Raw genomic sequence first — 72,089 nt, 5'->3', positions numbered from 1 at the left:
CTCCCCACTTGGAGAGTCAGTGCATTTAACCTCCTGTTGGGCACAGTTTGCAATTTCTGCGCAAGATGAAAAGGAATAGGGAGAATGAATGAGAGACTAGCTCTAGGTGTCTGCACGGGCAAATTTAACGCTCATTTCCCACCAGGAAGAGGAATTAACCAAAGGCTCAGCATGCCGTGCCGGAACCAGATTAGGGTCTGAGGCAATCCTGTGGGTTTGCGGCCAGCTCACAAGATAGCGAGTTGAAGAAAGGAGCTCAGGGGCACTGTAACTCACAAACCTGCAGAGTTATAAATGACAGCTATCGTCCAAAAATATATTGAAGGAAGGCTGCGAAGACGACTTGTAAGCGGGACAGATTTGCAGGAAAACGATTTCAGGGGGTAGACGGGAATTGCATTTAAAGCATAGGAAAAGAGGCAGAACGTCGACAATGATGCTCTTGGCCAATAAGGGCGTATGCGTTTTTTCCTGAATATTCAGGAAAAAACGCATACGCCCTTTTTGGCCAACCAAGCAAGCATGTTAAAGAAATCTGCACTACAATGAAGTCTCACTGCCCCCCGGTCAAAAGGGCCATCTGAAAAAAGTGTAAAATCCAGAAAGGCAGCACAGGCCATGGAGAACCGGGAGCCTTGTTATGCTGATGGGCGGGATGTAAATTGCCAACAGCCACTCTGGAGAAGTGTATGGTGTTTCCCGGAACACCGAAAAAACAAAGCTACGGAGCCTACGGCACTTCCACTTATGGTCCTATAGCTTAGGGAAATTAAAATCAAAAACACACAGCCACCCCAAAGTGTCGGACGGCTCTGTTTACAAGAACCTCGTCTACGGTACAAGTTAAATATCCCAGAATGTGAAAAATGGATAAAGAAGTTGTGGTACGTACGTACAATGGAATATCACTCAGCAAAGAAATCTATGTCATCAGGCCCGTCGCGGCATAATGAGTGGATTCAGGTACGATGATTCTAAGTGAAATAAGTCACACAGAAAATGAAACATCATAAGATATCACTACTACACGGAATGTAAACTTGGCTACACATGAACTGAATTACAAAACAGAAGACGGTCTCAAATTTAGAAAACCAACTTATGCTTGCTTAAGGGGAAAGGTGAGTTGGGGTGCTGCATAAAACCAGAGATAGAAATTAGCACAGATACCTTTCCATAAGCCAAATATGTAATAGTCAAGACCTACCCCTTGCTCAACGAAATGGACTAAACACCCCATATTCAACGCCTAGGAATACACCTGACTAGTAAGAATCTTCAAACCCATGGATTTATATGTCTCCGTAAGAGAATGAAGCGTGTGTACAGCGGCATGAATGCAGCAGAGAAAATCCGATAAATCCCATTATCAAAATGAATTACACAAACAAAACCCAAGGACAGTGAAATAGAGAGCAATTCTTAAATAATTCATTCAGGGCTTGTGATGCAACCTGGATTTACCACATCTACACCCAGAGCTGAGTGAGACATAAGGTTGGGCACTTCGGGCTGATAGCATTGGTGAGGTTCGATGAGCAAATGCAGACCCTTTGAAGTCATACAGCATGGTACCCATTCCATGGGTCCCAACTCTCCAAGTTTAAGGGATTCTTCCTTCAGCTAAAACATGCATGGGAAACCCACAGTATGGTGCACCGTGTGACTGGCAAACGTTTTCAAATGCATCTCAGTTTTCGTCCCCTTTTACTCGGGTTCACCATTCCAGACCCTTTACGAACACTCTCCCCACTTGGAGAGTCAGTGCCTTTAACCTCCTGTTGGGCACAGTTTGCAATTTCTGCGCAAGATGAAAAGGAATAGGGAGAACGAATGAGAGACTAGCTCTAGGTGTCTGCAAGGACAAATTTAACGCTCATTTCCACCAGGAAGAGGAATTAACCAAAGGCTCAGCATGCCGTGCCGGAACCAGATTAGGGCCTGAGGCAATCCTGTGGGTTTGCGGCCAGATCACAAGATAGTGAGTTGAAGAAAGGAGCTCAGGGGCACTGTAACTCACAAACCTGCAGAGTTATAAATGACAGCTATCGTCCAAAAATATATTGAAGGAAGGCTGCGAAGACGACTTGTAAGTGGGGCCGAATTGCAGGAAAACGATTTCAGGGGGTAGAGGGGAATTGCATTTAAAGCATAGGAAAAGAGGCAGAACGTCGACAATGATGCTCTTGGCCAAAAGGGGGTATGCGTTTTTTCCTGAATATATTCAGGATAAAACGCATACGCCCTTTTTGGCCAACCAAGCAAGCATGTTAAAGAAATCTGCACTACAATGAAGTCTCACTGCCCCCCGGTCAAAAGGGCCATCTGAAAAAAGTGAAAAATCCAGAAAGGCAGCACAGGCCATGGAGAACAGGGAGCCTTGTTATGCTGATGGGCGGGATGTAAATTGCCAACAGCCACTCTGGAGAAGTGTATGGTGTTTCCCGGAACACCGAAAAAACAAAGCTACGGAGCCTACGGCACTTCCACTTATGGTCCTATAGCTTAGGGAAATTAAAATCAAAAACACACAGCCACCCCAAAGTGTCGGACGGCTCTGTTTACAAGAACCTCGTCTACGGTACAAGTTAAATATCCCAGAATGTGAAAAATGGATAAAGAAGTTGTGGTACGTACGTACAATGGAATATCACTCAGCAATGAAATCTATGTCATCAGGCCCGTCGCGGCATAATGAGTGGATTCAGGTACGATGATTCTAAGTGAAATAAGTCACACAGAAAATGAAACATCATAAGATATCACTAATACACGGAATGTAAACTTGGCTACACATGAACTGAATTACAAAACAGAACAGGGTCTCAAATTTAGAAAACCAACTTATGCTTGCTTAATGGGAAAGGTGAGTTGGGGTGCTGCATAAAACCAGAGATAGAAATTAGCACAGATACCTTTCCATAAGCCAAATATGTAATAGTCAAGACCTACCCCTTGCTCAACGAAATGGACTAAACACCCCATATTCAACGCCTAGGAATACACCTGACTAGTAAGAATCTTCAAACCCATGGATTTATATGTCTCCGTAAGAGAATGAAGCGTGTGTACAGCGGCATGAATGCAGCAGAGAAAATCCGATAAATCCCATTATCAAAATGAATTACACAAACAAAACCCAAGGACAGTGAGATAGAGAGCAATTCTTAAATAATTCATTCAGGGCTTGTGATGCAACCTGGATTTACCACATCTACACCCAGAGCTGAGTGAGACATAAGGTTGGGCACTTCGGGCTGATAGCATTGGTGAGGTTCGATGAGCAAATGCAGACCCTTTGAAGTCATACAGCATGGTACCCATTCCATGGGTCCCAACTCTCCAAGTTTAAGGGATTCTTCCTTCAGCTAAAACATGCATGGGAAACCCACAGTATGGTGCACCGTGTGACTGGCAAACGTTTTCAAATGCATCTCAGTTTTCGTCCCTTTTTACTCGGGTTCACCATTCCAGACCCTTTACGAACACTCTCCCCACTTGGAGAGTCAGTGCCTTTAACCTCCTGTTGGGCACAGTTTGCAATTTCTGCGCAAGATGAAAAGGAATAGGGAGAACGAATGAGAGACTAGCTCTAGGTGTCTGCACGGGCAAATTTAACGCTCATTTCCCACCAGGAAGAGGAATTAACCAAAGGCTCAGCATGCCGTGCCAGAACCAGATTAGGGCCTGAAGCAATCCTGTGGGTTTGCGGCCAGCTCACAAGATAGCGAGTTGAAGAAAGGAGCTCAGGGGCACTGTAACTCACAAACCTGCAGAGTTATAAATGACAGCTATCGTCCAAAAATATATTGAAGGAAGGCTGCGAAGACGACTTGTAAGCGGGGCAGATTTGCAGGAAAACGATTTCAGGGGGTAGACGGGAATTGCATTTAAAGCATAGGAAAAGAGGCAGAACGTCGACAATGATGCTCTTGGCCAAAAAGTGCGTATGCGTTTTTTCCTGAATATATTCAGGAAAAACACATACGCCATTTTTGGCCAACCAAGCAAGCATGTTAAAGAAATCTGCACTACAATGAAGTCTCACTGCCCCCCGGTCAAAAGGGCCATCTGAAAAAAGTGTAAAATCCAGAAAGGCAGCACAGGCCATGGAGAACAGGGAGCCTTGTTATGCTGATGGGCGGGATGTAAATTGCCAACAGCCACTCTGGAGAAGTGTATGGTGTTTCCCGGAACACCGAAAAAACAAAGCTACGGAGCCTACGGCACTTCCACTTATGGTCCTATAGCTTAGGGAAATTAAAATCAAAAACACACAGCCACCCCAAAGTCTCGGACGGCTCTGTTTACAAGAACCTCGTCTACGGTACAAGTTAAATATCCCAGAATGTGAAAAATGGATAAAGAAGTTGTGGTACGTACGTACAATGGAATATCACTCAGCAATGAAATCTATGTCATCAGGCCCGTCGCGGCATAATGAGTGAATTCAGGTACGATGATTGTAAGTGAAATAAGTCACACAGAAAATGAAACATCATAAGATATCACTACTACACGGAATGTAAACTTGGCTACACATGAACTGAATTACAAAACAGAACAGGGTCTCAAATTTAGAAAACCAGCTTATGCTTGCTTAAGGGGAAAGGTGAGTTGGGGTGCTGCATAAAACCAGAGATAGAAATTAGCACAGATACCTTTCCATAAGCCAAATATGTAATAGTCAAGACCTACCCCTTGCTCAACGAAATGGACTAAAAACCCCATATTCAACGCCTAGGAATACACCTGACTAGTAAGAATCTTCAAACCCATGGATTTATATGTCTCCGTAAGAGAATGAAGCGTGTGTACAGCGGCATGAATGCAGCAGAGAAAATCCGATAAATCCCATTATCAAAATGAATTACACAAACAAAACCCAAGGACAGTGAAATAGAGAGCAATTCTTAAATAATTCATTCAGGGCTTGTGATGCAACCTGGATTTACCACATCTACACCCAGAGCTGAGTGAGACATAAGGTTGGGCACTTCGGGCTGATAGCATTGGTGAGGTTCGATGAGCAAATGCAGACCCTTTGAAGTCATACAGCATGGTACCCATTCCATGGGTCCCAACTCTCCAAGTTTAAGGGATTCTTCCTTCAGCTAAAACATGCATGGAAAACCCACAGTATGGTGCACCGTGTGACTGGCAAACGTTTTCAAATGCATCTCAGTTTTCGTCCCCTTTTACTCGGGTTCACCATTCCAGACACTTTACGAACACTCTCCCCACTTGGAGAGTCAGTGCCTTTAACCTCCTGTTGGGCACAGTTTGCAATTTCTGCGCAAGATGAAAAGGAATAGGGAGAACGAATGAGAGACTAGCTCTAGGTGTCTGCACGGGCAAATTTAACCCTCATTTCCCACCAGGAAGAGGAATTAACGAAAGGCTCAGCATGCCGTGCCGGAAGCAGATTAGGGCCTGAAGCAATCCTGTGGGTTTGCCGCCAGCTCACAAGATAGCGAGTTGAAGAAAGGAGCTCAGGGGAACTGTAACTCACAAACCTGCAGAGTTATAAATGACAGCTATCGTCCAAAAATATATTGAAGGAAGGCTGCGAAGACGACTTTTAAGCGGGACAGATTTGCAGGAAAACGATTTCAGGGGGTAGACGGGAATTGCATTTAAAGCATAGGAAAAGAGGCAGAACGTCAACAATGATGCTCTTGGCCAAAAAGGGCGTATGCGTTTTTTCCTGAATATATTCAGGAAAAAACGCACACGCACTTTTTGGCCAACCAAGCAAGCATGTTAAAGAAATCTGCACTACAAAGATGTCTCACTGCCCCCCGGTCAAAAGGGCCATCTGAAAAAAGTGTAAAATCCATAAAGGCAGCACAGGCCATGGAGAACAGGGAGCCTTATTATGCTGATGGGCGGGATGTAAATTGCCAACAGCCACTCTGGAGAAGTGTATGGTGTTTCCCGGAACACCGAAAATTCAAAGCTACGGAGCCTACGGCACTTCCACTTATGGTCCTATAGCTTAGCGAAATTAAAATCAAAAACACACAGCCACCCCAAAGTGTCTGACGGCTCTGTTTACAAGAACCTCGTCTACGGTACAAGTTAAATATCCCAGAATGTGAAAAATGGATAAAGAAGTTGTGGTACGTACGTACAATGGAATATCACTCAGCAATGAAATCTATGTCATCAGGCCCGTCGCGGCATAATGAGTGGATTCAGGTACGATGATTCTAAGTGAAATAAGTCACACAGAAAATGAAACATCATAAGATATCACTACTACACGGAATGTAAACTTGGCTACACATGAACTGAATTACAAAACAGAAGAGGGTCTCAAATTTAGAAAACCAACTTATGCTTGCTTAAGGGGAAAGGTGAGTTGGGGTGCTGCATAAAACCAGAGATAGAAATTAGCACAGATACCTTTCCATAAGCCAAATATGTAATAGTCAAGACCTACCCCTTGCTCAACGAAATGGACTAAACACCCCATATTCAACGCCTAGGAATACACCTGACTAGTAAGAATCTTCAAACCCATGGATTTATATGTCTCCGTAAGAGAATGAAGCGTGTGTACAGCGGCAAGAATGCAGCAGAGAAAATCAGATAAATCCCATTATCAAAATGAATTACACAAACAAAACCCAAGGACAGTGAGATAGAGAGCAATTCTTAAATAATTCATTCAGGGCTTGTGATGCAACCTGGATTTACCACATCTACACCCAGAGCTGAGTGAGACATAAGGTTGGGCACTTCGGGCTGATAGCATTGGTGAGGTTCGATGAGCAAATGCAGACCCTTTGAAGTCATACAGCATGGTACCCATTCCATGGGTCCCAACTCTCCAAGTTTAAGGGATTCTTCCTTCAGCTAAAACATGCATGGGAAACCCACAGTATGGTGCACCGTGTGACTGGCAAACGTTTTCAAATGCATCTCAGTTTTCGTCCCCTTTTACTCGGGTTCACCATTCCAGACCCTTTACGAACACTCTCACCACTTGGAGAGTCGGTGCCTTTAACCTCCTGTTGGGCACAGTTTGCAATTTCTGCGCAAGATGAAAAGGAATAGGGAGAACCAATGAGAGACTAGCTCTAGGTGTCTGCAAGGGCAAATTTAATGCTCATTTCCCACCAGGAAGAGGAATTAACCAAAGGCTCAGCATGCCGTGCCGGAACCAGATTAGGGCCTGAAGCAATCCTGTGGGTTTGCGACCAGCTCACAAGAGAGCGAGTTGAAGAAAGGAGCTCAGGGGCACTGTAACTCACAAACCTGCAGAGTTATAAATGACAGCTATCGTCCAAAAATATATTGAAGGAAGGCTGCGAAGATGACTTGTAAGCGGGACAGATTTGCAGGAAAACGATTTCAGGGGGTAGACGGGAATTGCATTTAAAGCATAGGAAAAGAGGCAGAACGTCGACAATGATGCTCTTGGCCAAAAAGGGCGTATGCGTTTTTTCCTGAATATATTCAGGAAAAAACGCATACGCCCTTTTTGGCCAACCAAGCAAGCATGTTAAAGAAATCTGCACTACAATGAAGTCTCACTGCCCCCCGGTCAAAAGGGCCATCTGAAAAAAGTGTAAAATCCAGAAAGGCAGCACAGGCCATGGAGAACAGGGAGCCTTGTTATGCTGATGGGCGGGATGTAAATTGCCAACAGCCACTCTGGAGAAGTGTATGGTGTTTCCCGGAACACCGAAAAAACAAAGCTACGGAGCCTACGGCACTTCCACTTATGGTCCTATAGCTTAGGGAAATTAAAATCAAAAACACACAGCCACCCCAAAGTGTCGGACGGCTCTGTTTACAAGAACCTCGTCTACGGTACAAGTTAAATATCCCAGAATGTGAAAAATGGATAAAGAAGTTGTGGTACGTACGTACAATGGAATATCACTCAGCAATGAAATCTATGTCATCAGGCCCGTCGCGGCATAATGAGTGGATTCAGGTACGATGATTCTAAGTGAAATAAGTCACACAGAAAATGAAACATCATAAGATATTACTACTACACGGAATGTAAACTTGGCTACACATGAACTGAATTACAAAACAGAACAGGGTCTCAAATTTAGAAAACCAACTTATGCTTGCTTAATGGGAAAGGTGAGTTGGGGTGCTGCATAAAACCAGAGATAGAAATTAGCACAGATACCTTTCCATAAGCCAAATATGTAATAGTCAAGACCTACCCCTTGCTCAACGAAATGGACTAAACACCCCATATTCAACGCCTAGGAATACACCTGACTAGTAAGAATCTTCAAACCCATGGATTTATATGTCTCCGTAAGAGAATGAAGCGTGTGTACAGCGGCATGAATGCACCAGAGAAAATCCGATAAATCCCATTATCAAAATGAATTACACAAACAAAACCCAAGGACAGTGAAATAGAGAGCAATTCTTAAATAATTCATTCAGGGCTTGTGATGCAACCTGGATTTACCACATCTACACCCAGAGCTGAGTGAGACATAAGGTTGGGCACTTCGGGCTGATAGCATTGGTGAGGTTCGATGAGCAAATGCAGACCCTTTGAAGTCATACAGCATGGTACCCATTCCATGGGTCCCAACTCTCCAAGTTTAAGGGATTCTTCCTTCAGCTAAAACATGCATGGGAAACCCACAGTATGGTGCACTGTGTGACTGGCAAACGTTTTCAAATGCATCTCAGTTTTCGTCCCCTTTTACTCGGGTTCACCATTCCAGACCCTTTACGAACACTCTCCCCACTTGGAGAGTCAGTGCCTTTAACCTCCTGTTGGGCACAGTTTGCAATTTCTGCGCAAGATGAAAAGGAATAGGGAGAACGAATGAGAGACTAGCTCTAGGTGTCTGCACGGGCAAATTTAACGCTCATTTCCCACCAGGAAGAGGAATTAACCAAAGGCTCAGCATGCCGTGCCGGAACCAGATTAGGGCCTGAAGCAATCCTGTGGGTTTGCGGCCAGCTCACAAGATAGCGAGTTGAAGAAAGGAGCTCAGGGGCACTGTAACTCACAAACCTGCAGAGTTATAAATGACAGCTATCGTCCAAAAATATATTGAAGGAAGGCTGCGAAGACGACTTGTAAGCGGGACAGATTTGCAGGAAAACGATTTCAGGGGGTAGACGGGAATTGCATTTAAAGCATAGGAAAAGAGGCAGAACGTCGACAATGATGCTCTTGGCCAAAAAGGGCGTATGCGTTTTTTCCTGAATATATTCAGGAAAAAACGCATACGCACTTTTTGGCCAACCAAGCAAGCATGTTAAAGAAATCTGCACTATAATGAAGTCTCACTGCCCCCCGGGCAAAAGGGCCATCTGAAAAAAGTGTAAAGTCCAGAAAGGCAGCACAGGCCATGGAGAACAGGGAGCCTTGTTATGCTGATGGGCGGGATGTAAATTGCCAACAGCCTCTCTGGAGAAGTGTTTGGTGTTTTCCGGAACACCTAAAAAACAAAGCAACGGAGCGTACGGCATTTCCACTTATGGTCCTATAGTTTAGGGACATTAAAATCAAAAACACACAGCCACCCCAAAGTGTCAGACGGCTCTATTTACAAGAACCTCGTCTACGGTACAAGTTAAATATCCCAGAATGTGAAAAATGGATAAAGAAGTTGTGGTACGTACGTACAATGGAATATCACTCAGCAATGAAATCTATGTCATCAGGCCCGTCGCGGCATAATGAGTGGATTCAGGTACGATGATTCTAAGTGAAATAAGTCACACAGAAAATGAAACATCATAAGATATCACTAATACACGGAATGTAAACTTGGCTACACATGAACTGAATTACAAAACAGAACAGGGTCTCAAATTTAGAAAACCAACTTATGTTTGCTTAAGGGGAAAGGTGAGTTGGGGTGCTGCATAAAACCAGACATAGAAATTAGCACAGATACCATTCCATAAGTCAAATATGTAATAGTCAAGACCTACCCCTTGTTCAACGAAATGGGCTAAACACCCTATATTCAACGCCTAGGAATACACCTGACTATTAAGAATCTTCAAACCCATGGATTTATATGTCTTCATAAGAGAATCAAGCGTGTGTACAGCGGCATGAATGCAGCAGAGAAAATCCGATAAATCCCATTATCAAAATGAATTACAAAAACAAAACACAATGACAGTGAAATAGAGAGCAATTCTTAAATAATTCATTCAGGGATTGTGATGCAACCTGGATTTACCTGATCTACACCCAGAGCTGTGTGAGACATAAGGTTGGACACTTCGGGCTGATAGCATTGGTGAGGTTCGATGAGCAAATGCAGACCATTTGAAGTCATACTGCGTGGTAACCATTCCATGGGTCCCAACTCTCCAGGTTTAAGCGATTCTTCCTTCAGCTAAAACATGCATGGGAAACCCACAGTATGGTGCACCGTGTGACCGGGAAACGTTTTCAAATGCATCTCAGTTTTCGTCCCCTTTTACTCGGGTTCACCATTCCAGACCCTTTACGAACACTCTCCCCACTTGGAGAGTCAGTGCATTTAACCTCCTGTTGGGCACAGTTTGCAATTTCTGCGCAAGATGAAAAGGAATAGGGAGAATGAATGAGAGACTAGCTCTAGGTGTCTGCACGGGCAAATTTAACGCTCATTTCCCACCAGGAAGAGGAATTAACCAAAGGCTCAGCATGCCGTGCCGGAACCAGATTAGGGTCTGAGGCAATCCTGTGGGTTTGCGGCCAGCTCACAAGATAGCGAGTTGAAGAAAGGAGCTCAGGGGCACTGTAACTCACAAACCTGCAGAGTTATAAATGACAGCTATCGTCCAAAAATATATTGAAGGAAGGCTGCGAAGACGACTTGTAAGCGGGACAGATTTGCAGGAAAACGATTTCAGGGGGTAGACGGGAATTGCATTTAAAGCATAGGAAAAGAGGCAGAACGTCGACAATGATGCTCTTGGCCAATAAGGGCGTATGCGTTTTTTCCTGATATTCAGGAAAAAAACGCATACGCCCTTTTTGGCCAACCAAGCAAGCATGTTAAAGAAATCTGCACTACAATGAAGTCTCACTGCCCCCCGGTCAAAAGGACCATCTGAAAAAAGTGTAAAATCCAGAAAGGCAGCACAGGCCATGGAGAACCGGGAGCCTTGTTATGGTGATGGGCGGGATGTAAATTGCCAACAGCCACTCTGGAGAAGTGTATGGTGTTTCCCGGAACACCGAAAAAACAAAGCTACGGAGCCTACGGCACTTCCACTTATGGTCCTATAGCTTAGGGAAATTAAAATCAAAAACACACAGCCACCCCAAAGTGTCGGACGGCTCTGTTTACAAGAACCTCGTCTACGGTACAAGTTAAATATCCCAGAATGTGAAAAATGGATAAAGAAGTTGTGGTACGTACGTACAATGGAATATCACTCAGCAATGAAATCTATGTTATCAGGCCCGTCGCGGCATAATGAGTGGATTCAGGTACGATGATTCTAAGTGAAATAAGTCACACAGAAAATGAAACATCATAAGATATCACTACTACACGGAATGTAAACTTGGCTACACATGAACTGAATTACAAAACAGAAGAGGGTCTCAAATTTAGAAAACCAACTTATGCTTGCTTAAGGGGAAAGGTGAGTTGGGGTGCTGCATAAAACCAGAGATAGAAATTAGCACAGATACCTTTCCATAAGCCAAATATGTAATAGTCAAGACCTACCCCTTGCTCAACGAAATGGACTAAACACCCCATATTCAACGCCTAGGAATACACCTGACTAGTAAGAATCTTCAAACCCATGGATTTATATGTCTCCGTAAGAGAATGAAGCGTGTGTACAGCGGCATGAATGCAGCAGAGAAAATCCGATAAATCCCATTATCAAAATGAATTACACAAACAAAACCCAAGGACAGTGAAATAGAGAGCAATTCTTAAATAATTCATTCAGGGCTTGTGATGCAACCTGGATTTACCACATCTACACCCAGAGCTGAGTGAGACATAAGGTTGGGCACTTCGGGCTGATAGCATTGGTGAGGTTCGATGAGCAAATGCAGACCCTTTGAAGTCATACAGCATGGTACCCATTCCATGGGTCCCAACTCTCCAAGTTTAAGGGATTCTTCCTTCAGCTAAAACATGCATGGGAAACCCACAGTATGGTGCACCGTGTGACTGGCAAACGTTTTCAAATGCATCTCAGTTTTCGTCCCCTTTTACTCGGGTTCACCATTCCAGACCCTTTACGAACACTCTCCCCACTTGGAGAGTCAGTGCCTTTAACCTCCTGTTGGGCACAGTTTGCAATTTCTGCGCAAGATGAAAAGGAATAGGGAGAACGAATGAGAGACTAGCTCTAGGTGTCTGCACGGGCAAATTTAACGCTCATTTCCCACCAGGAAGAGGAATTAACCAAAGGCTCAGCATGCCGTGCCGGAACCAGATTAGGGCCTGAGGCAATCCTGTGGGTTTGCGGCCAGATCACAAGATAGCGAGTTGAAGAAAGGAGCTCAGGGGCACTGTAACTCACAAACCTGCAGAGTTATAAATGACAGCTATCGTCCAAAAATATATTGAAGGAAGGCTGCGAAGACGACTTGTAAGTGGGGCCGAATTGCAGGAAAACGATTTCAGGGGGTAGAGGGGAATTGCATTTAAAGCATAGGAAAAGAGGCAGAACGTCGACAATGATGCTCTTGGCCAAAAAGGGCGTATGCGTTTTTTCCTGAATATATTCAGGAAAAAACGCATACGCACTTTTTGGCCAACCAAGCAAGCATGTTAAAGAAATCTGCACTACAATGAAGTCTCACTGCCCCCCGGTCAAAAGGGCCATCTGAAAAAAGTGTAAAATCCAGAAAGGCAGCACAGGCCATGGAGAACAGTGAGCCTTGTTATGCTGATGGGCGGGATGTAAATTGCCAACAGCCACTCTGGAGAAGTGTATGGTGTTTCCCGGAACACCGAAAAAACAAAGCTACGGAGCCTACGGCACTTCCACTTATGGTCCTATAGCTTAGGGAAATTAAAATCAAAAACACACAGCCACCCCAAAGTGTCGGACGGCTCTGTTTACAAGAACCTCGTCTACGGTACAAGTTAAATATCCCAGAATGTGAAAAATGGATAAAGAAGTTGTGGTACGTACGTACAATGGAATATCACTCAGCAATGAAATCTATGTCATCAGGCCCGTCGCGGCATAATGAGTGGATTCAGGTACGATGATTCTAAGTGAAATAAGTCACACAGAAAATGAAACATCATAAGATATCACTAATACACGGAATGTAAACTTGGCTACACATGAACTGAATTACAAAACAGAACAGGGTCTCAAATTTAGAAAACCAACTTATGCTTGCTTAAGGGGAAAGGTGAGTTGGGGTGCTGCATAAAACCAGAGATAGAAATTAGCACAGATACCTTTCCATAAGCCAAATATGTAATAGTCAAGACCTACCCCTTGCTCAACGAAATGGACTAAACACCCCATATTCAACGCCTAGGAATACACCTGACTAGTAAGAATCTTCAAACCCATGGATTTATATGTCTCCGTAAGAGAATGAAGCGTGTGTACAGCGGCATGAATGCAGCAGAGAAAATCCGATAAATCCCATTATCAAAATGAATTACACAAACAAAACCCAAGGACAGTGAAATAGAGAGCAATTCTTAAATAATTCATTCAGGGCTTGTGATGCAACCTGGATTTACCACATCTACACCCAGAGCTGAGTGAGACATAAGGTTGGGCACTTCGGGCTGATAGCATTGGTGAGGTTCGATGAGCAAATGCAGACCCTTTGAAGTCATACAGCATGGTACCCATTCCATGGGTCCCAACTCTCCAAGTTTAAGGGATTCTTCCTTCAGCTAAAACATGCATGGGAAACCCACAGTATGGTGCACCGTGTGACTGGCAAACGTTTTCAAATGCATCTCAGTTTTCGTCCCTTTTTACTCGGGTTCACCATTCCAGACCCTTTACGAACACTCTCCCCACTTGGAGAGTCAGTGCCTTTAACCTCCTGTTGGGCACAGTTTGCAATTTCTGCGCAAGATGAAAAGGAATAGGGAGAACGAATGAGAGACTAGCTCTAGGTGTCTGCACGGGCAAATTTAACGCTCATTTCCCACCAGGAAGAGGAATTAACCAAAGGCTCAGCATGCCGTGCCGGAACCAGATTAGGGCCTGAAGCAATCCTGTGGGTTTGCGGCCAGCTCACAAGATAGCGAGTTGAAGAAAGGAGCTCATGGGCACTGTAACTCACAAACCTGCAGAGTTATAAATGACAGCTATCGTCCAAAAATATATTGAAGGAAGGCTGCGAAGACGACTTGTAAGTGGGGCAGAATTGCAGGAAAACGATTTCAGGGGGTAGACGGGAATTGCATTTAAAGCATAGGAAAAGAGGCAGAACGTCGACAATGATGCTCTTGGCCAAAAAGGGCGTATGCGTTTTTTCCTGAATATATTCAGGAAAAAACGCATACGCCCTTTTTGGCCAACCAAGCAAGCATGTTAAAGAAATCTGCACTACAATGAAGTCTCACTGCCCCCCGGTCAAAAGGGCCATCTGAAAAAAGTGTAAAATCCAGAAAGGCAGCACAGGCCATGGAGAACAGGGAGCCTTGTTATGCTGATGGGCGGGATGTAAATTGCCAACAGCCACTCTGGAGAAATGTATGGTGTTTCCCGGAACACCGAAAAAACAAAGCTACGGAGCCTACGGCACTTCCACTTATGGTCCTATAGCTTAGGGAAATTAAAATCAAAAACACACAGCCACCCCAAAGTGTCGGACGGCTCTGTTTACAAGAACCTCGTCTACGGTACAAGTTAAATATCCCAGAATGTGAAAAATGGATAAAGAAGTTGTGGTACGTACGTACAATGGAATATCACTCAGCAATGAAATCTATGTCATCAGGCCCGTCGCGGCATAATGAGTGGATTCAGGTACGATGATTCTAAGTGAAATAAGTCACACAGAAAATGAAACATCATAAGATATCACTACTACACGGAATGTAAACTTGGCTACACATGAACTGAATTACAAAACAGAACAGGGTCTCAAATTTAGAAAACCAACTTATGCTTGCTTAAGGGGAAAGGTGAGTTGGGGTGCTGCATAAAACCAGAGATAGAAATTAGCACAGATACCTTTCCATAAGCCAAATATGTAATAGTCAAGACCTACCCCTTGCTCAACGAAATGGACTAAACACCCCATATTCAACGCCTAGGAATACACCTGACTAGTAAGAATCTTCAAACCCATGGATTTATATGTCTCCGTAAGAGAATGAAGCGTGTGTACAGCGGCATGAATGCAGCAGAGAAAATCCGATAAATCCCATTATCAAAATGAATTACACAAACAAAACCCAAGGACAGTGAAATAGAGAGCAATTCTTAAATAATTCATTCAGGGCTTGTGATGCAACCTGGATTTACCACATCTACACCCAGAGCTGAGTGAGACATAAGGTTGGGCACTTCGGGCTGATAGCATTGGTGAGGTTCGATGAGCAAATGCAGTCCCTTTGAAGTCATACAGCATGGTACCCATTCCATGGGTCCCAACTCTCCAAGTTTAAGGGATTCTTCCTTCAGCTAAAACATGCATGGGAAACCCACAGTATGGTGCACCGTGTGACTGGCAAACGTTTTCAAATGCATCTCAGTTTTCGTCCCTTTTTACTCGGGTTCACCATTCCAGACCCTTTACGAACACTCTCCCCACTTGGAGAGTCAGTGCCTTTAACCTCCTGTTGGGCACAGTTTGCAATTTCTGCGCAAGATGAAAAGGAATAGGGAGAACGAATGAGAGACTAGCTCTAGGTGTCTGCACGGGCAAATTTAACGCTCATTTCCCACCAGGAAGAGGAATTAACCAAAGGCTCAGCATGCCGTGCCGGAACCAGATTAGGGCCTGAAGCAATCCTGTGGGTTTGCGGCCAGCTCACAAGATAGCGAGTTGAAGAAAGGAGCTCAGGGGCACTGTAACTCACAAACCTGCAGAGTTATAAATGACAGCTATCGGCCAAAAATATATTGAAGGAAGGCTGCGAAGACGACTTGTAAGTGGGGCCGAATTGCAGGAAAACGATTTCAGGGGGTAGAGGGGAATTGCTTTTAAAGCATAGGAAAAGAGGCAGAACGTCGACAATGATGCTCTTGGCCAAAAAGGGCGTATGCGTTTTTTCCTGAATATATTCAGGAAAAAACGCATACGCACTTTTTGGCCAACCAAGCAAGCATGTTAAAGAAATCTGCACTACAATGAAGTCTCACTGCCCCCCGGTCAAAAGGGCCATCTGAAAAAAGTGTAAAATCCAGAAAGGCAGCACAGGCCATGGAGAACAGGGAGCCTTGTTATGCTGATGGGCGGGATGTAAATTGCCAACAGCCAGTCTGGAAAAGTGTATGGTGTTTCCCGGAACACCTAAAAAACAAAGCAACGGAGCCTACGGCAATTCCACTTATGGTCCTATAGCTTAGGGAAATTAAAATCAAAAACACACAGCCACCCCAAAGTCTCCGGCGGCTCTGTTTACAAGAACCTCGTCTACGGTACAAGTTAAATATCCCAGAATGTGAAAAATGGATAAAGAAGTTGTGGTACGTACGTACAATGGAATATCACTCAGCAATGAAATCTATGTCATCAGGCCCGTCGCGGCATAATGAGTGGATTCAGGTACGATGATTCTAAGTGAAATAAGCCACACAGAAAATGAAACATCATAAGATATCACTACTACACGGAATGTAAACTTGGCTACACATGAACTGAATTACAAAACAGAAGAGGGTCTCAAATTTAGAAAACCAACTTATGCTTGCTTAAGGGGAAAGGTGAGTTGGGGTGCTGCATAAAACCAGAGATAGAAATTAGCACAGATACCTTTCCATAAGCCAAATATGTAATAGTCAAGCCCTACCCCTTGCTCAACGAAATGGACTAAACACCCCATATTCAACGCCTAGGAATACACCTGACTAGTAAGAATCTTCAAACCCATGGATTTATATGTCTTCATAAGAGAATCAAGCGTGTGTACAGCGGCATGAATGCAGCAGAGAAAATCCGATAAATCCCATTATCAAAATGAATTACAAAAACAAAACACAATGACAGTGACATAGAGAGCAATTCTTAAATAATTCATTCAGGGATTGTGATGCAACCTGGATTTACCTGATCTACACCCAGAGCTGTGTGAGACATAAGGTTGGACACTTCGGGCTGATAGCATTGGTGAGGTTCGATGAGCAAATGCAGACCATTTGAAGTCATACTGCGTGGTAACCATTCCATGGGTCCCAACTCTCCAGGTTTAAGCGATTCTTCCTTCAGCTAAAACATGCATGGGAAACCCACAGTATGGTGCACCGTGTGACCGGGAAACGTTTTCAAATGCATCTCAGTTTTCGTCCCCTTTTACTCGGGTTCACCATTCCAGACCCTTTACGAACACTCTCCCCACTTGGAGAGTCAGTGCATTTAACCTCCTGTTGGGCACAGTTTGCAATTTCTGCGCAAGATGAAAAGGAATAGGGAGAATGAATGAGAGACTAGCTCTAGGTGTCTGCACGGGCACATTTAACGCTCCTTTCCCACCAGGAAGAGGAATTAACCAAAGGCTCAGCATGCCGTGCCGGAACCAGATTAGGGTCTGAGGCAATCCTGTGGGTTTGCGGCCAGCTCACAAGATAGCGAGTTGAAGAAAGGAGCTCAGGGGCACTGTAACTCACAAACCTGCAGAGTTATAAATGACAGCTATCGTCCAAAAATATATTGAAGGAAGGCTGCGAAGACGACTTGTAAGCGGGACAGATTTGCAGGAAAACGATTTCAGGGGGTAGACGGGAATTGCATTTAAAGCATAGGAAAGGAGGCAGAACGTCGACAATGATGCTCTTGGCCAATAAGGGCGTATGCGTTTTTTCCTGATATTCAGGAAAAAACGCATACGCCCTTTTTGGCCAACCAAGCAAGCATGTTAAAGAAATCTGCACTACAATGAAGTCTCACTGCCCCCCGGTCAAAAGGGCCATCTGAAAAATGTGTAAAATCCAGAAAGGCAGCACAGGCCATGGAGAACAGCGAGCCTTGTTATGCTGATGGGCGGGATGTAAATTGCCAACAGCCACTCTGGAGAAGTGTATGGTGTTTCCCGGAACACCGAAAAAACAAAGCTACGGAGCCTATGGCACTTCCACTTATGGTCCTATAGCTTAGGGAAATTAAAATCAAAAACACACAGCCACCCCAAAGTGTCGGACGGCTCTGTTTACAAGAACCTCGTCTACGGTACAAGTTAAATATCCCAGAATGTGAAAAATGGATAAAGAAGTTGTGGTACGTACGTACAATGGAATATCACTCAGCAATGAAATCTATATCATCAGGCCCGTCGCGCCATAATGAGTGGATTCAGGTACGATGATTCTAAGTGAAATAAGTCACACAGAAAATGAAACACCATAAGATATCACTAATACACGGAATGTAAACTTGGCTACACATGAACTGAATTACAAAACAGAACAGGGTCTCAAATTTAGAAAACCAACTTATGCTTGCTTAAGGGGAAAGGTGAGTTGGGGTGCTGCATAAAACCAGAGATAGAAATTAGCACAGATATCTTTCCATAAGCCAAATATGTAATAGTCAAGACCTACCCCTTGCTCAACGAAATGGACAAAACACCCCATATTCAACGCCTAGGAATACACCTGACTAGTAAGAATCTTCAAACCCATGGATTTATATGTCTCCGTAAGAGAATGAAGCGTGTGTACAGCGGCATGAATGCAGCAGAGAAAATCCGATAAATCCCATTATCAAAATGAATTACACAAACAAACCCAAGGACAGTGAAATAGAGAGCAATTCTTAAATAATTCATTCAGGGCTTGTGATGCAACCTGGATTTACCACGTCTACACCCAGAGCTCAGTGAGACATAAGGTTGGGCACTTCGGGCTGATAGCATTGGTGAGGTTCGATGAGCAAATGCAGACCATTTGAAGTCATACCGCATGGTACCCATTCCATGGGTCCCAACTCTCCAAGTTTAAGGGATTCTTCCTTCAGCTAAAACATGCATGGAAAACCCACAGTACGGTGCACCGTGTGACTGGCAAACGTTTTCAAATGCATCTCAGTTTTCGTCCCCTTTTACTCGGGTTCACCATTCCAGACCCTTTACGAACACTCTCCCCACTTGGAGAGTCAGTGCATTTAACCTCCTGTTGGGCACAGTTTGCAATTTCTGCGCAAGATGAAAAGGAATAGGGAGAACGAATGAGAGACTAGCTCTAGGTGTCTGCACGGGCAAATTTAACGCTCATTTCCAACCAGGAAGAGGAATTAACCAAAGGCTCAGCATGCCGTGCCGGAACCAGATTAGGGCCTGAAGCAATCCTGTGGGTTTGCGGCCAGCTCACAAGATAGCGAGTTGAAGAAAGGAGCTCAGGGGCACTGTAGCTCACAAACCTGCCGAGTTATAAATGACAGCTATCGTCCAAAAATATATTGAAGGAAGGCTGCGAAGACGACTTGTAAGCGGGACAGATTTGCAGGAAAACGATTTCAGGGGGTAGACGGGAATTACATTTAAAGCATAGGAAAAGAGGCAGAACGTCGACAATGATGCTCTTGGCCAAAAAGGACGTATGCGTTTTTTCCTGAATATATTCAGGAAAAAACGCATACGCCCTTTTTGGCCAACCAAGCAAGCATGTTAAAGAAATCTGCACTAAAATGAAGTCTCACTGCCCCCCGGTCAAAAGGGCCATCTGAAAATAGTGTAAAATCCAGAAAGGCAGCACAGGCCATGGAGAACAGCGAGCCTTGTTATGGTGATGGGCGGGATGTAAATTGCCAACAGCCACTCTGGAGAAGTGTATGGTGTTTCCCGGAACACCGAAAAAACAAAGCTACGGAGCCTACGGCACTTCCACTTATGGTCCTATAGCTTAGGGAAATTAAAATCAAAAACACACAGCCACCCCAAAGTGTCGGACGGATCTGTTTACAAGAACCTCGTCTACGGTACAAGTTAAATATCCCAGAATGTGAAAAATGGATAAAGAAGTTGTGGTACGTACGTACAATGGAATATCACTCAGCAATGAAATCTATGTCATCAGGCCCGTCGCGGCATAATGAGTGGATTCAGGTACGATGATTCTAAGTGAAATAAGTCACACAGAAAATGAAACATCATAAAATATCACTAATACACGGAATGTAAACTTGGCTACACCTGAACTGAATTACAAAACAGAACAGGGTCTCAAATTTAGAAAACCAACTTATGCTTGCTTAAGGGGAAAGGTGAGTTGGGGTGCTGCATAAAACCAGAGATAGAAATTAGCACAGATACCTTCCCATAAGCCAAATATGTAATAGTCAAGACCTACCCCTTGCTCAACGAAATGGACTAAACACCCCATATTCAACGCCTAGGAATACACCTGACTAGTAAGAATCTTCAAACCCATGGATTTATAGGTCTCCGTAAGAGAATGAAGCATGTGTACAGCGGCATGAATGCAGCAGAGAAAATCCGATAAATCCCATTATCAAAATGAATTACACAAACAAAACCCAAGGACAGTGAAATAGAGAGCAATTCTTAAATAATTCATTCAGGGCTTGTGATGCAACCTGGATTTACCACATCTACACCCAGAGCTGAGTGAGACATAAGGTTGGACACTTCGGGCTGATAGCATTGGTGAGGTTCGATGAGCAAATGCAGACCCTTTGAAGTCATACAGCATGGTACCCATTCCATGGGTCCCAACTCTCCAAGTTTAAGGGATTCTTCCTTCAGCTAAAACATGCATGGGAAACCCACAGTATGGTGCACCGGGTGACTGGCAAACGTTTTCAAATGGATCTCAGTTTTCGTCCCCTTTTACTCGGGTGCACCATTCCAGACCCTTTACGAACACTCTCCCCACTTGGAGAGCCAGTGCCTTTAACCTCCTGTTGGGCACAGTTTGCAATTTCTGCGCAAGATGAACAGGAAGAGGGAGATCCAGTGAGAGACTAGCTGTAGGTGTCTGCACGGGCAAACTTAACGCTCATTTCACAGCAGGAAAAGGAATTAATCAAAGGCTCAGCATGCCGTGCCGGAACCACATTAGGGCCTGAAGCAATCCTGCGGGTTTGCGGCCAGCTCACAAGATAGCGAGTTGAAGAAATGAGCTCAGGGGCACTGTAACTCACAAACCTGCAGAGTTATAAATGACAGCTATCGTCCAAAAATATATTGAAGGAAGGCTGCGAAGATGACTTGTAAGTGGGGCAGAATTGCAGGAAAACGATTTCAGGGGGTACACGGGAATTGCATTTAAATCATAGGAAAAGAGGCAGAACGTCGACAATGATGCTCTTGGCCAAAAAGGGCGTATGCGTTTTTTCCTGAATATATTCAGGAAAAAACGCATACGCCCTTTTTGGCCAACCAAGCAAGCATGTTAAAGAAATCTGCACTACAATGAAGTCTCACTGCTCCCCAGTCAAAACGGCCATCTGAAAAAAGTGTAAAATCCAGAAAGGCAGCACAGGCCATGGAGAACATGGAGCCTTGTTATGCTGATGGGCGGGATGTAAATTGCCAACAGCCACTCTGGAGAAGTGTATGGTGTTTCCCGGAACACCGAAAAAACAAAGCTACGGAGCCTACGGCACTTCCACTTATGGTCCTATAGCTTAGGGAAATTAAAATCAAAAACACACAGCCACCCCAAAGTGTCGGACGGCTCTGTTTACAAGAACCTCGTCTACGGTACAAGTTAAATATCCCAGAATGTGAAAAATGGATAAAGAAGTTGTTGTACGTACGTACAATGGAATATCACTCAGCAATGAAATCTATGTCATCAGGTCCGTCGCGGCATAATGAGTGGATTCAGGTACGATGATTCTAAGTGAAATAAGTCACACAGAAAATGAAACATCATAAGATATCACTAATACACGGAATGTAAACTTGGCTACACCTGAACTGAATTACAAAACAGAACAGGGTCTCAAATTTAGAAAACCAACTTATGCTTGCTTAAGGGGAAAGGTGAGTTGGGGTGCTGCATAAAACCAGAGATAGAAATTAGCACAGATACCTTTCCATAAGCCAAATATGTAATAGTCAAGACCTACCCCTTGCTCAACGAAATGGACTAAACACCCCATATTCAACGCCTAGGAATACACCTGACTAGTAAGAATCTTCAAACCCATGGATTTATATGTCTCCGTAAGAGAATGAAGCGTGTGTACAGCGGCATGATTGCAGCAGAGAAAATCCGATAAATCCCATTATCAAAAGGTATTACAAAAACAAAACACAATGACAGTGAAATAGAGAGCAATTCTTAAATAATTCATTCAGGGCTTGTGATGCAACCTGGATTTACCTCCTCTAAACCCAGAGATGAGTGAGACATAAGGTTGGACACTTCGGGCTGATACCATTGGTGAGGTTCGATGAGCCAATGCAGACCATTTGAAGTCATACTGCATGGTACCCATTCCATGGGTCCCAACTCTCCAGGTTTAAGCGATTCTTCCTTCAGCTAAAGCATGCATGGGAAACACACAGTATGGTGCAGCGTGTGACCGGGAAACGTTTTCAAATGCATCTCAGTTTTTGTCCCCTTTTACTCGGGTTCACTATTCCAGACCCTTTACTAAAACTCTCCCCACTTGGAGAGTCAGTGCCTTTAACCTCCTGTTTGGGACAGTTTGCAATTTCTGCGCAAGATGAACAGGAATAGGGAGAACCAATGAGAGACTAGCTGTAGGTGTCTGCAGGGGCAAATTTAACGCTCATTTCCCACCAGGAAGGGGAATTAACCAAAGGCTCAGCATGCCGTGCCGGAACAAGATTAGGGCCTGAAGCAATCCTGCGGGTTTGCGGCCAGCTCACAAGAAAGCGATTTTAAGAAAGGAGCTCAGGGGCACTGTAATTCACAAACCTGCAGAGTTATAAATGACAGCTATCGTCCAAAAATATATTGAAGGAAGGCTGCGAAGAGGACTTGAAAGCGGGGCAGAATTGCAGGAAAACGATTTCAGGGGGTAGACTGGAATTGCATTTAAAGCATAGGAAAAGAGGCAGAAAGTCGACAATGATGCACTTGGCCAAAAAGGGCGTATGCGTTTTTTCCTGAATATATTCAGGAAAAAACGCATACGCACTTTTTGGCCAACCAAGCAAGCATGTCAAAGAAATCTGCACTACAATGAAGTCTCACTGCCCCCCGGTCAAAAGGGCCATGTGAAAAAAGTGTAAAATCCAGAAATGCAGCACAGGCCATGGAGAACAGGGAGCCTTGTTATGCTGATGGGTGGGATGTAAATTGCCAACAGCCACTCTGGAGAAGTGTATGGTGTTTCCTGAAACACCTAAAAAACAAAGCAACGGAGCCTACGGCACTTCCACTTATGGTCCTATAGCTTAGGGAAATTAAAATCAAAAACACACAGCCACGCCAAAGTTTCAGATGGCTCTGTTTACAAGAACCTCGTCTACAGTACAAGTTAAATATCCCAGAAAGCGAAAAATAAATAAAGAAGTTGTGGTACGTACGTACAATGGAATATCAGTCACCAATGAAATCTATGTCATCTGGCCCGTCGTGGCATAATGAGTGGATTCAGGTACGATGATTCTAAGTGAAAAAAGTCACACAGAAAATGAAACATCATAAGATATCACTAATACACCGAATGTAATCTTGGCTACACATGAACTGAATTACAAAACAGAACAGGGTCTCAAATTTAGAAAACCAACTAATGTTTGCTTAAGGGGAAAGGTGAGTTGGGGTGCTGCATAAAACGAGAGATAGAAATTAGCACAGATACCATTCCATACGTCAAATATGTAATAGTCAAGACCTACCCCTTGCTCAACGAAATGGGCTAAACACCCTATATTCAAAGCCTAGGAATACACCTGACTAGTAAGACTCTTCAAACCCATGGATTTACATGTCTCCATAAGAGAATCAAGCGTGTGTACAGCTGCATGAAGGCAGCAGAGAAAATCCGATAAATCCTATTATCAAAATGAATTACAAAAACAAAACACAATGACAGTGAAATAGAGAGCAATTCTTAAATTACTCATTCAGGGCTTGTGATGCAACCTGGATTTACCTCATCTAAACCCAGAGCTGAGTGAGACATAAGGTTGGACCCTTCGGGCTGATAGCATTGGTGAGGTTCGATGAGCAAATGCAGACCTTTTGAAGTCATAATACATGGTACACATTCCATGGGTCCAACTCTCCAGGTTTAAGCGATTCTTCCTTCAGCTAAACCATGCATGGGAAACCCACAGTATGGTGCACCATGTGACCGGGAAACGTTTTCAAATGCATCTCAGTTTTTGTCCTCTTTTACTCGGGTTCACAATTCCAGACCCTTTACTAACACTCTCCCCACTTGGAGAGTCAGTGCCTTTAACCTCCTGTTTCGCACACTTTGCAATTTCTGCGCAAGATGAACAGGAATAGGGAGAACCAATGAGTGACTAGCTGTAGGTGTCTGCAGGGGTTAATTTAACGCTCATTTCCAACCAGGAAGAGGATTTAACCAAACGCTCAGCATGCCGTGCCGGAACCAGATTAGGGCCTGAAGCAATCCTGCGGGTTTGCGGCCAGCTCACAAGAAAGCGATTTGAAGAAAGGAGCTCAGGGGCACTGTAATTCACAAACCTGCAGAGTTATAAATGACAGCTATCGTCCAAAAATATATTGAAGGAAGGCTGCGAAGAGGACTTGAAAGCGGGGCAGAATTTCAGGAAAACGATTTCATGGGGTAGACTGGAATTGCATTTAAAGCATAGGAAAAGAGGCAGAACGTCGACAATGATGCACTTGGCCAAAAAGGGCGTATGCGTTTTTTCCTGAATATATTCAGGAAAAAACGCATACGCCCTTTTTGGCCAACCAAGCAAGCATGTTAAAGAAATCTGCACTACAATGAAGTCTCACTGCCCCCCGGTCAAAGGGGCCATCTAAAAAAGTGTAAAATCCAGAAATGCAGCACAGGCCATGGAGAACAGGGAGCCTTGTTATGCTGATCGGTGGGATGTAAATTGCTAACAGCTACTCTGCAGAAGTGTATGGTGTTTCCTGAAACACCTAAAAAACAAAGCAACAGAGCCTACGGCACTTCCACTTATGGTCCTATAGCTTAGGGAAATTAAAATAAAAAACACACAGCCACCCCAAAATTTCAAACGGCTCTGTTTACAAGAACCTCGTCTACGGTACAAGTTAAATATCCCAGAAAGCGAAAAATGGATAAAGAAGTTGTGGTACGTACGTACAATGGAATATCACTCACCAATGAAATCTATGTCATCTGGCCCGTCGTGGCATAATGAGTGGATTCAGGTACGATGATTCTAAGAGAAATAAGTCACACAGAAAATGAAACATCATAAGATATCACTAATACACCGAATGTAATCTTGGCTACACATGAACTGAATTACAAAACAGAACAGGGTCTCAAATTTAGAAAACCAACTTATGTTTGCTTAAGGGGAAAGGTGAGTTGGGGTGCTGCATAAAACCAGAGATAGAAATTAGCACAGATACCATTCCATACGTCATATATGTAATAGTCAAGGGGGCTTCCCTGGTGGCGCACTGGTTGAGAGTTCGCCTGCCGATGCAGGGGACGCGGGTTCGTCCCCCGGTCCGAGAGGATCCCACATGCCGCGGAGCTACTGGCCCCGTGAGTCATGGCCGTTGAGCCTGCGCGTCCGGAGCCTGTGCTCCGCAACGGGAGAGGCCACAACACTGAGAGGCCCGCGTACAGCAAAAAAAAAAAAAAAAAATGTAATACTCAAGACCTACCCCTTGCTCAACGAAATGGGCTAAACACCCTATATTCAACGCCTAGGAATACACCTGACTAGTAAGAATCTTCAAACCCATGGATTTATATGTCTCCATAAGAGAATCAAGCATGTGTACAGCTGCATGAAGGCAGCAGAGAAAATCCGATAAATCCTATTATCAAAATGAATTACAAAAACAAAACACAATGACAGTGAAATAGAGAGCAATTCTTAAATAATTCATTCAGGGCTTGTGATGCAACCTGGATTTACCTCATCTACACCCAGAGCTGAGTGAGACATAAAGTTAGACACTTCGGGCTGATAGCAATGGTGAGGTTCGAAGAGCAAATGCAGACCATTTGAAGTCATACTGCATGGTACCCATTCCAAGGGTCCCAACTCTCCAGGTTTAAGCGATTCTTCCTTCAGCTAAAACATGCATGGGAAACCCACAGTATGGTGCACCGTGTGACCGGGAAACGTTTTCAAATGCATCTCAGTTTTCGTCCCCTTTTACTCGGGTTCACAATTCCAGACCCTTTACTAACACTCTACCCACTTGGAGAGTCAGTGCCTTTAACCTGCTGTTTGGCACAGTTTGCAATTTCTGCGCAAGATGAACAGGAATAGGGAGAACCAATGAGAGACTAGCTGTAGGTGTCTGCACGGGCAAATTTAACGCTCATTGCCAACCAGGAAGAGGAATTAACCAAAGGCTCAGCATGCCGTGCCGGAACCAGATTAGGGTCTGAGGCAATCCTGTGGGTTTGCGGCCAGCTCACAAGATAGCGAGTTGAAGAAAGGAGCTCAGGGGCACTGTAACTCACAAACCTGCAGAGTTATAAATGACAGCTATCGTCCAAAAATATATTGAAGGAAGGCTGCGAAGACGACTTGTAAGCGGGACAGATTTGCAGGAAAACGATTTCAGGGGGTAGACGGGAATTGCATTTAAAGCATAGGAAAAGAGGCAGAACGTCGACAATGATGCTCTTGGCCAATAAGGGCGTATGCGTTTTTTCCTGATATTCAGGAAAAAACGCATACGCCCTTTTTGGCCAACCAAGCAAGCATGTTAAAGAAATCTGCACTACAATGAAGTCTCACTGCCCCCCGGTCAAAAGGGCCATCTGAAAAATGTGTAAAATCCAGAAAGGCAGCACAGGCCATGGAGAACAGCGAGCCTTGTTATGCTGATGGGCGGGATGTAAATTGCCAACAGCCACTCTGGAGAAGTGTATGGTGTTTCCCGGAACACCGAAAAAACAAAGCTACGGAGCCTATGGCACTTCCACTTATGGTCCTATAGCTTAGGGAAATTAAAATCAAAAACACACAGCCACCCCAAAGTGTCGGACGGCTCTGTTTACAAGAACCTCGTCTACGGTACAAGTTAAATATCCCAGAATGTGAAAAATGGATAAAGAAGTTGTGGTACGTACGTACAATGGAATATCACTCAGCAATGAAATCTATGTCATCAGGCCCGTCGCGCCATAATGAGTGGATTCAGGTACGATGATTCTAAGTGAAATAAGTCACACAGAAAATGAAACATCATAAGATATCACTAATACACGGAATGTAAACTTGGCTACACATGAACTGAATTACAAAACAGAACAGGGTCTCAAATTTAGAAAACCAACTTATGCTTGCTTAAGGGGAAAGGTGAGTTGGGGTGCTGCATAAAACCAGAGATAGAAATTAGCACAGATATCTTTCCATAAGCCAAATATGTAATAGTCAAGACCTACCCCTTGCTCAACGAAATGGACAAAACACCCCATATTCAACGCCTAGGAATACACCTGACTAGTAAGAATCTTCAAACCCATGGATTTATATGTCTCCGTAAGAGAATGAAGCGTGTGTACAGCGGCATGAATGCAGCAGAGAAAATCCGATAAATCCCATTATCAAAATGAATTACACAAACAAACCCAAGGACAGTGAAATAGAGAGCAATTCTTAAATAATTCATTCAGGGCTTGTGATGCAACCTGGATTTACCACATCTACACCCAGAGCTCAGTGAGACATAAGGTTGGGCACTTCGGGCTGATAGCATTGGTGAGGTTCGATGAGCAAATGCAGACCCTTTGAAGTCATACCGCATGGTACCCATTCCATGGGTCCCAACTCTCCAAGTTTAAGGGATTCTTCCTTCAGCTAAAACATGCATGGGAAACCCACAGTACGGTGCACCGTGTGACTGGCAAACGTTTTCAAATGCATCTCAGTTTTCGTCCCCTTTTACTCGGGTTCACCATTCCAGACCCTTTACGAACACTCTCCCCACTTGGAGAGTCAGTGCATTTAACCTCCTGTTGGGCACAGTTTGCAATTTCTGCGCAAGATGAAAAGGAATAGGGAGAACGAATGAGAGACTAGCTCTAGGTGTCTGCACGGGCAAATTTAACGCTCATTTCCAACCAGGAAGAGGAATTAACCAAAGGCTCAGCATGCCGTGCCAGAACCAGATTAGGACCTGAAGCAATCCTGTGGGTTTGCGGCCAGCTCACAAGATAGCGAGTTGAAGAAAGGAGCTCAGGGGCACTGTAGCTCACAAACCTGCCGAGTTATAAATGACAGCTATCGTCCAAAAATATATTGAAGGAAGGCTGCGAAGACGACTTGTAAGCGGGACAGATTTGCAGGAAAACGATTTCAGGGGGTAGACGGGAATTACATTTAAAGCATAGGAAAAGAGGCAGAATGTCGACAATGATGCTCTTGGCCAAAAAGGACGTATGCGTTTTTTCCTGAATATATTCAGGAAAAAACGCATACGCCCTTTTTGGCCAACCAAGCAAGCATGTTAAAGAAATCTGCACTAAAATGAAGTCTCACTGCCCCCCGGTCAAAAGGGCCATCTGAAAATAGTGTAAAATCCAGAAAGGCAGCACAGGCCATGGAGAACAGCGAGCCTTGTTATGGTGATGGGCGGGATGTAAATTGCCAACAGCCACTCTGGAGAAGTGTATGGTGTTTCCCGGAACACCGAAAAAACAAAGCAACGGAGCCTACGGCACTTCCACTTATGGTCCTATAGCTTAGGGAAATTAAAATCAAAAACACACAGCCACCCCAAAGTGTCGGACGGATCTGTTTACAAGAACCTCGTCTACGGTACAAGTTAAATATCCCAGAATGTGAAAAATGGATAAAGAAGTTGTGGTACGTACGTACAATGGAATATCACTCAGCAATGAAATCTATGTCATCAGGCCCGTCGCGGCATAATGAGTGGATTCAGGTACGATGATTCTAAGTGAAATAAGTCACACAGAAAATGAAACATCATAAAATATCACTAATACACGGAATGTAAACTTGGCTACACCTGAACTGAATTACAAAACAGAACAGGGTCTCAAATTTAGAAAACCAACTTATGCTTGCTTAAGGGGAAAGGTGAGTTGGGGTGCTGCATAAAACCAGAGATAGAAATTAGCACAGATACCTTCCCATAAGCCAAATATGTAATAGTCAAGACCTACCCCTTGCTCAACGAAATGGACTAAACACCCCATATTCAACGCCTAGGAATACACCTGACTAGTAAGAATCTTCAAACCCATGGATTTATAGGTCTCCGTAAGAGAATGAAGCGTGTGTACAGCGGCATGAATGCAGCAGAGAAAATCCGATAAATCCCATTATCAAAATGAATTACACAAACAAAACCCAAGGACAGTGAAATAGAGAGCAATTCTTAAATAATTCATTCAGGGCTTGTGATGCAACCTGGATTTACCACATCTACACCCAGAGCTGAGTGAGACATAAGGTTGGACACTTCGGGCTGATAGCATTGGTGAGGTTCGATGAGCAAATGCAGACCCTTTGAAGTCATACAGCATGGTACCCATTCCATGGGTCCCAACTCTCCAAGTTTAAGGGATTCTTCCTTCAGCTAAAACATGCATGGGAAACCCACAGTATGGTGCACCGGGTGACTGGCAAACGTTTTCAAATGGATCTCAGTTTTCGTCCCCTTTTACTCGGGTGCACCATTCCAGACCCTTTACGAACACTCTCCCCACTTGGAGAGCCAGTGCCTTTAACCTCCTGTTGGGCACAGTTTGCAATTTCTGCGCAAGATGAACAGGAAGAGGGAGATCCAGTGAGAGACTAGCTGTAGGTGTCTGCACGGGCAAACTTAACGCTCATGTCACAGCAGGAAAAGGAATTAATCAAAGGCTCAGCATGCCGTGCCGGAACCACATTAGGGCCTGAAGCAATCCTGCGGGTTTGCGGCCAGCTCACAAGATAGCGAGTTGAAGAAATGAGCTCAGGGGCACTGTAACTCACAAACCTGCAGAGTTATAAATGACAGCTATCGTCCAAAAATATATTGAAGGAAGGCTGCGAAGATGACTTGTAAGTGGGGCAGAATTGCAGGAAAACGATTTCAGGGGGTACACGGGAATTGCATTTAAATCATAGGAAAAGAGGCAGAACGTCGACAATGATGCTCTTGGCCAAAAAGGGCGTATGCGTTTTTTCCTGAATATATTCAGGAAAAAACGCATACGCCCTTTTTGGCCAACCAAGCAAGCATGTTAAAGAAATCTGCACTACAATGAAGTCTCACTGCTCCCCAGTCAAAACGGCCATCTGAAAAAAGTGTAAAATCCAGAAAGGCAGCACAGGCCATGGAGAACATGGAGCCTTGTTATGCTGATGGGCGGGATGTAAATTGCCAACAGCCACTCTGGAGAAGTGTATGGTGTTTCCCGGAACACCGAAAAAACAAAGCTACGGAGCCTACGGCACTTCCACTTATGGTCCTATAGCTTAGGGAAATTAAAATCAAAAACACACAGCCACCCCAAAGTGTCGGACGGCTCTGTTTACAAGAACCTCGTCTACGGTACAAGTTAAATATCCCAGAATGTGAAAAATGGATAAAGAAGTTGTTGTACGTACGTACAATGGAATATCACTCAGCAATGAAATCTATGTCATCAGGTCCGTCGCGGCATAATGAGTGGATTCAGGTACGATGATTCTAAGTGAAATAAGTCACACAGAAAATGAAACATCATAAGATATCACTAATACACCGAATGTAATCTTGGCTACACCTGACCTGAATTACAAAACAGAACAGGGTCTCAAATTTAGAAAACCAACTTATGCTTGCTTAAGGGGAAAGGTGAGTTGGGGTGCTGCATAAAACCAGAGATAGAAATTAGCACAGATACCTTTCCATAAGCCAAATATGTAATAGTCAAGACCTACCCCTTGCTCAACGAAATGGACTAAACACCCCATATTCAACGCCTAGGAATACACCTGACTAGTAAGAATCTTCAAACCCATGGATTTATATGTCTCCGTAAGAGAATGAAGCGTGTGTACAGCGGCATGATTGCAGCAGAGAAAATCCGATAAATCCCATTATCAAAAGGTATTACAAAAACAAAACACAATGACAGTGAAATAGAGAGCAATTCTTAAATAATTCATTCAGGGCTTGTGATGCAACCTGGATTTACCTCCTCTAAACCCAGAGATGAGTGAGACATAAGGTTGGACACTTCGGGCTGATACCATTGGTGAGGTTCGATGAGCCAATGCAGACCATTTGAAGTCATACTGCATGGTACCCATTCCATGGGTCCCAACTCTCCAGGTTTAAGCGATTCTTCCTTCAGCTAAAGCATGCATGGGAAACACACAGTATGGTGCAGCGTGTGACCGGGAAACGTTTTCAAATGCATCTCAGTTTTTGTCCCCTTTTACTCGGGTTCACTATTCCAGACCCTTTACTAAAACTCTCCCCACTTGGAGAGTCAGTGCCTTTAACCTCCTGTTTGGGACAGTTTGCAATTTCTGCGCAAGATGAACAGGAATAGGGAGAACCAATGAGAGACTAGCTGTAGGTGTCTGCAGGGGCAAATTTAACGCTCATTTCCCACCAGGAAGGGGAATTAACCAAAGGCTCAGCATGCCGTGCCGGAACAAGATTAGGGCCTGAAGCAATCCTGCGGGTTTGCGGCCAGCTCACAGGAAAGCGATTTTAAGAAAGGAGCTCAGGGGCACTGTAATTCACAAACCTGCAGAGTTATAAATGACAGCTATCGTCCAAAAATATATTGAAGGAAGGCTGCGAAGAGGACTTGAAAGCGGGGCAGAATTGCAGGAAAACGATTTCAGGGGGTAGACTGGAATTGCATTTAAAGCATAGGAAAAGAGGCAGAAAGTCGACAATGATGCACTTGGCCAAAAAGGGCGTATGCGTTTTTTCCTGAATATATTCAGGAAAAAACGCATACGCACTTTTTGGCCAACCAAGCAAGCATGTCAAAGAAATCTGCACTACAATGAAGTCTCACTGCCCCCCGGTCAAAAGGGCCATGTGAAAAAAGTGTAAAATCCAGAAATGCAGCACAGGCCATGGAGAACAGGGAGCCTTGTTATGCTGATGGGTGGGATGTAAATTGCCAACAGCCACTCTGGAGAAGTGTATGGTGTTTCCTGAAACACCTAAAAAACAAAGCAACGGAGCCTACGGCACTTCCACTTATGGTCCTATAGCTTAGGGAAATTAAAATCAAAAACACACAGCCACGCCAAAGTTTCAGATGGCTCTGTTTACAAGAACCTCGTCTACAGTACAAGTTAAATATCCCAGAAAGCGAAAAATAAATAAAGAAGTTGTGGTACGTACATACAATGGAATATCAGTCACCAATGAAATCTATGTCATCTGGCCCGTCGTGGCATAATGAGTGGATTCAGGTACGATGATTCTAAGTGAAAAAAGTCACACAGAAAATGAAACATCATAAGATATCACTAATACACCGAATGTAATCTTGGCTACACATGAACTGAATTACAAAACAGAACAGGGTCTCAAATTTAGAAAACCAACTAATGTTTGCTTAAGGGGAAAGGTGAGTTGGGGTGCTGCATAAAACGAGAGATAGAAATTAGCACAGATACCATTCCATACGTCAAATATGTAATAGTCAAGACCTACCCCTTGCTCAACGAAATGGGCTAAACACCCTATATTCAAAGCCTAGGAATACACCTGACTAGTAAGACTCTTCAAACCCATGGATTTACATGTCTCCATAAGAGAATCAAGCGTGTGTACAGCTGCATGAAGGCAGCAGAGAAAATCCGATAAATCCTATTATCAAAATGAATTACAAAAACAAAACACAATGACAGTGAAATAGAGAGCAATTCTTAAATTACTCATTCAGGGCTTGTGATGCAACCTGGATTTACCTCATCTAAACCCAGAGCTGAGTGAGACATAAGGTTGGACCCTTCGGGCTGATAGCATTGGTGAGGTTCGATGAGCAAATGCAGACCTTTTGAAGTCATAATACATGGTACACATTCCATGGGTCCAACTCTCCAGGTTTAAGCGATTCTTCCTTCAGCTAAACCATGCATGGGAAACCCACAGTATGGTGCACCATGTGACCGGGAAACGTTTTCAAATGCATCTCAGTTTTTGTCCTCTTTTACTCGGGTTCACAATTCCAGACCCTTTACTAACACTCTCCCCACTTGGAGAGTCAGTGCCTTTAACCTCCTGTTTCGCACACTTTGCAATTTCTGCGCAAGATGAACAGGAATAGGGAGAACCAATGAGTGACTAGCTGTAGGTGTCTGCAGGGGTTAATTTAACGCTCATTTCCAACCAGGAAGAGGATTTAACCAAACGCTCAGCATGCCGTGCCGGAACCAGATTAGGGCCTGAAGCAATCCTGCGGGTTTGCGGCCAGCTCACAAGAAAGCGATTTGAAGAAAGGAGCTCAGGGGCACTGTAATTCACAAACCTGCAGAGTTATAAATGACAGCTATCGTCCAAAAATATATTGAAGGAAGGCTGCGAAGAGGACTTGAAAGCGGGGCAGAATTTCAGGAAAACGATTTCATGGGGTAGACTGGAATTGCATTTAAAGCATAGGAAAAGAGGCAGAACGTCGACAATGATGCACTTGGCCAAAAAGGGCGTATGCGTTTTTTCCTGAATATATTCAGGAAAAAACGCATACGCCCTTTTTGGCCAACCAAGCAAGCATGTTAAAGAAATCTGCACTACAATGAAGTCTCACTGCCCCCCGGTCAAAGGGGCCATCTAAAAAAGTGTAAAATCCAGAAATGCAGCACAGGCCATGGAGAACAGGGAGCCTTGTTATGCTGATCGGTGGGATGTAAATTGCTAACAGCTACTCTGCAGAAGTGTATGGTGTTTCCTGAAACACCTAAAAAACAAAGCAACAGAGCCTACGGCACTTCCACTTATGGTCCTATAGCTTAGGGAAATTAAAATAAAAAACACACAGCCACCCCAAAATTTCAAACGGCTCTGTTTACAAGAACCTCGTCTACGGTACAAGTTAAATATCCCAGAAAGCGAAAAATGGATAAAGAAGTTGTGGTACGTACGTACAATGGAATATCACTCACCAATGAAATCTATGTCATCTGGCCCGTCGTGGCATAATGAGTGGATTCAGGTACGATGATTCTAAGAGAAATAAGTCACACAGAAAATGAAACATCATAAGATATCACTAATACACCGAATGTAATCTTGGCTACACATGAACTGAATTACAAAACAGAACAGGGTCTCAAATTTAGAAAACCAACTTATGTTTGCTTAAGGGGAAAGGTGAGTTGGGGTGCTGCATAAAACCAGAGATAGAAATTAGCACAGATACCATTCCATACGTCATATATGTAATAGTCAAGGGGGCTTCCCTGGTGGCGCACTGGTTGAGAGTTCGCCTGCCGATGCAGGGGACGCGGGTTCGTCCCCCGGTCCGAGAGGATCCCACATGCCGCGGAGCTACTGGCCCCGTGAGTCATGGCCGTTGAGCCTGCGCGTCCGGAGCCTGTGCTCCGCAACGGGAGAGGCCACAACACTGAGAGGCCCGCGTACAGCAAAAAAAAAAAAAAAAATGTAATACTCAAGACCTACCCCTTGCTCAACGAAATGGGCTAAACACCCTATATTCAACGCCTAGGAATACACCTGACTAGTAAGAATCTTCAAACCCATGGATTTATATGTCTCCATAAGAGAATCAAGCATGTGTACAGCTGCATGAAGGCAGCAGAGAAAATCCGATAAATCCTATTATCAAAATGAATTACAAAAACAAAACACAATGACAGTGAAATAGAGAGCAATTCTTAAATAATTCATTCAGGGCTTGTGATGCAACCTGGATTTACCTCATCTACACCCAGAGCTGAGTGAGACATAAAGTTAGACACTTCGGGCTGATAGCAATGGTGAGGTTCGAAGAGCAAATGCAGACCATTTGAAGTCATACTGCATGGTACCCATTCCAAGGGTCCCAACTCTCCAGGTTTAAGCGATTCTTCCTTCAGCTAAAACATGCATGGGAAACCCACAGTATGGTGCACCGTGTGACCGGGAAACGTTTTCAAATGCATCTCAGTTTTCGTCCCCTTTTACTCGGGTTCACAATTCCAGACCCTTTACTAACACTCTACCCACTTGGAGAGTCAGTGCCTTTAACCTGCTGTTTGGCACAGTTTGCAATTTCTGCGCAAGATGAACAGGAATAGGGAGAACCAATGAGAGACTAGCTGTAGGTGTCTGCACGGGCAAATTTAACGCTCATTGCCAACCAGGAAGAGGAATTAACCAAACGCTCAGCATGCCGTGCCCGAACCAGATTAGGGCCTGAAGGAACCCTGCGAGTTTGCGGCCAGCTCACAAGAAAGCGATTTGAAGAAAGGAGCTCCGGGGCACTCTAATTCACAAACCTGCAGAGTTATAAATGACAGCTATCGTCCAAAAATATATTGAAGGAAGCCTGCGAAGAGGACTTGAAAGCGGGGCAGAATTGCAGGAAAACGATTTCAGGGGGTACAATGGAATTGCATTTAAAGCATAGGAAAAGAGGCAGAACGTCGACAATGATGCACTTGGCCAAAAAGGGCGTATGCGTTTTTTCCTGAATATATTCAGGAAAAAACGCATACGCCCTATTTGGCCAACCAAGCAAGCATGTTAAAGAAATCTGCACTACAATGAAGTCTCACTGCCCCCCGGTCAAAAGGGCCATCTGAAAAAAGTGTAAAATCCAGAAAGGCAGCACAGGCCATGGAGAACAGGGGGCCTTGTTATGCTGATGGGCGGGATGTAAATTGCCAACAGCCACTCTGGAGAAGTGTATGGTGTTTCCTGAAACACCTAAAAAACAAAGCAACAGAGCCTACGGCACTTCCACTTATGGTCCTATAGCTTAGGGAAATTTAAATCAAAAACACACAGCCAAGCCAAAGTTTCAGATGGCTCTGTTTACAAGAACCTCTTCTACGGTACAAGTTAAATATCCCAGAAAGCGAAAAATGGATAAAGAAGTTGTGGTACGTACGTACAATGGAATATCAGTCACCAAGGAAAGCTATGTCATCTGACCCGTCGTGGCGTAATGAGTCGATTCAGGTACGATGATTCTAAGTGAAATAAGTCACACAGAAAATGAAACATCATAAGATATCACTAACACACCGAATGTAATCTTGGCTACACATGAACTGAAATACAAAACAGAACAGGGTCTCAAATTTAGAAAACCAACTTATGTTTGCTTAAGGGGAAAGGTGAGTTGGGGTGCTGCATAAAACCAGAGATAGAAATTAGCACAGATACCATTCCATATGTCAAATATGTAATAGTCAAGACCTACCCCTTGCTCAACGAAATGGGCTAAACACCCTATATTCAACGCTTAGGAATACACCTGACTATTAAGAATCTTCAAACCCATGGATTTATATGTCTCCATAAGAGAATCAAGCATGTGTACAGCTGCATGAAGGCAGCAGAGAAAATCCGATAAATCCTATTATCAAAATGAATTACAAAAACAAAACACAATGACTGTGAAATAGAGAGCAATTCTTAAATAATTCATTCAGGGCTTGTGATGCAACCTGGATTTACCTCATCTTCACCCAGAGCTGAGTGAGACATAAGGTTGGACACTTCGGGCTGATAGCATTGGTGAGGTTCGATGAGCAAATGCAGACCATTTGAAGTCATACTGCATGGTACCCATTCCATGGGTCCCAACTCTCCAGGTTTAAGCGATTCTTCCTTCAGCTAAAGCATGCATGGGAAGCCCACAGTATGGTGCACCGTGTGACCGGGAAACATTTTCAAATCCATCTCAGTTTTTGTCCCCTTTTACTCGGGTTCACAATTCCAGACCCTTTACTAACACTCTCCCCACTTGGAGAGTCAGTGCCTTTAACCTCCTATTTGGCACAGTTTGCAATTTCTGCGCAAGATGTACAGGAATAGGGAGTACCAATGAGAGACTAGCTGTAGGTGTCTGCACGGGCAAATTTAATGTTCATTTCCAACCAGGAAGAGGAATTAACCAAACGCTCAGCATGCCATGCCAGAACAAGATTAGGGCCTGAAGCAATCCTGTGGGTTTGCGGCCAGCTCAAAAGAAAGCGATTTGAAGAAAGGAGCTCAGGGGCACTCTAATTCACAAACCTGCAGAGTTATAAGTGACAGCTATCATCCAAAAATATATTGAAGGAAGGCTGTGAAGAGGACTTGAAAGCGGGGCAAAATTGCAGGAAAACGATTTCAGGGGGTAGACTGGAATTGCATTTAAAGCATAGGAAAAGAGGCAGAACGTCGACAATGATGCACTTGGCCAAAAAGGGCGTATGCGTTTTTTCCTGAATATATTCAGGAAAAAACGCATACGCCCTTTTTGGCCAACCAAGCAAGCATGTTAAAGAAATCTGCACTACAATGAAGTCTCACTGCCCCCCAGTCAAAAGGGCCATCTGAAAAACGTGTAAAATCCAGAAAGGCAGCACAGGCCATGGAGAACAGGGAGCCTTGTTATGCTGATGGGCGGGATGTGAACTGCCAACAGCCACTCTGGAGAAGTGTATGGTGTTTCCTGAAACACGTAGGAAACAAAGCAACACAGCCTATGGCACTTCCACTTATGGTCCTATAGCTTAGGGAAGTTTAAATCAAAAACACACAGCCACCCCAAAGTTTGGGTCGGCTCTGTTTACAAGAACCTCTTCTACGGTACAAGTTAAATATCCCAGAAAGCGAAAATGGATAAAGAAGTTGTGGTACATACGTACAATGGAAAATCACTCAGCAATGAAATCTATGTCATCTGGCCCTTAGCGGCATAATGAGTGGATTCAGGTACAATGATTCTACGTGAAATAAGTCACACAGAAAAAGGAACATCATAAGATATCACTAATACATGGAATGAAACTTGGCTACACATGAACTGAATTACAAAACAGAAGAGGGTCTCCAATTTAGAAAACCAACTGATGGTTGCTTATGGGGAAAGGTGAGTTGGGGTGCTGCATAAAACCAGAGATTGATATTAGCACAGAAACTGTTCCATAAACCAAATATGTAATAGAAAAGACCTACTCCTTGCTCAACGAAATGGAGTCAACACCCCATATTCAACGCCTAGGAATATACCTGACTAGTAAGGATCTTAAAACCCATGGATTTATATGTCTCCGTAAGAGAATCAAGCGTGTGTACAGCGGCCTAAACGCATCAGTGAAAATCCGATAAATCCCATTATCAAAATAAATTTCAAAAACAAAACACAATGACACTGAAATAGAGGGCAATTCTTAAATAATTCATTCAGGGCTTGTGATACAACCTGGATTTAGCACATCTTCAACCAGAGCTGGGTGAGACATAAGGCTGGACACTTCGGGCTGATAGCATTGGTGAGGTTCGGTGAGCAAATGCAGAACATTTGAAGTCATACTGCATGGTACCCATTCCATGGGTCCCAACTCTCCAGGTTTAAGGGATTCTTCCTTCAGCTAAAACATGCATGGGAAACCCAGAGTATGGTCCACCTTGTGATTTGGATTCGTTTTCAAATGCATCTCAGTTTTTTTCCCCTGGTACTAGGGTTCAATATTCCAGACCCGTCAATAACACTCTCCCCATATATATATTCAGGAAAAAACGCATACGCCCTTTTTGGCCAACCAAGCAAGCGTGTAAAGGAAATCTGCACTACAATGAAGCCTCACTGCCCCCCGGTCAAAAGGGCCATCTGAAAAAAGTGTAAAATCCAGAAAGGCAGGACAGGCCATGGAGAACATGTAGCCTTGTTATGCTGATGGGCGGGATGTGAACCGCCAACAGCCACTCTGGAGAACTGTATGGTGTTTCCGGAAACACGTAGGAAACAAAGCAACACAGCCTATGGCACTTCCACTTATGGTCCTATAGCTTAGGGACATTAAAATGAAAAACACAGAGCCACCCCAAAGTTTGGGACGGCTCTGTTTACAAGAACCTCGTCTACGATACAAGTTAAATATCCCAGAAATCGAAATATGGATAAAGAAGATGTGGTACGTATGTACAATGGAATATCACTCAGCACTGATATCTATGTCATCAGGCCAGTAGTGGCATAATGAATGGATTCAGGTATGATGATTTTACGTGAAATAAGTCACACAGAAAAAGAAACATCATAAGTTATCACTAATACATGGAATGTAAACTTGGCTACACATGAACTGATCTACAAAACAGAACACGGTCTCAAATTTAGAAAACGAACTTACGCTTGCTTATGGGGAAAGGTGAGTTGGCGTGCTGCATAAAACCAGAGATTGAAATTAGCACAGATATCTTTCCATAAGCCAAATATATAATAGACAAGACCTACTCCTTGCTCAACGAAATGAACTCAACACCCCATATTCAACGCCTCGGAATATACCTGACTAGTAAGAATCTTAAAACCCATGGATTTATATGTCTCCGTAAGAGAATCAAGCGTGTGTACAGTGGCCTAAACGCAGCAGTGAAAATCGGATAACTTCCTTTATCAAAAAAAATTTCAAAAACAAAACACAATGACAGTGAAATAGAGAGCAATTCTTAAATAATTCATTCAGGGCTTGTGATGCAACCTGGATTTACCACATCTACACCCAGAGCTGGGTGAGACATAAGGCTGGACACTTCGCGCTGATACCATTGGTGAGGCTCGGTGAGCAAATGCAGACCGTTTGAAGGCATACTGCATGGTACCCATTCCATGGGTCCCAACTCTCCAGGTTTAAGGGATTCTTCCTTCAGCTAAAACATGCATGAGAAACGCAGAGTATATTCCACCATGTGATTGCGAAACGTTTTCAAATGCATCTCAGTTTTTGTGCCCTGGTACTCGGGTTCACCATTCCAGACGCTTTACTAACACTCTCCCCACTTGGAGAGTCAATGCCTTTAACATCCTGTTCAGCACAGTTTGCAATTTCTGAGCAAGATGAACAGGAATAGGGAGAACCAATGAGAGACTAGCTGTAGGTGCCTGCACGGGCAAGTGTAACGACCATTTCCCACCAGGAAGAGGAATTAACCAAAGGGTCAGCGTGCCCTGCCAGAAACAGATTAGCGCCTGAAGCATTCCTGCGGTTTTCGGCCAGCTCACAAGAAAGCGAGTTGAAGAAAGGAGCTCAGGGGCACTCTAATTCACAAACCTGCAGAGTTATGAATGACAGCTATCGTCCAAAAATATATTGAAGTAAGTCTGCGAAGAGGACTGGAAAGGGGGGCAGCATTTGAGGAAAACTATTTCAGGGGGTAGACTGGAATTGCACTTAAAGCATAGGAAATGAGGCAGAATGTCGACAATGATGCACTTTGCCAAAAAGGGCGTATGCATTTTTTCCTGAATATATTCAGGAAAAAACGCATACACCCTTGATGGCCAACCAAGCAAGCCTGTAAAGGAAATCTGCACCAAGGGCAGAAAGCTGTTGGGGGGATGGTGGTGTGAAGAGTTGAGAGATTGGGATTGACATGTATACATTTATATGTATAAAATAGATAACCAATAAGAACCTGCTGTATAAAAAATAAGATTAAAAATTAAAAAAAATAAAATTAAAAAGTAAAACAGAAAAAATATTCTTCCCTCCACATACATGTATTTATATGAATAAATTATTTCTATGCTTATATTTGTAAATGCAAAAAAGAGGAATGAAATCTACCTTGAACCAAAAACGAAAAATAGAAAAAACAAACAGAATCCACAAGTTACACAGAGGAAAACCGTATCAGGACACTTGCTCCAGTTGTAAACAATTCTGAAGTTGGTCAGTGGTGGGGAATCATCTCCCATACAGCCAGCAGGCCCCACGCAACAAGCGTCCTCATTGCAAAGCTGGGGGACCGTGCTGAGGCATCTGTGAGTAAACGTGGTCCGAGCCCCAGGCCAGCTGCTGCTGAAATGTTCCCACCCTTCCCAGATAAAACACCTGAATATGTTCAAGGACTTGAAAGCCTAGAGGAAGGGCAATGGAGCCACACGAGTGATTGCATGCCAGCCAACTTGGTGCCTGCAGGCCAGCCAGGATGGTCCTGGCCCTGGGTGCTCTTCTGGAAGCTTTCCATTTCCCTGCCTGAGATACCCCTCCTGTCCCGGCCCCCACTGATTTCTTCCTTCCTCACGTCTGCCCAGGGAGAAATTCCAGCGCCAGGTATGGGTGACACATCCTCTTCTTTAGCAGGTGGCATCTTGACAACTGCTGCAGAAAGTCCAGCAGAGCCCCACTCACACTGGGCCACCCACAACGCCGTGACCTGTCACTCCCTCCCACCAGCCCAGCCCCGAGACTGCTGACAGGGCAGAGAAAATGGCGTCAGGCACAGCTGCAGGGGTTCTTGCTGCCTGGAGTGGTGTTTATATTGATCTCAAAACAGGCACACCTGGGGAGGGCTGGCCGGCATGGTCAGGCTGCCCAGGTCAGCCAATCATCACCCCTCAGGGTCTCACAGTTGCAGAAAATGGAACTTGCTGAATCGGCCAGGTCCAAGGAACAGGTGTGGGCTCTTGAGAGTCAGGATAGACAATGGGCTGCAGCTCTGGCTTGTATTCTAATCATTTTATCTGGCCCATGAGTAGGAGACAGCTTCAAGAAAACCCTGGCCTAATAAGAGGACCCCAGGAGTCAGGGAGAGGAGGGGTGGGTGGTGGGTGGAGACAGAGGCCTGGTGCCCCGGGTGCAGTGGAAGTCTCTGGAAGACCAGGTGGTGGCAGGCCGTACAGAGTGATGCCCAGGGTCACAGACCTGTCGGAGTTGCTATTTGTTAGTTCAAGTCCTGCTCTGAGGTGCTCTGTGTCAGATCTGAGTGACAGGTGAGCTGAGAGTGCTCTGCAATGAGGGCAATGTGCACGGTTCCTGTGTGCCCTGCCCTGCCACAGTACCTGCAAGTGTAGCTCTGTATCCTGGGAGGGAGCTGACCACGAGAGCCCCATGGGCTGCAGGGGACCTGCCCAGGGAACCCCATATCCTGGGATGGGCCTGACCATGAGAGCCCCATGGGCTGGTGTGGAGGTGGGGTACCTGCCCAGGTGAGCTCCATATCCTGAGATTGGCCTGACCACGAGAGCCCCATGGGCTGCCAGGGGCCTGGTAAAGATGTCAGGATCGTCAGTGAAGCCACCGAGTATATACCTCCAGTAGTTCCTAATTCCTACACCCTGCTGGTCATTCTACCAACCACCAGGAGACGGTATTCTGTATTAGTCTTCAATGATGCCTTCTTTTGTATGCCACTAGTCCCAGAGTCACAAGAAATTTTGGCTTGTAAGTGGCAGGACTCAACATACAACTAAAACAATACATCCAGGCCGTCTTGCCCCAAGTGTTCAAAAATTCCCACACCATCTTTGGGGAAAGCTTAGCTAAAGACGTAAAAGTTCTACCTCTGGAAAAGGAAACACTCCTTCAATATGCTGACGACATTCTGATCACCAGCCCTACTAAGGAGGCCTCTGAACTACCAAGCCAATAAAGGATACAAGTTGTCCAAGAAAAAGCTCAAATATCACAGACTACGGTGACCTGCCTGGGCTTCATTCTCACAGAAGGTCGGAGAAGCTCATCCCAGGAAAGGGAAGAAACAATTTACAGCCTTACCCCTTTCTAAAACTAGAAGACAGCTTAGGGGTTCCTGGGGAGGCCAGAGTTTGCTGCTTCTGGATCCCTAACTACAGTCTACTAGCTGGGCCTCTATATGAAACACTGAAAGGAAAAGATGATGATCCTTTTGAATAGAATCCAGAAGTGGCCTTTCAAGAATGGAAAGAGCAGTCAATTCAGACCCTTGCCCTGGAACTCCCTAATTTAGCTAAACCCTTTGACCTTTACATTCCTGGTGAAAGGTGAATTGCCATTGGAGTATTAGTGCAAAACCTGGGACCACTTGAAATGGAACAATGCAAGAATGCCATCCAGGTAGGATAAACTATAGTCACCAAGGGGCTTGGCCCACTGCAACATCTGGCCAACATACTGGCGGTATCTAAAAACCTGGAAATCAGCAGCTCAAAAGGCCACCTCCCTCCTAAGGGAAAAGGACCCCACGTGGTGTTCCTAACCCCCAACCATGCCCTGAAGTTGCAGGGTTTGCTCCGTGGGCCCACTGACCTCCAGTGAGGAAGCCCTCCTACTCCAACATCCAGAGAGATATCCGGGGGCAACGGGGCACCATGACGACACATGTGACCATCACTTGACCTGGAGTTTCTCTCATAAAACAACAAGAGTGTGTCACAAAAGAGTAGACTACTGCTTGCAGGACTTACTGCACCCAGAGGGGAGGTAATAATCTTGGCAGGGGAACCGTATATCACGCTGTCACCATAGAAAAGCCTACAGACACCGTGATGATGGTGACCAGTAAGACCGGCTGGACTCCTGTTTACTTCAAAAGGCTGTTGACTCAGTGGCCATCATGGTCCTTCATCACAACTGACCCTGGACTGTCCGGGAGTTGAGCAGGCAGGGTCCTGACACCTGGTGCTGTTTTTACGTTAATTCAGAGGCCTAATTGAAGAAAGTGCAGACTACTAGTCAGAGCATCTAGGCTGGCAGAAACGGTCAGCCTAAAGTGTCTGAACAAATGTGTGGCGGGGTGAAAGTGGACCTCACAGCGTCACTGCACATTTCCTTCCCGGACCCTTAAAGGTCATTAGAATCTATAACACTTCCAATGCTCGTGCTCAGGCAGATGAACAGGGAGGCTGGAGGCCTGGGGACAATCAACGTCACCTAGAGGCTGCTGGGGAGAAGTTCTGACCCTCGCCCACGGGTATAAGGGCTCCTAACTCAGCACTCAGCAGTTACAGAAGAAGGGTCTGCACCCTCAGCACTCCAAGAATGAGGAAGAGGACAAAAGGCAGAAGAGGGGTTTGTCCCAGGCAAAGCCCATTAAAAATCCCTGGGAGATAAAAATAGAATCTGGGCAATAAAATAAAGTCTAACCTTTTTTATCCTTTGTGCTTTGTCTAATTTCATGTGCTCCTAGGGTCCCGCATACAGAGGTTCCACACCCGGCACTTCAGACCAGATTTCCTAGTACAGAATGGCTGGGTCGACACATCAGGTCCTGGGGCCCAGTGCAGACTCCGCGATATAGAGCCTGAGCTGCAGCCAACAGGGCCCTCGAGAGCTCTGCCCCCTCCCTCCCACTGAATCTGACAGGATCTCTACACAGCAGCCCAGCCCACAGCCCACGGGGTAGCACATGCTCTCACCTCTCCATTCTCTGATCAAAATATAAAGTTTCCTTTGCTTCTGAACCAAACTCAGTCTCGATCTTTTGGCTCCAATGACACTGGGCGTGGGGACACTTGTTGGGGTCCACTCTGGAGGATCAGTAACAGAAATTGAGAACGTTGTAACTTCAATGAACAGATGTGTGAGCCAAACTATAATTAACATAGAACAGTGTATAAGGCTCGGGTAAAATAAGATGTTTCTAACACTTCCATTTGATATTTCCATCACTTTATTATAAGCAAGTTCAGTGAAAAGGTTTGTCTTATTTGTCAGGTCAATATTAGAGAAGCGAAGTGATTTCTTTCCAAGGATGTACATCTAATAATCTTGGTTAAAGCTTCAATCTTGTTTTAAATGCTTTTCCATTGAAAATGATACCTCTCATTCAGCTCCCCCATTTCTGAGAAGTATAAAATCTTATAAGTTATTATTACCAAAGTGGAAAGGTGGGAGGAGGGATAAATTAACAGTTTGGGATTAACACATACACACTGCTATGTATAAAATAGATCGTCAACAAGGAACTACTCTATAGCACAGGGAACTACACTCAATATTTTGCAATAACCTATAAGGGGAAATAATCTGAAAAAGAATAGATATTTTTATTGACATCATCTATCAATGACAGTTAAAATGGAACCTAAGGGAAGCCGGTGGTCAGTGCTTCTGACCCTGAAGACTTCAATCATCTAAAGTTTGGACTCTGCCTACTTCCCAAGGCCCTTAATGAACATATGTGTAGCCGTAGCTTAAAAAATTCCCCAGTTTGGGTAGCGGAGAGACACTGATTTTGAAAAAGCCCTGGTGTTCTCCTCACATGAACGGGACACTTCCTACAGCTAAAACATGCCTGTCACACCCAGAGGATGGTATATCGTCTGATCGGGAAGAGTTTGGAAAAGGCATCTCATCTCCTCATCTCCTGGTGCTCGGGTTCACCACTCCGGCGTCTTTACTAAGAGTCTCCCCACTTGGAGATGTCAGCACTGTCAACATCCTGTTGCACACAGTTTGGAATTTGTCCAAGGATGAAGCAGAAGGAGGAGGAACAATGAGAGACAAGTCCTAGGTTTTCGGACAGACATATGTCACTCTAATTTCCAATCAGGAAGACGAATTGACCAAAGGCTAGGGTTGCCCATGGAAACAGAATAGGGCTTGAGGAAATCCCGCTGCTTTGTGGCCAGTTCCCATAAACACAAGTTGAAAAATGGAACTCAGGGACACTAAAATTCACGAAACTGCAGAGTTGAAAATATCTATCACTGAAAAATGTCTTGAGGAAAGTCAGAGAAAAGGACTTGTAAGCAACGGAGAATGGCAGGAAAGGGATTGGATGAGGTAGAAAGGACTCGCCATTAAGCACAAGAAAAGGGGCTGAACATTGCCAACATTGCAGTTGGCCAAAAAGGGTGTATGCATCTTTTTCTGTATATATTCAAGAAAAGGGCATACACTTTTTTAGCCAACCAAACAGGTGGGCACTGGAAATCAATACTACAAAACATATCACTTCGCATCAGTCAGAAGAGCCTTCCTCATAAAGTGTAAACACCAGAAATGCAGGACAGGGCAAGGAGAAAAGGGAGCCCTGTGAGGCTTATAGTGGAAATGTATATTGCCAACGGTCACTCTGGAAAAGTGTATTGTGATTACTAAAGCATCTAAAAAATGAGCTACAGAGCACAGGGCACATGCACTCATGGACGTATATCTTGGGAAAAAGAAAAATCGAGAGGACACAGGCACCCCAATGTTTACCGCCTCTCTGTTTAATATATCCTCGATTAGGATATAATTTATATGTCTCTGGAGGGAAAAAATGGACAGAGGTGTGGCACTTATGTAGAGTGGAATATTACTCAGCCTGAAAATCAATGAAACATGGCCAGTTGTAACAACCCCAGAGGAGTTACGTATGATCATTTGAAGTCACATAATTCAAAAAGACAAAGACATACGATATTACTAATACATGGAATGTAAACGTGGCTACAAATGAACTGAATTACAAAAGAGAACGGGGTCTCAAATTTAGAAAACCAACTTATGCTTGCTTAAGGATCAAGGAGAGTTGGGGTGCTGCATAAAACCAGAGATTGAAATTAGCACAGATACCGTTCCATAAGCCAAATATGTAATAGAAAAAACCTACTTCCTGGTCAACGAAATGGACTCAACACCCCATATTCAGTGCCTAGGAATATACAGGATGAGTAAGAGTCTTAATACCTATGGATTTATATGTCTCCATAAGAGAATCAAGCGTGTGTACAGTGACAAAAACGCAGCAGTGAAAATCAGCTAAATCCCATTATCAAAATAAATTTCAAAAACAAAAAAAATGACAGTGAAATAGAGAGCAATTCTTAAATAATTCATTCAGGGCTTGTGATGCAACCTGGATTTACCTCATCTACACCCAGAGCTGAGTGAGACATAAGGTTGGACACTTCGGGGTGACAGCATGGATGAGGTTCGATGAGCAAATGCAGACCGTTTGTAGTCATACTGCATAGTACCCATTCCATGGGTCCCAACTCTCCAGGTTTAAGGGATTGTTCCTTCAGCTAAAACATGCATGGGAAACCCACAGTATGGTGCACCGTGTGACCGGAAAACGTTTTCAAATGAATCTCAGTTTTCGTCCCCTTTTACACGGGTTCACCATTCCAGACCCTTTACTAACACTCTCCCCACTTGGAGAGTCAGTGCCTTTAACCTCCTGTTTGGCACAGTTTGCAATTTCTGCGCAAGATGTACAGGAATAGGGAGAACCAATGAGAGACTAGCTGTAGGTGTCTGCACGGGCAAATTTAACGCTCATTTCCCACCAGGAAGAGGAATTAACCAAAGGCTCAGCATGCCGTTCCGGAATCAGATTAGGGCCTGAAGCAATCCTCCGGGTTTGTGGCCAGCTCACAAGAAAGCGAGTTGAAGAAAGGAGCTCAGGGACACTATAATTCACAAACCTGCAGAGTTATAATTGACAGCTATCGTCCAAAAATATATTGAAGTTAGGCTGCGAAGATACTTGAAAGCGGGGCAGAATTGCAGGAAAACGATTTCAGGGGGTAGACTGGAATTGCATTTAAAGCATAGGAAAAGAGGCAGAACGTCGACAATGATGCTTTTGGGCAAAAAGAGCGTGTGCGTTTTTTCCTGAATATATTCAGGAAAAAACGCATACGCCCTTTTTGGCCAACCAAGCAAGCATGTTAAAGTAATCTGCACTACAATGAAGTCTCATCTCCCCCATGGTCAAAAGGGCCATCTGAAAAAAGTGTAAAATCCAGAAAGGCAGCACAGGCCATGGAGAACAGGAAGCCTTCTTATGCTGATGGGCGGGATGTAAATTGCCAACAGCCACTCTGGAGAAGTGTATGGTGTTTCCTCAAACACCTAAAAAAAAAAGCAACGCCGCCTACGGCACTTCCACTTATGGTCCTATAGTTTAGGGAAATTAAAATAAAAAAGACGCAGCCACCCCAAATTTTCGAATGGCTCTGTTTACAATATACTCATCTATGGTACAAGTTAAATATCCCAGAAAGCGGAAAATGGATAAAGAAGTTGTGCTACGAACGTACAATGGAATATCACACAGCAATGAAATCTATGTCTTCAGGCCCGTCGCGGCATAACGAGTGGATTCAGGTATGAAGACTCTAAGTGAAATTAGTCACACAGAGAAAGAAACATCATAAGATACCACTAATACACGGAATGTAAACTTGGCTATACATGAACTGAATTACAAAACAGAACAGGGTCTCAAATTTAGCAAACCAACCAATGCTTGCTTAAGGCGAAAGGTGAGTTGGGGTGCTACATAAAACCAGAGATTGAAATTAGCACAGATACCGTTCCATAAGTCAAATATGCAATAGTCAAGACCTACTCCTTGCTCAATAAAATGGACTCAACACCCCAAATTCAACGCCTAGGAATATACCTGACTAGTAAGAATCTTAAAACCCATGGATTTATATGTCTCCATAAGACAATCAAGCGTGTGTACAGCGGTATAAACGCAGCAGTGAAAATCCGATAAATCCCATTATCAAAATGAATTATAAAAACAAAACACAATGACAGTGAAATAGAAAGCAATTCTTAAATAATTCATTCAGGACTTGTGATGCAACCTGGATTTACCATATCTACACCCAGAGCTGGGTGAGACATAAGGCTGGACACTTTGAGCTGATAGCATTGGTGAGGTTCGGTGAGCAAATGCAGACCCTTTGAAGTCATACTGCATGATACCCATTCCATGGGTCCCAACTCTCCAGGTTTAAGGGATTCTTCCTTTAGCTAAAACATGCATGGGAAACCCAGAGTATGGTCCCTGTGACTGCGCAACATTTTTAAATGCATGTAAGTTTTCGTCCCCTGATACTCGGGTTGACCATTCCGGACGGTATAATAACACTCTCCCCGCTTGGAGAGTCAGTGCCTTTAACCTCCTGTTTGACACAGTATGCAATTTCTGCGCAAGATGAAAAGGAATAGGGAGAAACAATGAGAGACTAGCTGTAGGTGTCTGCACGGGCAAATTTATGCTCATTTCCCTCCAGGAAGTGGAATTAACCAAAGGCTCAGCATGCCGGGCCGGAACCAGATTAGGGCCTGAAGCAATCCTGCGGTTTTGCGGCCAGCTCACAAGGAAACGAGTTGAAGAAAGGAGCTCAGGGGCACTGTCATTCACAAACCTGCAGAGTTATAAATGCCAACTATCGTCCAGAAATACATTGAAGAAGGCTGCGAAGAGGACTTGACAGCGGGGCAGAATTGCTGGAAAACGATTTCAGGGGGTAGACTGGAATTGCATTTAAAGCATAGAAAAGAGTCATAACGTCGACAATGATGCCTTGGCCAAAAAGGGCGTATGCGTTTTTAAGTGAATATATTCAGGAAATAACGCATACGCACTTTTTGGCCAACCAAGCAAGCGTGTAAAGGAAATCTGCACTACAATGAAGTCTCACTGCCCCCCGGTCAAAAGGGCCTTCTGAAAAAAGTGTAAAATCCAGAAAGGCAGGACAGGCCATGGAGAACAGGGAGACTTGTTATGCTGATGGACGGGATATAAATTGCCAACAGCCACTCTGGAGAAGTGTATGATGTTTCCTGAAACACCTAAAAAGCAAAGCAACGGAGCCTACGGCACTTCCACTTATGGTCCTATAGCTTACAGAATTAAAATCAAAAACACACAGCCACCCCAATGTTTCGGACGGCTCTGTTTACAAGAACACCGTCTGTGGAACAAGTTAAATATCCCAGAACGTTAAAAATGGATAAAGAAGTTGTGGTACGTACGTACAATGTAATATCACTCAGCAATGAAATCTAGGTCATCAGGCCCGTCGCGGCATAATGAGTGGATTCAGGTACGATGATTCTAAGTGAAATAAGTCACACAGAAAATGAAACATCATAAGATATCACTAATACACGGAATGTAAACTTGGCTACACATGAACTGAATTACAAAACAGAACAGGGTCTCAAATTTAGAAAACCAACTTATGCTTGCTTAAGGGGAAAGGTGAGTTGGGGCGGTGCATCAAACCAGAGATAGAAATTAGCACAGATACCTTTCCATAAGCCAAATATGTCATAGTCAAAACCTACACCTTGCTCAACGAAATGGACTAAACACCCCATATTCAATGCCTAGGAATACACCTGACTAGTAAGAATCTTCAAACCCATGGATTTATATGTCTGCATAAGAGAATCAAGCGTGTGTACAACTGCATGAATGCAGCAGAGAAAATCCGATAAATCCCATTATCAAAATGAATTACAAAAACAAAACACAATGACACTGAAATAGAGAGCAATTCTTAAATAATTCATTCAGGGCTTGTAATGCACCCTGGATTTACCACATCTACACCCAGAGCTGATTGAGACATAAGGTTGGACACTTCGTGCTGATAGCATTGGTGAGGTTCGATGAGCAAACGCAGACCCTTTGAAGTCATACTGCATGGTACCCATTCCATGGGTCCCAACTTTCCAGGTTTACAGGATTCTTCCTTCACCTAAATCATGCACCTGAATCCCAGAGTATGGTCCACCATGTGACTGGGAAGCGATTTTAAATGCCTCTCAGGTTTCGTCCCTTGGTACTCAGGTTCACCATTCCAGACGCTTTACTAACTCTCTCCCCACTTGGAGAGTCAGTGCCTTTAACCTCCTGTTGGGCACAGTTTGCAATATCTGCGCAAGATGAACAGGAATAGGGAGAACCAATGAGAGACTAGCTGTAGTTGTCTGCACGGGCAAATTTAACGCTCATTTCCCACCAGAAAAAGGAATTTTCCAAACGCTCATCATGCTGTGCGGAAACCAGATTAGGGCCTGAAGCAATCCTGCGGTTTTGCGGCCAGCTCACAAGAAAGCTAGTTGAAGAAAGGAGCTCAGGGACACTGTAATTAACAAACCTGCAGAGTTATAAATGGCAGGTATCAAACAAAAATATATTGAAGTAAGGCTGCGAAGAGGACTTGAAAGTGGGGCAGAATTCCAGTAATATGATTTCAGGAGGTAGACGGGAAGTGCTCTGAAAGCATAGGAGAAGAGGCAGATTCTCGACAATGATGCACTTGGTCAAAAAGTGCATATGAGTTTTTTCAGGGCCCTCATTAAAGAGGGTAGGGGGCTCCCAGCATGCTTTCGTGGCCAACAGAGGGCCCACATCGCCAAGGCGATGTGAGCCAGCCAGGCAGGAGTGACCTCACATCAGAGGGCCCACCTCACAGAAGGGTAAGGAACCCAGCCAGGATCAGACTCTCACCAGAGTGCCCACATCAGCAAGGGGCTGTGAACCAGACAGGAGTGTCATCACACCCATGGGGCCACATCATCAAAGGTTGAGGTACCCAGGAAATGTGGCCTCAAACCAGAGGACCCACATCACCATGGGTCTCAGAGCGAGGCAGGCAGGATTAACCTCACAACACATGGCCCATTGTATAAAAAAGGTGAGGAATCCAGCAGTTGGAACATCCCAGCAGGCGTCCCAGAGCACCAGGGCTATGGGATCCAGGCAGTGATGAACTCACAACAGAGGTCCCTCATCATGAAACTGTGAGGAAACCAGCCGTTGTGACCTCAGAGCACAAGGCCCACATCCCCATGGGGAAGGGAACCAAGCAGGAGTGTCATCACACCAGTGGGCACACATCAGAAAATGTGGGGAGCCCAGCAGTTAGGGCCTGACGCCAGAGGGCTCTCATCACCGAGGAGAGGAGGCTCACAGCAGGCTCCAACTGCTACCAGAGGGCCGCCATCGCCAATGCGGGATGTGCCAGCCAGGCAGGAGTGACCTCAGAGCAGAGGGCCCACCACACAAAAGTGTGAGGAACCCAAAGAGGATCAGACTCTCACCACAGGGCCCACATCACCAAGGGAATGGGAACCAGGCTGGAGTGTCCTCACACCAGTGGGGCCTCATCACCGAAATGTGAGTGACCCAGCACACGTGGCTTCAAACCAGAGGACACATATCACCAAGGGGCTGGGAGTGAGGCAGGCAGGAGGAGCCTCAAAACATAGGGACCATAGAATAAAAATGGTGAGGTATCCCGCAGTTGGAACCTCCTAGCAGGCGGCCAGGAGCAGCGAGGCTATGGGATCCAGACCTGACTGAACTCAAAACAGAGTGCCCTCATCATGAAACTGTGAGCAACCCAGCCGTTGGGACCTCAGAGCAGAAGGCCCACATTCCCATGTGGCTGGGAACATGGCATAAGTGTACTCGCACCACAGGGCACACATCAGAGAATTTTGGAAGCCCAGAAGTTAGGGCCTGACGCCAGAGGGCCCTCATTATCAAGGGGAGGAGACTCCAAGCAGGCACCAACTCCCAACTGAGGGCCCATGTCGCCAAGGTGACGTGTGACAGCCAGGCAGGAGTGGCCTCACAGCAGAGGGCCTACCTCACAGAAGGGTGAGGAACCCAGCCAGGATAAGACTCTCACCAGAGGGCCCACATCACCAATGGGATCAGAAACAGGCAGGACTGTCTTCACACCAGTGTGGCCACATCATAGAAAGGTGAGGAACCCAGCACATGTGGCCTAAACCAGAGGACCCACATCTCCAAGGGGCTCGGAGTGAGGCAGGCAGGAGGAGCCTCACAACACAGGGACCATAGGATAAAAAAGCTGAGGAAACTTGCAGTGTGAACCTCCCAGCAGGCGGCCCAGAGCACCAAGTCTATGCGATCCAGGCTGCAGTGAACTCACAGCAGAGGGCCCACATCATGAAACTGTGAGCAACCCAGCCATTGGGACCTCACAGCAGAAGGCCCACATCCCCATGGGGATGGGAACCTCGCAGGAGTGCCCTCGCACCACTTAGCACGTATCAGAAAATGTGGGTACCCAGCAGTTAGGGCCTGACGCAAGAGGGCCCTCATCACCGAGGGGAGGAAGCTCCCAGCAGGCTACAACTGCCACAAGAGGGCCGATGTTGCCCAGGCGGGGTATGCCAACCAGGCAGGAGTGACCTCACAGCAGAGGACCCACCTCACAGAAGGGTGAGGAACCCAAACAGGATCAGACTCTCACCAGAGGGCCCACATCATCAAGGGGATAGGAACCAGGCAGGAGTGTCCTCACACCATTGGGGCCACATCATCAAAAGGTGAGGGACCCAGCACACGTGGCCTCAAACCAGAGGACACACATCACCAAGGGGCTGGGAGTGAGGCAGGCAGGAGGAGTCTCAAAAAAGAGGGCCCATAGAAGAAAAAAGGTGAGGAATCCCGCAGTTGTAACGTCCCAGCAGGTGGCCAGGAGCAGCATGGCTATGGGATCCAGGCCGGAGTGAACTCACACCAGAGGGCCCTCATCATGAAACTGAGCAACCCACCGTTGGGACCTCAGAGCAGAAGGCCCACATTCCCATGGGGTTGTGAACTTGGCAGGAATGTACTCGCACCACAGGGCGCACATCAGAAAATTTTGGGAGCCCAGGAGTTAGGGCCTGATGCCAGAGGGCCCTCATTACCAAGGGGAGGAGACTCCCAGCAGGCACCAACTCCCACCAGATGGCCAACGTCACCAAGGCGGGGTGTGCCAGCTAGGCAGGACTGACCTCAGAGAAGAGGGCCTACCTCACAGAAGTGTGAGTAACACAACCAGGATCAGACTCTCACCGGAGGGCCCACATCACCAAGGAGATGGGAACCAAGCAGGAGTGTCCTCACACCAGTGGGGCCACATCAGCCAAAGGTGAGGAACCCAGCACATGTGGCCTCAAACCAGAGGACACACATCACCAAGGGGCTGGGAGTGAGGCAGGTGTCTGGAGGGGCACATTTAACTCTAATTTCCCACCAGGGAGAGGAATTAACCAAAGGCTCAGAGTGCCGTGCCGGACCCTGATTATGGCCTGAAGCAAACCTGCGGTTCTGTGGCCAGCTTTCAAGGAAACGAGTTAAGAAAGGAAATCACGGGCACTGTAATTCACAAACCTGCAGAGGTATAAATGACAGCTATTGGCAAAAATATATTGAAGTAAGTCTGCAAAGAGGACTTGAAAACGAGGCAGAATTGCAGGAATCATATTTCAGGAGGTAGATTGGAATTGCATTTAAAGCATGTGAAATGCGGCAGATCTTCGACAATGATGCACTTGGACAAAAGTGCATATACATTTTTTCCTGAATATATTCAGGAAAAAACGCATATGCCCTTTTTGGCCAACCAAGCACTCGAGCAATGGAAATCCGCACTACAACGAAGTCTTATTTCCCATTCGTCAAAAGGGCCATCTGAAAAAAGTGTAAAAACCAGAAACACAGGACAGGCCATGGAATAAAGGGAGCCTTGTTATGCTGATGGGTGGGATGTAAATTGCCAACAGACACTCTGGAGATGTTTATGGTGTATCCTGGAACATCTGACAAACAAAGCTACAGACCCTAGGGCACTTCCACTTTTGGCCCTATAGCTTTGGAAAATTAAAATCAAGAAGACACAGCCAACACAAAATTTAGGGCTGCTGTGTATACAAGAACCTCGAGTCCAGTACAAATTAAATATCCCAGAAAGAAAAAAATGGATAAAGGAGTTGTGCTACTTACGTACAACGGAATATCACTCAGCAATGAAATCAATGTCATCAGGACTGTAGCAGCAAATTGAGTGGATTTAAGTATGATGATTCTAAGAGAAATATGTCACACAGAGTAAGATAATTATCATAAGATATCACTAATAGAGAGAGTGTAAACTTGGCTACACATAAACTGAATTACAAAACCGAACAGAGTCTCACATTTAGATAAAAACTTATGCTTGCTTAAGGGGAAAGTTAAGTTGGGGTGCTGTATAAAACCAGAGATTGAAATGAGCACACATACCGTTCCATAAGTCAAATATGTAATAGACAAGACCTACTCTTTGCTCAATGAAATAGACTCATCCAAGATGTATCACCTCACACCTGTTAGAATGGGCATCATCAGAAAATCTACAAACAACAAATGCTGGAAAGGGTGTGGAGATAAGGAACCCTCTTCCACTATTGTTGGGAATGTAAATTGATACAGTCACTGTGGAGAACATTATGGAGTTTCTTATAAAACTAAGAATAGAATTACCATATGATACAGCAATCCCACTACTGGGCATATACCCAGACAAAACCATAAATCAAAAAGAGACATTCACTGCAATGTTCATTGCATCACTATTTACAATATCCAGGTAATGGAAGCAACCTAAATGCCCACAGACAGACGAATGCATAAAGATGAGGTACATATATAAAATGGAATATTACTAAGCCATAAAAAGGAATGAAATTGGGTCATTTGTAGAGACGTTGATGGATCTAGAGACTGTCATACAGAGTGAAGTAAGTCAGAAATGGAAAAACAAATCTTGTATATTAATGCATATATGTGGAACCTAGAAAAATTGTACAGATGAACCGTTTTGCAAGGCAGAAATAGAGCAACAGATGTAGACAACAAACGTATGGACACCAAGGGGGGAAAGCTGTTAGGGGGTGGTGGTGGGAGGAGTTGAGAGATTGGGATTGGCATGTATACATTTATATGTATAAAAGAGATAACCAACAAGAACCTGCTGTATAAAAAATTAAAATAAAATTCAAAATTAAAAAAAGTAAAACAGAAAAAATATTCTTCCCTTCACATACATGTATTTATATGAATAAATTATTTCCATGCTTATATCTGTAAATACAAAAAAGAGGAATAAAATCTACCTTGAACCAAAAATGAAAAAAAGAAAAAAAATACAGAACCCACAAGTTACACAGAGGAAAACCGTATCAGGGCACTTGCTCCAGTTGTAAACAATTCTGAAGTTGGTCAGTGGTGGGGAATCATCTCCCATTCAGCCAGCAGGCCACACGCAACAAGCATCCTCATTGCAAAGTTGGGGGACCGTGCCGAGGCATCTGTGAGTAAACGTGGGCCGAGCCCCAGGCCAGCTGCTGCAGAAATGTTCCCACCTTTCACAGGTAAAACACCTGAATATGTACAAGGATTTGAAAGCCTAGAGGAAGGGCCATGGAGCCACATGAGCGACAGCATGCCAGCCGACTTGGTGCCTGCAGGCCAGCCAGGATGGTCCTGGCCCTGGGTACTCTTCTGGAAGCTTTCCATTTCCCTGCCTGAGATACCCCTGCTGTCCCGGCCCCCACTGATTTCTTCCTTCCTCACCTCTGCCCAGGGAGAAATTCCAGCAGCAGGTATGGGTGACACATCCTCTTCTTTAGCAGGTGGCATCTTGGCAACTGCTGCAGAAAGTCCAGCAGAGCCCCACTCACACTGGGCCACCCACAAAGCCGTGGCCTCTCACTCCCTCCCACCAGCCCAGCCCCGAGACTGCTGACTGGGCAGAGAAAATGGCGTCAGGCACAGCTGCAGGGGTTCTTGCTGCCTGGAGCGGTGTTTATATTGATCTCAACCCAGGCACACCTGGGGAGGACTGGCCGGCACGGTCAGGCTTCCCAGGCCAGCCAATAATCACCCCTCAGGGGCTCACAGTTGCAGAAACTGGAACTTGCTGAATCGGCCAGGTCCAAGGAACAGGTGTGGGCTCCTGAGAGTCAGGATAGACAAGGGACTGCAGCTCTGGCTTGTTTTCTAATTATATTATCTGGCCCATGAGTGGGAGACAACTTCAAGAAAACCCTCTCCTAATGAGAGGAACCCAGGAGTCAGGGAGAGGAGGGGTGGGTGGTGGGTGGAGACAGAGGCCTGGTGCCCCGGGTGCAGTGGAAGTCTCTGGAAGACCAGGTGGAGGGAGGCCACACAGAGTGATGCCCAGGGTCACAGACCTGTCAGAGCTGCTGTTTGTTGGTTCAAGTCCTGCTCTGAGGTGCTCTGTGTCAGATCTGAGTGACAGGTGAGCTGGGAGTGCTCTGCAATGAGGGCGATGTGCACGGTTCCTGTGTGCCCAGCCCTACCACGGTAACTGCAAGGGTAGCTCTGTATCCTGAGAGGGGCCTGACCACGAGAGCCCCGTGGTCTGGAGTGGGGGGGTAGGGTCCCTGCTCAGGTGATCTCCATATCCTGGGATTGGCCTGATATCGAGAGCCCCATGGGCTGCTGGAATCCTGGTAAAAGATGTCAGGACAGTCAGTGAAGCCACCGAGGATAGACCTCCAGTAGTTCCTAAATCCTACACCCTGCTGGTCATTCTACCAACCACCAGGACATGGTATTCTGTATTAGTCTTCAATGATGCCTTCTTTTGTATTCCATTAGTGTCAGAGTCACAAGAAATTTTGGCTTGTGAGTGGCAGGTCTCAACATACAACTAAAACAATACTTCTGGGCCGTCTTGCCCCAAGGGTTCAAAAATTCCCACACCATCTTTGGGGAAAGCTCAGCTAAAGACCTAAAAGTCCTACCACTGGAAAAAGAAACACTCCTTCAATATGCAGACGACATTCTGAACACCAGCCCTACTAAGGAGACCTCTGAACTACCAAGCCAATAAAGGATACAAGTTGTCCAAGAAAAAGCTCAAATATCCCAGACTACGGTGACCTGCCTGGGCTTCATTCTCACAGAAGGTCGGAGAAGCCCATCCCAGGAAAGGGAAGAAACAATTTACAGCCTTACCCATATCTAAAACTAGAAGACAGCTTAGGGGTTCCTGGGGAGGCCACGGTTTGCTGCTTCTGGATCCCTAACTACAGTCTACTAGCTGGGCCTCTATATGAAACACTGAAAGGAAAAGATGATGATCCTTTTGAATAGAATCCAGAAGTGGCCTTTCAAGAATGGAAAGAGCAGTCAATTCAGACCCTTGCCCTGGAACTCCCTAATTTAGCTAAACCCTTTGACCTTTACATTCCTGGTGAACGGTGAATCGCCATTGGAGTATTAGTGCAAAAACTGGGACCACTTGAAATGGAACAATGCAAGAATGCCATCCAGGTAGGATAAACTACAGTCACCAAGGGGCTTGGCCCACTGCCACATCTGGCCAAGATACTGGCGGTATCTAAAATCCTGGAAATCAGCAGCCCAAAAGGCCACCTCCCTCCTAAGGGAAAAGGACCCCAAGTGGTGTTCCTAACACCCAATGATGCCCTGAAGTTGCAGGGTTTGCTCTGTGGGCACACTGGCCTCGAGTGAGGAGGCCTTCCAACTCCAAACTCCAGAGAGATAACCGGGGGCAACGGGGCACCATGACGACTCAAGTGACCATCACTTGACCTGGAGTTTCTCTCATAAAACAACAAGAGTGTGTCCCAAAAGAGTAGACTACTGCTTGCAGGACTAACTGCCCCCAGAGCGGACCTAATAATCCTGGCGGGGGAACCGTATATCACGCTGTCACCATAGAAAAGCCTACAGACACTGTGATAATGTTGGCCAATAAGACCGGCTGGACTCCTGTTTACTTCAAAAGGCTGTTGACTCAGTGGCCATCATGGTCCTTCATCACCCATGACCCTGGACTGTCTGGGAGTTGAGCGGACAGGGTCCTGACACCTGGTGCTCTTTTTACGTTAATTCAGGGGCCTAATTGAAGAAAGTGCAGACTACTGGTCAGAGCATCTAGGCTGGCAGAAACGGTCAGCCTAAGGTGGCCGAACAAATGCGGGGCGGGGTGAAACTGGACCTCACAGCATCACTGCACATCTCCTTCCTGGACCCTTAAAGGTCATTAGAATCTATAACACTTCCAATACTGGTGCTCAGGCAGACTAGCAGGAAGGCAGGAGGCCTGGGGACAATCAACGTCACCTGGAGGCTGCTGGGGAGAAGTTCTGACCCTCGCCCACGGGTATGAGGGCTCCTAACTCAGCACTCAGCAGTTACAGAAGAAGGGTCTGCACCCCCAGCACTCCAAGAATGAGGAAGGGGACAAAAGGCAGAAGAGGGGCTTGTCCCAGGCAAAGCCCCTTAAAAATCCCTGGGAGATAAAAATAGAATCTGGGCAATAAAATAAAGTCTAACCTTTTTTATCCTTTGTGCTTTGTCTAATTTCACGTGCTCCTAGGGTCCCGCATACAGAGGTTCCACACCCGGCACTTCAGACCAGATTTTCTAGTGCAGAATGGCTGGGTCGACACCTCAGCTCCTGGGGCACAGTGCACACTCCGTGATATAGAGCCTGAGCTGCAGCCAACCGGGCCCTCAAGAGCTCCGCCCCTCCCTCTGACTGACTCTGACAGGATCTCTACACAGCAGCCCAGCCCACAGCCCACGGGGTAGCACATGCTCTCACCTCTGCATTCTCTGATCAAAATATAAAGTTTCCTTTGCTTCTGAACCAAACTCAGACTCGATCTGTTGGCTCCAATGACACTGGGCAGGGGGACACTTGTTGGGGTCCACTCTGGAGGATCAATAACAGAAATTGAGAACATTGTAACTTCAATGAACAGATGTGTGAGCCAAACTATAATTAACATAGAACAGTGTATAAGGCTCGGGTAAAATAAGATGTTTCTAACACTTCCATTTGATATTTCCATCACTTTATTATAAGCAAGTTCAGTGAAAAGGTTTGTCTTATTTGTCAGGTCAATATTAGAGAAATGAAGTGATTTCTTTCCAAGGATGTACATCTAATAATCTTGGTTAAGGCTTCAATCTTGTTTTAAATGCTTTTCCATTGAAAATGATACCTCTCTTTCAGCTCCCCCATTTCTGAGAAGTATAAAGTCTTATAATTTATTATTACCAAAGGGGAAAGGTGAGAGGAGGGATAAATTAACAGTTTGGGATTAACACATACACACTGCTATGTATAAAATCGATCATCAACAAGGAACTGCTGTATAGCACAGGGAACTACACTCAATATTTTGCAATAACCTATAAGGGGAAATAATCTGAAAAAGAATAGATATTTTTATTGACATCATCTATCAATGACAGTTAAAATGGAACCTAAGGGAAGCCGGTGGTGAGTGCTTCTGACCAGGAAGACTTCAATCATCTAAAGTTTGGACTCTGTCTACTTCCCAAGGTCCTTAATGAACATATGTGTAGCCGTAGCTTAAAAAATTCCCCAGTTTGGGTTGCGGAGAGACAGTGATTTTGAAAAAGCCCTGGTGTTCTCCTCACATGAATGGGACCCTTCCTACAGCTAAAGCATGCCTGTCACACCCAGAGGATGGTATACCGTCTGATCGGGAAGAGTTTGGAAAAGGCATCTCATCTCCTCATTTCCTGGTGCTCGGGTTCACCCTTCCAGCGTCTTTACTAACAGTCTCCCCACTTGGAGATGTCAGCACTGTCAACATCCTGTTGCATACAGTTTGGAATTTGTCCAGAGGATGAAGCAGAAGGAGGAGGAACAATGAGAGACAAGTCCTAGGTGTTCGGACAGGCACATGTCACTCTAATTTCCAATCAGGAAGACGAATTGACCAAAGGCTAGGGTTGCCCATGGAAACAGAATAGGGCTTGAGGAAATCCCGCTGCTTTGTGGCCAGTTCCCATAAACACAAGTTGAAAAATGGAGCTCAGTGGCACTAAAATTCACGAAACTGCAGAGTTGAAAATATCTATCACTGAAAAATGTCTTGAGGAAAGTCAGAGAAAAGGACTTGTAAGCAACGGAGAATGGCAGGAAAGGGATTGGAAGAGGTAGAAAGGACTCGCCATTAAGCACAAGAAAAGGGACTGAACATTGCCAACATTGCAGTTGGCCAAAAAGGGTGTATGCGTCTTTTTCTGTATATATTCAAGAAAAGGGCATACACTTTTTTAGCCAACCAAACAGGTGGGCACTGGAAATCAATACTACAAAACATATCACTTCGCATCAGTCAGAAGAGCCATCCTCATAAAGTGTAAACACCAGAAATGCAGGACAGGGCAAGGAGAAAAGGGAGCCCTGTGAGGCTTATAGTGGAAATGTATATTGCCAACGGTCACTCTGGAGAAGTGTATTGTGTTTAATAAAGCATCTGAAAAATGAGCTACAGAGCACAGGGCACTTGCACTCATGGACGTATATCTTGGGAAAAACAAAAATGGAGAGGACACAGGCACCCCAATGTATACCGCCTAATTGTTTAAAAGATCCTCGACCAGGATATAACTTAAATGTCTCTGGAGGGAAAAAATGGATACAGATGTGGTGCTTATGTAGAGTGGAATATGACTCAGCCTGGAAATCAATGCAATATGGCCACTTGTAACAACTCCAGAGGAGTTACGTATGATCATTCAAAGTCACAGAATTCAAAAAGAAAAAGACATACTATATCACTAATACATGGAATGTAAGCTTGGCTACACATGAACTGAATTACAAAACAGAACAGGGTCTCAAATATAGAAAACCAACTTATTCTTGCTTAAGGATAAAGGTGAGTTGGGGTGCTGCATAAAACCAGAGATTGAAATTAGCACAGATACTGTTCCATAAGCCAAATATGTAATAGTCAAGACCTACTGCTTGCTCAACAAAATGGACTCAGAACCCCATATTCAACGCCTAGGAATATACCTGACTAGTAAGAATATTAAAACCCATGGATTTATATGTCTTCATAAGAGAATCAAGTGTGTGTACAATGGCATGAACGCAGCAGTGAAAATAAGATATATCCCATTATCAAAATAAATTTCAAAAACAAAACACAATGACAGTGAAATAGAGAGCAATTCTTAAATAATTCATTCAGGGCTTGTGATGCAACCTGGATTTACCACATCTACACCCAGAGCTGGGTGAGACATAAGGCTGGACACTTCGGGCTGATAGCATTGGTGAGGTTCGTTGAGCAAATGCAGACACTTTGAAGTCATACTGCATGGTACCCATTCGAATGATCGCAACTCTCCAGGTTTAAAGGATTCTTCTTTCATCTAAAATATGCATGGGTAACCCAGAGTATGGTCCAACATGTGACCAGGAAACGTTTTAAAATGAATCTCATGTTTCATCCCCTGGTACTCGGTTTCACCATTTCAGACGCTTTACTAACACTCTCCCCACTTGGAGAGTCAGTGCCTTTAACCTCCTGTTTGGCACAGTTTGCAATTTCTGCGCAAGATGAACAGGAATAGGGAGAACCAATGAGAGACTAGCAGTAAGTGTCTGCACGGGCAAATTTAATGCTCATTTCCCACCAGGAAGAGGAATTAACCAAAGGATCAGCATGCCGTGCCGGAACCAGATTAGGGCCTGAAGCAATCCTGCGGGTTTGCGCCCAGCTCACAAGTTGCGAGTTGAAGAATGGAGCTCAGGGGCACTGTAACTCACAAACACGCAGAGTTATACATGACAGCTATCGTCCAAAAATATATTGAAGGAAAGCTGCAAATACGACTTGTAAGCAGGGCAGAATTGCAGGAAATCGATTTCAGGGGGTACACGGGAATTGCATTTAAAGCATAGGAAAAGAGGCAGAACGTCGACAATGATGCTCTTGGCCAAAAAGGGTGTATGCGTTTTTTCCTGAATTTATTCAGGAAAAAAAGCATATGCGCTTTTTGGCCAACCAAGCAAGCATGTTAAACAAATCTGCACTACAATGAAGTCTCACTGCCCCAAGGTCAAAAGGGACATCGGAAACAAGTGTAAAATCCACAAAGACAGGACAGGGCAAGGAGAACAGAGAGCCTTGTTATGCTGATGGTCGGGATGTAAATTGCCAACAGCCACTTTGGAGAAGTGTATGGTGTTTCCTGGAACCCCTGAAAAACAAAGCAACGGAGCCTACGGCACTTCCACTTATGGTCCTATAGCTTAGGGAAATTAAAATCAAAAACACACAGCCACCCCAAAGTGTCGGACGGCTCTGTTTACAAGAACCTCGTCTACGGTACAAGTTAAATATCCCAGAATATGAAAAATGGATAAAGAAGTTGTGGTACGTACGTACAATGGAATATCACTCAGCAATGAAATCTATGTCATCAGGCCCGTCGCGGCATAATGAGTGGATTCAGGTACGATGATTCTAAGTGAAATAAGTCACACAGAAAATGAAACATCATAAGATATCACTACTACACGGAATGTAAACTTGGCTACACATGAACTGAATTACAAAACAGAAGAGGGTCTCAAATTTAAAAAACCAACTTATGCTTGCTTAAGGGGAAAGGTGAGTTGGGGTGCTGCATAAAACCAGAGATAGAAATTAGCACAGATACCTTTCCATAAGCCAAATATGTAATAGTCAAGCCCTACACCTTGCTCAACGAAATGGACTAAACACCCCATATTCAACGCCTAGGAATACACCTGACTAGTAAGAATCTTCAAACCCATGGATTTATATGTCTCCGTAAGAGAATGAAGCGTGTGTACAGCGGCATGAATGCAGCAGAGAAAATCCGATAAATCCCATTATCAAAATGAATCACACAAACAAAACCCAAGGACAGTGAAATAGAGAGCAATTCTTAAATAATTCATTCAGGGCTTGTGATGCAACCTGGATTTACCACATCTACACCCAGAGCTGAGTGAGACATAAGGTTGGGCACTTCGGGCTGATAGCATTGGTGAGGTTCGATGAGCAAATGCAGACCCTTTGAAGTCATACAGCATGGTACCCATTCCATGGGTCCCAACTCTCCAAGTTTAAGGGATTCTTCCTTCAGCTAAAACATGCATGGGAAACCCACAGTATGGTGCACCGTGTGACTGGCAAACGTTTTCAAATGCATCTCAGTTTTCGTCCCCTTTTACTCGGGTTCACCATTCCAGACCCTTTACGAACACTCTCCCCACTTGGAGAGTCAGTGCCTTTAACCTCCTGTTGGGCACAGTTTGCAATTTCTGCGCAAGATGAAAAGGAATAGGGAGAGCGAATGAGAGACTAGCTCTAGGTGTCTGCACGGGCAAATTTAACCCTCATTTCCCAACAGGAAGAGGAATTAACGAAAGGCTCAGCATGCCGTGCCGGAACCAGATTAGGGCCTGAAGCAATCCTGTGGGTTTGCCGCCAGCTCACAAGATAGCGAGTTGAAGAAAGGAGCTCAGGGGCACTGTAACTCACAAACCTGCAGAGTTATAAATGACAGCTATCGTCCAAAAATATATTGAAGGAAGGCTGCGAAGACGACTTGTAAGCGGGACAGATTTGCAGGAAAACGATTTCAGGGGGTAGACGGGAATTGCATTTAAAGCATAGGAAAAGAGGCAGAACGTTGACAATGATGCTCTTGGCCAAAAAGGGCGTATGCGTTTTTTCCTGAATATATTCAGGAAAAAACGCATACGCCCTTTTTGCCCAACCAAGCAAGCATGTTAAAGAAATCTACACTACAAAGATGTCTCACTGCCCCCCGGTCAAAAGGGCCATCTGAAAAAAGTGTAAAATCCATAAAGGCAGCACAGGCCATGGAGAACAGCGAGCCTTGTTATGCTGATGGGCGGGATGTAAATTGCCAACAGCCAATCTGGAGAACTGTATGGTGTTTCCCGGAACACCGAAAAAACAAAGCTACGGAGCCTACGGCACTTCCACTTATGGTCCTATAGCTTAGGGAAATTAAAATCAAAAACACACAGCCACCTCAAAGTGTCGGACGGCTCTGTTTACAAGAACCTCGTCTACGGTACAAGTTAAATATCCCAGAATGTGAAAAATGGATAAAGAAGTTGTGGTACGTACGTACAATGGAATATCACTCAGCAATGAAATCTATGTCATCAGGCCCGTCGCGGCATAATGAGTGGATTCAGGTACGATGATTCTAAGTGAAATAAGTCACACAGAAAATGAAACATCATAAGATATCACTACTACACGGAATGTAAACTTGGCTACACATGAACTGAATTACAAAACAGAAGAAGGTCTCAAATTTAGAAAACCAACTTATGCTTGCTTAAGGGGAAAGGTGAGTTGGGGTGCTGCATAAAACCAGAGATAGAAATTAGCACAGATACCTTTCCATAAGCCAAATATGTAATAGTCAAGACCTACCCCTTGCTCAACGAAATGGACTAAACACCCCATATTCAACGCCTAGGAATACACCTGACTAGTAAGAATCTTCAAACCCATGGATTTATATGTCTCCGTCAGAGAATGAAGCGTGTGTACAGCGGCAAGAATGCAGCAGAGAAAATCCGATAAATCCCATTATCAAAATGAATTACACAAACAAAACCCAAGGACAGTGAAATAGAGAGCAATTCTTAAATAATTCATTCAGGGCTTGTGATGCAACCTGGATTTACCACATCTACACCCAGAGCTGAGTGAGACATAAGGCTGGGCACTTCGGGCTGATAGCATTGGTGAGGTTCGATGAGCAAATGCAGACCCTTTGAAGTCATACAGCATGGTACCCATTCCATGGGTCCCAACTCTCCAAGTTTAAGGGATTCTTCCTTCAGCTAAAACATGCATGGGAAACCCACAGTATGGTGCACCGTGTGACTGGCAAACGTTTTCAAATGCATCTCAGTTTTCGTCCCTTTTTACTCGGGTTCACCATTCCAGACCCTTTACGAACAGTCTCCCCACTTGCAGAGTCAGTGCCTTTAACCTCCTGTTGGGCACAGTTTGCAATTTCTGCGCAAGATGAAAAGGAATAGGGAGAACGAATGAGAGACTAGCTCTAGGTGTCTGCACGGGCAAATTTAACGCTCATTTCCCACCAGGAAGAGGAATTAACCAAAGGCTCAGCATGCCGTACAGGAACCAGATTAGGGCCTGAAGCAATCCTGTGGGTTTGCGGCCAGCTCACAAGATAGCGAGTTGAAGAATGGAGCTCATGGGCACTGTAACTCACAAACCTGCAGAGTTATAAATGACAGCTATCGTCCAAAAATATATTGAAGGAAGGCTGCGAAGACGACTTGTAAGCGGGACAGATTTGCAGGAAAACGATTTCAGGGGGTAGACGGGAATTGCATTTAAAGCATAGGAAAAGAGGCAGAACGTCGACAATGATGCTCTTGGCCAAAAAGGGCGTATGCCTTTTTTCCTGAATATATTCAGGAAAAAACGCATACGCCCTTTTTGGCCAACCAAGCAAGCATGTTAAAGAAATCTGCACTACAATGAAGTCTCACTGCCCCCCGGTCAAAAGGGCCATCTGAAAAAAGTGTAAAATCCAGAAAGGCAGCACAGGCCATGGAGAACAGGGAGCCTTGTTATGCTGATGGGCGGGATGTAAATTGCCAACAGCCACTCTGGAGAAGTGTATGGTGTTTCCCGGAACACCGAAAAAACAAAGCTACAGAGCCTACGGCACTTCCACTTATGGTCCTATAGCTTAGGGAAATTAAAATCAAAAACACACAGCCACCCCAAAGTGTCGGACGGCTCTGTTTACAAGAACCTCGTCTACGGTACAAGTTAAATATCCCAGAATGTGAAAAATGGATAAAGAAGTTGTGGTACGTACGTACAATGGAATATCACTCAGCAATGAAATCTATGTCATCAGGCCCGTCACGGCATAATGAGTGGATTCAGGTACGATGATTCTAAGTGAAATAAGTCACACAGAAAATGAAACATCATAAGATATCACTACTACACGGAATGTAAACTTGGCTACACATGAACTGAATTACAAAACAGAAGAAGGTCTCAAATTTAGAAAACCAACTTATGCTTGCTTAAGGGGAAAGGTGAGTTGGGGTGCTGCATAAAACCAGAGATAGAAATTAGCACAGATACCTTTCCATAAGCCAAATATGTAATAGTCAAGCCCTACACCTTGCTCAACGAAATGGACTAAACACCCCATATTCAACGCCTAGGAATACACCTGACTAGTAAGAATCTTCAAACCCATGGATTTATAGGTCTCCGTAAGAGAATGAAGCGTGTGTACAGCGGCATGAATGCAGCAGAGAAAATCCGATAAATCCCATTATCAAAATGAATTACACAAACAAAACCCAAGGACAGTGAAATAGAGAGCAATTCTTAAATAATTCATTCAGGGCTTGTGATGCAACCTGGATTTACCACATCTACACCCAGAGCTGAGTGAGACATAAGGCTGGGCACTTCGGGCTGATAGCATTGGTGAGGTTCGATGAGCAAATGCAGACCCTTTGAAGTCATACAGCATGGTACCCATTCCATGGGTCCCAACTCTCCAAATTTAAGGGATTCTTCCTTCAGCTAAAACATGCATGGGAAACCCACAGTATGATGCACCGTGTGACTGGCAAACGTTTTCAAATGCATCTCAGTTTTCGTCCCTTTTTACTCGGGTTCACCATTCCAGACCCTTTACGAACACTCTCCCCACTTGCAGAGTCAGTGCCTTTAACCTCCTGTTGGGCACAGTTTGCAATTTCTGCGCAAGATGAAAAGGAATAGGGAGAACGAATGAGAGACTAGCTCTAGGTGTCTGCACGGGCAAATTTAACGCTCATTTCCCACCAGGAAGAGGAATTAACCAAAGGCTCAGCATGCCGTGCCGGAACCAGATTAGGGCCTGAGGCAATCCTGTGGGTTTGCGGCCAGCTCACAAGATAGCGAGTTGAAGAAAGGAGCTCATGGGCACTGTAACTCACAAACCTGCAGAGTTATAAATGACAGCTATCGTCCAAAAATATATTGAAGGAAGGCTGCGAAGACGACTTGTAAGCGGGACAGATTTGCAGGAAAACGATTTCAGGGGGTAGACGGGAATTGCATTTAAAGCATAGGAAAAGAGGCAGAACGTCGACAATGATGCTCTTGGCCAAAAAGGGCGTATGCCTTTTTTCCTGAATATATTCAGGAAAAAACGCATACGCCCTTTTTGGCCAACCAAGCAAGCATGTTAAAGAAATCTGCACTACAATGAAGTCTCACTGCCCCCCGGTCAAAAGGGCCATCTGAAAAAAGTGTAAAATCCAGAAAGGCAGCACAGGCCATGGAGAACAGGGAGCCTTGTTATGCTGATGGGCGGGATGTAAATTGCCAACAGCCACTCTGGAGAAGTGTATGGTGTTTCCCGGAACACCGAAAAAACAAAGCTACGGAGCCTACGGCACTTCCACTTATGGTCCTATAGCTTAGGGAAATTAAAATCAAAAACACACAGCCACCCCAAAGTGTCGGACGGCTCTGTTTACAAGAACCTCGTCTACGGTACAAGTTAAATATCCCAGAATGTGAAAAATGGATAAAGATGTTGTGGTACGTACGTACAATGGAATATCACTCAGCAATGAAATCTATGTCATCAGGCCCGTCACGGCATAATGAGTGGATTCAGGTACGATGATTCTAAGTGAAATAAGTCACACAGAAAATGAAACATCATAAGATATCACTACTACACGGAATGTAAACTTGGCTACACATGAACTGAATTACAAAACAGAAGAGGGTCTCAAATTTAGAAAACCAACTTATGCTTGCTTAAGGGGAAAGGTGAGTTGGGGTGCTGCATAAAACCAGAGATAGAAATTAGCACAGATACCTTTCCATAAGCCAAATATGTAATAGTCAAGACCTACCCCTTGCTCAACGAAATGGACTAAACACCCCATATTCAACGCCTAGGAATACACCTGACTAGTAAGAATCTTCAAACCCATGGATTTATAGGTCTCCGTAAGAGAATGAAGCGTGTGTACAGCGGCATGAATGCAGCAGAGAAAATGAGATAAATCCCATTATCAAAATGAATTACACAAACAAAACCCAAGGACAGTGAAATAGAGAGCAATTCTTAAATAATTCATTCAGGGCTTGTGATGCAACCTGGATTTACCACATCTACACCCAGAGCTGAGTGAGACATAAGGCTGGGCACTTCGGGCTGATAGCATTGGTGAGGTTCGATGAGCAAATGCAGTCCCTTTGAAGTCATACAGCATGGTACCCATTTCATGGGTCCCAACTCTCCAAGTTTAAGGGATTCTTCCTTCAGCTAAAACATGCATGGGAAACCCACAGTATGGTGCACCGTGTGACTGGCAAACGTTTTCAAATGCATCTCAGTTTTCGTACCTTTTTACTCGGGTTCACCATTCCAGACCCTTTATGAACACTCTCCCCACTTGCAGAGTCAGTGCCTTTAACCTCCTGTTGGGCACAGTTTGCAATTTCTGCGCAAGATGAAAAGGAATAGGGAGAACGAATGAGAGACTAGCTCTAGGTGTCTGCACGGGCAAATTTAACGCTCATTTCCCACCAGGAAGAGGAATTAACCAAAGGCTCAGCATGCCGTGCCGGAACCAGATTAGGGCCTGACAATCGTGCGGGTTTGCAGCCAGCTCACAAGATAGCGAGTTTGAGAAAGGAGCTCAGGGGCACTGTAACTCACAAACCTGCAGAGTAGTAAATGACAGCTATCGTCCAAAAATATATTGAAGGAGGTCTGCAAAGACGACTTGTAAGCGGGACAGATTTGCAGGAAAACGATTTCAGGGGGTAGACGGGAATTGCATTTAAAGCATAGGAAAAGAGGCAGAAAGTCAACAATGATGCTCTTGGCCAAAAAGGGCGTATGCGTTTTTTCCTGAATATATTCAGGAAAAAACGCATACGCACTTTTTGGCCAACGAAGCAAGCATGTTAAAGAAATCTGCACTACAATGAAGTCTCATTGCCCCCCGGGCAAAAGGGCCATCTGAAAAAAGTGTAAAGTCCAGAAAGGCAGCACAGGCAATGGAGAACAGGGAGCCTTGTTATGCTGATGGGCGGGATGTAAATTGCCAACAGCCTCTCTGGAGAACTGTTTGGTGTTTTCCGGAACACCTAAATAACAAAGCAACGGAGAGTACAGCATTTCCACTTATGGTCCTATAGTTTAGGGACATTAAAATCAAAAACACACAGCCACCCCAAAGTGTCAGACGGCTCTATTTACAAGAACCTCGTCTACGGTACAAGGTAAATATCCCAGAATGTGAAAAATGGATAAAGAAGTTGTGGTACGTACGTACAATGGAATATCACTCAGCAATGAAATCTATGTCATCAGGCCCGTCGCGGCATAATGAGTGGATTCAGGTACGATGATTCTAAGTGAAACAGGTCACACAGAAAATGAAACATCATAAGATATCACTAATACACGGAATGTAAACTTGGCTACACATGAAATGAATTACAAAACAGAACAGGGTCTCAAATTTAGAAAACCAACTTATGTTTTCTTAAGGGGAAAGGTGAGTTGGGGTGCTGCATAAAACCAGACAAGAAATTAGCACAGATACCGTTCCATAAGTCAAATATGTAATAGTCAAGACCTACCCCTTGTTCAACGAAATGGGCTAAACACCCTATATTCAACGCCTAGGAATACACCTGACTATTAAGAATCTTCAAACCCATGGATTTATATGTCTTCATAAGAGAATCAAGCGTGTGTACAGCGGCATGAATGCAGCAGAGAAAATCCGATAAATCCCATTATCAAAATGAATTACAAAAACAAAACACAATGACAGTGACATAGAGAGCAATTCTTAAATAATTCATTCAGGGATTGTGATGCAACCTGGATTTACCTGATCTACACCCAGAGCTGTGTGAGACATAAGGTTGGACACTTCGGGCTGATAGCATTGGTGAGGTTCGATGAGCACATGCAGACCATTTGAAGTCATACTGCGTGGTAACCATTCCATGGGTCCCAACTCTCCAGGTTTAAGCGATTCTTCCTTCAGCTAAAACATGCATGGGAAACCCACAGTATGGTGCACCGTGTGACCGGGAAACGTTTTCAAATGCATCTCAGTTTTCGTCCCCTTTTACTCGGGTTCACCATTCCAGACCCTTTACGAACACTCTCCCCACTTGGAGAGTCAGTGCATTTAACCTCCTGTTGGGCACAGTTTGCAATTTCTGCGCAAGATGAAAAGGAATAGGGAGAATGAATGAGAGACTAGCTCTAGGTGTCTGCACGGGCAAATTTAACGCTCCTTTCCCACCAGGAAGAGGAATTAACCAAAGGCTCAGCATGCCGTGCCGGAACCAGATTAGGGTCTGAGGCAATCCTGTGGGTTTGCGGCCAGCTCACAAGATAGCGAGTTGAAGAAAGGAGCTCAGGGGCACTGTAACTCACAAACCTGCAGAGTTATAAATGACAGCTATCGTCCAAAAATATATTGAAGGAAGGCTGCGAAGACGACTTGTAAGCGGGACAGATTTGCAGGAAAACGATTTCAGGGGGTAGACGGGAATTGCATTTAAAGCATAGGAAAAGAGGCAGAACGTCGACAATGATGCTCTTGGCCAATAAGGGCGTATGCGTTTTTTCCTGATATTCAGGAAAAAACGCATACGCCCTTTTTGGCCAACCAAGCAAGCATGTTAAAGAAATCTGCACTACAATGAAGTCTCACTGCCCCCCGGTCAAAAGGGCCATCTGAAAAAAGTGTAAAATCCAGAAAGGCAGCACAGGCCATGGAGAACAGCGAGCCTTGTTATGCTGATGGGCGGGATGTAAATTGCCAACAGCCACTCTGGAGAAGTGTATGGTGTTTCCCGGAACACCGAAAAAACAAAGCTACGGAGCCTATGGCACTTCCACTTATGGTCCTATAGCTTAGGGAAATTAAAATCAAAAACACACAGCCACCCCAAAGTGTCGGACGGCTCTGTTTACAAGAACCTCGTCTACGGTACAAGTTAAATATCCCAGAATGTGAAAAATGCATAAAGAAGTTGTGGTACGTACGTACAATGGAATATCACTCAGCAATGAAATCTATGTCATCAGGCCCGTCACGGCATAATGAGTGGATTCAGGTACGATGATTCTAAGTGAAATAAGTCACACAGAAAATGAAACATCATAAGATATCACTACTACACGGAATGTAAACTTGGCTACACATGAACTGAATTACAAAACAGAAGAAGGTCTCAAATTTAGAAAACCAACTTATGCTTGCTTAAGGGGAAAGGTGAGTTGGGGTGCTGCATAAAACCAGAGATAGAAATTAGCACAGATACCTTTCCATAAGCCAAATATGTAATAGTCAAGACCTACCCCTTGCTCAACGAAATGGACTAAACACCCCATATTCAACGCCTAGGAATACACCTGACTAGTAAGAATCTTCAAACCCATGGATTTATAGGTCTCCGTAAGAGAATGAAGCGTGTGTACAGCGGCATGAATGCAGCAGAGAAAATGAGATAAATCCCATTATCAAA

The sequence above is a fragment of the Delphinapterus leucas genome, chromosome 7, assembly GCF_059928025.1.
Source record: "Delphinapterus leucas isolate spDelLeu-1000000601 "Yukka" chromosome 7, BTC_Dleu_Yukka2, whole genome shotgun sequence".
NCBI lineage: Eukaryota > Metazoa > Chordata > Mammalia > Artiodactyla > Monodontidae > Delphinapterus > Delphinapterus leucas.
Note: the sequence above shows the minus strand (reverse complement) of the source record.